We start from the raw sequence: 72,089 nt of genomic DNA, 5'->3' as shown, positions 1-72,089 counted from the left end.
TTTAGATATTACTGTGATTGTTAAAAGCTTTATGTAACATAATTTTCAGGTTACTGTGACATTATGTTTTTAGTTTAGATCATGCATTATGCCTATAACTATTTTTATGTTTATCCACCACATATTTTGAACAAAACAGAAACTTAATTGCTAAATTGCATATATCTATATTTAAAAGTAGTCCATAAAATAGACTCTACTCCATAAAATAGAATCTATATTGGACATACATTAATTTATTCTGAAGTTTATAGAAATGGATAAAATAGAGATATTAATTAAATCTTAAGAACTCTGGCTTAAGTAAAAGTAAAGGCCCTCCCATTGTTCATCGATTTGCTTGAGCGGGCCCAGTAACGTCTCCATTGGAGATTTTGTTGTTACTGTGTTTGGCATATCGAATACATCACGGGTGGCTAGCCAGGCTCTGCTGTGCGGGCGAGATACTCTCGGTAGCTTGCCGGGCTCTCCGAGAGGGCTGGAGGAATCGAACTCGGGTCGGCCATGTTGGCTGCGTGCAAGGCAAATGCCCTACTGCTGTGCTATCGCTCCAGCCCTCAGAACTCTGGCTTAAAAACAATACTTATTTGTTAACAAAATTCCTTTTCAGTATTTAAATGGCTTCTTGTGTTTGAGTTACACAGTGTTAATAGTTATTTATATATATCTGACTTCAAGATTTACCTTCAATGAATCTTGTTGATTCTGGAAAATGTAAATGGATATTGATCCTTGAAAACATAAGTGCATGAGTTTAGATGAATAGGAATGGATTAGGTGAGCAATCAGAGAAGAATCCCGTTATAACTTTGATATAATTCTTCTCTAGTCACCTAAAACAGAGAGACTTCATTATATGTGAAGTTTTATGTAGTCACTTCTATTTTCATAATTTTCTGAAATTTTATAGAAATTAAGTAGTTTCTATCTAAAATATCATCAAGTATGATTATCAACAGGGCCTACATAGAACATTTAAATCAATTTCCATCGTTCCTAATTATACAAATTTTGCATCATGCACATACTTTCTGAGTGTTTATTTATTCAATGCGAATTCAATCATTAAACAGGCAACTGTGTCTTCACAGATACAAATCATAACCAGGCCATGTAAATTGATCTCTGCATACCTTTTCAACCTTGCAAACCAATATATCTCCTTTATTCTTGTTTTATTTACTACTTCTTACATAAGCATGAGTAACATGTCTGAAACACAGTTAGTTTTTTTTTTTTAGGGATGATAGATGTTTTCAATAATTTTAATAGCTCAATAGATGTATTCATCACGTTCTTCCAATAAACCTTACAAGAATCCTATGCCAGAAAATATGTTAAAAGAAGCCTGTGTTTATTATGAACTGAAGACACTTATTTACTTGTCTTTTTGTTATACGAAGAAAAGGAAGAAAGCGTTAAGACAACAAAATGAATAATGTAACATGTTTCTATGACTACATGAAAAGACATATCTAACTGGTCCTGCTGTTAAGACATTTGGCAAAATTATAGGCAAAGAAGGAAAATTCACATCTTATTTAAAAAGTTTGTGTAAACTATATAAACAGAGTAGAGCACATTCTGTATACTTGTGATTGTAAGTATTTTTAATTGTTTCAGTACTTAGAGTGCTGTTATTGTTATAACACATTTCCTTAGGATGAAAAGAATTTAAATGTTTTCTTTTTCATGATGAAACTAAAATACTCTATAACATAAGCATATTCTGTTTCTTGATATAGCCGTTAATTGTAGTGTAGTATAATGAAGGGGAAGAGTAATGTGCTTGAAATGAAAGAACGGTGTGTTCATCAGGTTTATTGGCCTGTAATTCTCTTTCTTAGTGGTATATATGTCTGCTTTTGGTATCAGGGTGATATTTGCTTCATAGAAACTGTTCAAAGTGTTTTGTGCTTGGGGAGATTTTTATTACCATTTCAATATCCTTGATGGTGTTAGATCTGTTCAGGTATTCCAGTTCTTCTTGGTTCAGCCTTGGGAGGCTACAGGAATCTAGGAATTTATCCATTTCCTCAAGGTTTTTTTGTTTTGAGGCATAAAGTTTCTCAAAGTAATCTCTGAGGATTCTTTGAATTTCTGTAGTTTCTGTTGTAATGCCCCCCTTTTCATTTCTGATTTGGTTTATTAGGGTTTTCTCTCTCCCTTTTTTCATAAGACTTGTTAAAAGTTTATCAATCTTGTTTATTTTCTCAAAGCACTAGCTCTTGCTTTCATTGATTGTTTTGATTGTTTTTTGGGTTTCCATCTCATTTATTTCTGCTCTGAATTTTATTATTTCCTTCCTCCTGCCTGGGTTGGGCTACTTATGTTGGTCCTTCTCCAAGTTCTTGAGATGTGAGGTTAGGTTATTTATGTGGGTTCACTCTTCCTTCCTGGGGAATGCTTGTAGAGCTATCAAACTTTCTTCATCACACAGCTTATACCATATCCCATAAGTTTTGGTACCTTGTGGAACACAGATGCAAAGATCCTCAAGAAAATATTAGCAAATAGAATCCAACAACTCATCAAAAAGATCATACACTATGACCAGGTAGGATTCATCCCAGGATGCAAGGATGGTTTAATATTCACAAGTCAATCATCATTAAATACATCATATCATAAAAGAAAACATATAAACCATATGTTCATAACAATAGAAGCAGAGAAGGCATTTGACAAGATCCATTACTGTTTATGATGAAAAATCTCAGCAAAATGGGTATTGAAGGAACTTTCCTCAATATAGTCAAAGCCATCTGCCATGAGCCCATGGCAAGTATCATTATTAATGGGGATAAATTAAAAGCCTTCCCTCTGAGATCAGGCAAAACACAAGGTTGCCCACTTTCATCACTCCTATTCAATATAGTACTGGAAGTCCTGGTCATAGCAGTAGGCAAGAAAAAGATTTCAAGGGTATAAAGATAGGAAAGGAAGGGCCAAGCTATCACTATTTGCAAATGATATGATATTCTATTTAAAAAACCCTAAAGACTCTACAGAAAAACTCCTAGAAAAAATAGGTTGATATAGTAAAGTGGCAGACTACAAAATCAACACCCAAAAGTCCATGGCTTTCTTATATATAAATAACAAAAGAGAAGAAAGAGACACTTAAAAACAGTTCAAAATAGTACCTTAGAAAATCAAGTACCTTGGAATCAGTCTAACCAAAGAAGGGAAGGACCTATACAAGTAAAATTACACAATACTTCTTCAAGAAATTAAAGAGGACACCAGGAAATGGAGATACATCCCATCTTCATGGATAGGGAGGATTAACATTATCAAGATGGCAATACTGCCCAAAGCACTATACAAATTTAATGCTGTCCCTATCAGGATACTCATGACATTTTTTCAAAGAAGTAGACAAAACACTCTGAAAATTCATATGGAACAATAACCCCCCACAAACAGCTAAAGCAATCCTTAGGAAAAAGAATAGGAGTGTCATCAACTTCCCCCACTTCAAACTCTACTACAAAACAGTAATAATTAAAACAGCATGGTATTGGGCTAGAAACAGACCTGCAGACCAATGGAACAGAGTTGAATATTCTGTCACAGATCCTTAAATATATGGCCACTTAATCCTTGACAAAGGAGCAAGAAATGTGAAGTGGAAAAGGAAAGCCTCTTCAACAAGTGGTGCTGGGAAAACTGGATAGCTACCTGCAAATAAATGAATTTTGACTTCTGTCTAATTCCAGGCCCAAAAGTCAGATCAAAGTTGATTAAAGACCTCAATATCAGACATGAATCCATAAGGTACATAGAGGAAAATGTAGGCAGAACCCTCCATGATATTGAAACTAAAAGCATCTTTATGGATGAAACAGCACTGACCATGCAAGTGGAAGCAAACATAAACAAATGGGATTACATCAAACTAAGAAGCTTCTGTACTTCAAACGAAACCGTGACCAAAATACAGAAAGAGCCCACAGAATGGCAAAGAATATTTGCCTAATACCCATCTGATAAGGGATTAATATCCAGAATATACAAGACACTAGTAAAATTGTACAAGAAAAAACCTCCAACCCCATCAAAAAATGGGGAGAAGAAATAAACAGAAGTTTCCTCAAAAAAGAAGTACAAATGGCCAAAAGGCACATGAAAAAATGCTCCACATTGTAGCTATTAGGGATATGCAAATCAAAACAACAATGTGATACCATCTCACGCCAGAGACTGGCACATACTCAAAAGAACAAAAGCAACCAGTGCTGGCATGAATGTAGGGAAAAAGGGACGCTCTTTCACTATTGGTGGAAATGCCGACTGGTAGAGCCTTTCTGGAAAACAATATGGACAGTCCTTCAAAAACTAGAAATTGAGCTCCCATATGACCCCACAATTCTACTTTTGGGAATATATCCCAAGGATGCAAAAAAGCACAGTAAAAATGGCATCTGTACCTATATGTTCACTGGAGCACTGTTCAAAATAGTCAAAATCTGGAAACAGCTCAAGTGCCCTATAAAAGATGAGTAGTTAAAGAAACTTTGGTACATCTACACATTAGAATACTATGCAGCTGTTAAGAGAGATGATGTCATGAAATTTGCTTATAAGTGGATAGACATGGAGAGTATCATGCTAAGTGAAATAAAAGAGAGAAAGAGAGGGACAAATACAGAAGGCATGCATTCATTTGTGGAGTATAAAATAACATAACATGAGGTTGACACCCAAGGATAGTAGATACAAGGGCCAGGAGGATTGCCCCATAGCTGGAAGTCTGCTTCATGAGCAAAGGGGAGAAGGTAGCTGGAATACAGAAAGGACCACTATGAAAATGATGGCTGGAGGTATCAGTCGGGATGAGAGTGTGTGCCGAAAGTATATAACGGACCAAACATGATGGCCACTCAGTGTCTGTATTGCAAACCATAATGCCCCAAAGCAGAGAGATTATAGGGAATATCGTCTGTCATTGAGGCAGGGGGAGGTTGGAGGGGGGATATACTGGGGAGATTTGTGGTGATGAATGTGTACTGGTGGAGGGATGGGTGTTTGATCGTTGTGTGATTGTAACCCAAACATGAAAGCTTGTAAGTTTCTCACAGTGATTCAATAAAATTTAAAAAAAGAGAACAGTATGGATGCTGACTCTCCTTTCACCTAGATGCTGTTCTTTATCTGTGAAAAGAAGAAGCATATTTAAAGGACTGATTCAAATAAAAAATTGAGTAAATATGCACAGGATGCCATATAAATTTTCTATCTTGCAAGTTGTTCCATCTATAGATATTATCCAGGAAAACCAGTGCTTTTCCCCCCCAAGGCTCTAAGAAGGACCTGGTAAAGATAGTTTTCATGCTCATTCACTGAAGGTCATGTTAGACTAGAGCAGAAGGTAGCTGGACCCTGTGTTCATAGACATATTGGTCAAGAGGTATGTCATATAGTCTTCATCATTGGTTTGGCTGAGCTTGTAACTCCATGATAATCTCTGAGTTGCTTGTACTGTTTGATGGTTATGAATTTGCAGCTTCATCTTCTGTCCCTAGAATGCAGTGCCATTTAAAATTTGGCAAACGTTGTTCTTCTGGAGTCTCTAATGTCCATTAAAAAGTGATAGTCATGTATTGAAGAATTGGGTTAGAACAGTGTCAAATTGCCACGAAATGACTGAATCAGTTTTACTGTACAAAAAGTCAGTATTTGTTTGGATCTTCATTGTTCTATTAGTATAGTCCCCATTTTAAGTTTTATTTTCCTGAGTATTTCCTTTAGTGGTATTTTCATAAATTCATACAAAATAGACATTTATTTCAAATCAATTATTTTTATCATTGAAATAATCTCTCTACTATGTCTTGAGTCTTTCAAAAGTATGACAGTTGCTCAGTCAAGAGTAAAGAATCAAATGACTTCACTTCTATTAAAATGCAACAAAAGCCATTGGACAGATCTATTTCAAAACTTCTTTAAATAAAAAATTTTAGCTTATTTCAAATATAAATTTCAGCATATAATTTTAAATAAATTTTCTTTTCCAGTTGGACATAGAAACTTTAAATGGGAGTGCAATAGCATATACATGTGAAACATAAAAATTAGCGATACTTTGCATTTTATGAAGTTACTTATTATTCATGAATTTTTGTCATATACTTTCCCATTAACCAGTAAAGTATTTCATGCATCATAATATATAAGGACTTTAATAGAATTTTCTTTAAATGAAAAATGACATTGATGTATACTATCCATATTATAGGCTAATAGTCCGGGCAATTTGTATCACTTACTTTGTCTATTGATTTATATGTAAATTGCATCGAGTTTAGATGTGTTCGCTCCTAAATCATATAATCTCTATGCACCTGGGCTAAGCAAATCCCAGCATCTCTAGGATAATTATACTTCGCAAAAACACCTGCATTTATACACTTGATGGCAGTGAAATGTAGGTGTGTATGGTCTCTTAAAAATTAGTCAAATCTTTGGCATCTTGAGGATTTGGGCAACAATAAGGGTACAAATTAAAAGAAAAAAAAACAACTTTGTACAAGTAGCTGTTTTGCTTCAATAAAACCACAGAAAATGTGCAGGCAAAACTTAATGTAATGTAGACAGAACCCTTTTGGTCTCAACCCTCTTCAATGTAGCTTAAGTGCTTTAAATCAGAGTAAAGCAATAGACAAAATAAAACACAGGACATGTTCATATGAAAAATTTTGATATAAATGAAATCACTTCCATGTATAAACCTCTGGGAAATAGGTATGCAAAGGATGTCATAAAAACCCCAATAACCTAATTCCAAAAGATTCCTGAAGCAAAAAGAAATAAATTTAGTGCCAGTTTAATTGGCTGAAATCTATAATCTATGGCAGAATGTATTGAAATTACCCCTATGCCTGGCATTTACAATATGTGAACTTGATGATTATTTCAATTATTTTACATGCAAATTTACAATAAATGGAGACATGTGTGCCTTGTCAAATATAGGATGCTAAGTCAAATACTCAGTTTTCCCAAATGAATTTCAGATTTCTGAACAGTTATCTAATATTTACACATATAAAACATAGGGACCAACTAGGTTTCAAAACAGCCCATCGCTTTGAAGATTATCTTCACCCTGTCATCTGCATTCTTCCTTTTCTGTCTAAAGTCGATTGGATTGGAACTTCGGCCCTTTGTCTTGTAGGGGGTTGGTTTCAGATATTGAGGCAAACAGACACATAAGAGGACAAACAGACACAAACGGACTCTCTTAGCTTTAGGGTCACCTGGACAGTTCTCAATGAAATTATAGGTCATTTATTCAATGCATCGCTTCTCACACTGGCTCTCAACACATGAGCTATTGTTAAATTGACAAGGCATTAAAGACAGGGGATAGGTTTCCATTTCCTCCTGTCCTCTTTTATTTTCTTGTTTTTTTTTTTTTTTTTTTTTTTTTTTATATAATTTATTTATTTATTGAATCACTGTGGGAAAAGTTACAGAGCTTTCGGGTTTAGGTCTCAGTCATGTAGATACCGAACACATTTCCCTTTACCAATACTCATTTTTAACCCCGAACCCCAATAGACCCCCACCTCCCACCCCTCCCAATTATTGTGAGGCAGATGAGTTCTAGTTAATACTCTATCTACTTTGACTAGATAGATTATTTCGATAGAAGATGCACAACTATTGTTTAGAGCTTACGACCCACCCCCCCCCCCCAATCAGACATGCTGAAACAGCGTTGTGAAATGATTTGCTTTCTACAACTTGGTTTAAGAATAAAATGAGGTCGCGCGGCCGCGATAGCGGCCGCGCGGTTTTGAATTTCTGCTATTTTACTTATTGACCCTGGAAGAATTTCTATTAAAAGTTAGCTCGTTAAGAGATTGGTTTCTGTGCCCTGGAGTCGTGGCCGTGCCGGAGAGCCGCTCGTGGGGGGCAGCTGGCAACCTTGGTGGGGCTTGGGGGACGGCCCACAAAGCCCCCCTTCCCATGAGGTCCCCGCCGCTCCCCCGAGCCCGGCTCAAACCCGCTTTCCACAAGGCTCCCGTGCGGCCGCCATCTTTCTTTCCAGAGAGGAGCAGGCGGGCCGGTCAACGCCCTTCCCCCTCCGGGCAGGCTTGGTGGCGCGGATCAACACAAGTCCATTTGCTTTTCTGCTCCAAGCGGCTGGTTCTCTGTGCTAAGTCCTTGTGCCTCCGGGGCCGTGGCCGTGCCGGAGAGCCGCTCGTGGGGGGCAGCTGGCGACCTTGGTGGGGCGTGGGGGACGGCCCACAAAGCCCCCCTTCCCATGAGGTCCCCGCCGCTCCCCCGAGCCCGGCTCAAACCCGCTTTCCACAAGGCTCCCGTGCGGCCGCCATCTTTCTTTCCAGAGAGGAGCAGGCGGGCCGGTCAACGCCCTTCCCCCTCCGGGCAGGCTTGGTGGCGCGGATCAACACAAGTCCATTTGCTTTTCTGCTCCAAGCGGCTGGTTCTCTGTGCTAAGTCCTTGTGCCTCCGGGGCCGTGGCCGTGCCGGAGAGCCGCTCGTGGGGGGCAGCTGGCGACCTTGGTGGGGCGTGGGGGACGGCCCACAAAGCCCCCCTTCCCATGAGGTCCCCGCCGCTCCCCCGAGCCCGGCTCAAACCCGCTTTCCACAAGGCTCCCGTGCGGCCGCCATCTTTCTTTCCAGAGAGGAGCAGGCGGGCCGGTCAACGCCCTTCCCCCTCCGGGCAGGCTTGGTGGCGCGGATCAACACAAGTCCATTTGCTTTTCTGCTCCAAGCGGCTGGTTCTCTGTGCTAAGTCCTTGTGCCTCCGGGGCCGTGGCCGTGCCGGAGAGCCGCTCGTGGGGGGCAGCTGGCGACCTTGGTGGGGCGTGGGGGACGGCCCACAAAGCCCCCCTTCCCATGAGGTCCCCGCCGCTCCCCCGAGCCCGGCTCAAACCCGCTTTCCACAAGGCTCCCGTGCGGCCGCCATCTTTCTTTCCAGAGAGGAGCAGGCGGGCCGGTCAACGCCCTTCCCCCTCCGGGCAGGCTTGGTGGCGCGGATCAACACAAGTCCATTTGCTTTTCTGCTCCAAGCGGCTGGTTCTCTGTGCTAAGTCCTTGTGCCTCCGGGGCCGTGGCCGTGCCGGAGAGCCGCTCGTGGGGGGCAGCTGGCGACCTTGGTGGGGCGTGGGGGACGGCCCACAAAGCCCCCCTTCCCATGAGGTCCCCGCCGCTCCCCCGAGCCCGGCTCAAACCCGCTTTCCACAAGGCTCCCGTGCGGCCGCCATCTTTCTTTCCAGAGAGGAGCAGGCGGGCCGGTCAACGCCCTTCCCCCTCCGGGCAGGCTTGGTGGCGCGGATCAACACAAGTCCATTTGCTTTTCTGCTCCAAGCGGCTGGTTCTCTGTGCTAAGTCCTTGTGCCTCCGGGGCCGTGGCCGTGCCGGAGAGCCGCTCGTGGGGGGCAGCTGGCGACCTTGGTGGGGCGTGGGGGACGGCCCACAAAGCCCCCCTTCCCATGAGGTCCCCGCCGCTCCCCCGAGCCCGGCTCAAACCCGCTTTCCACAAGGCTCCCGTGCGGCCGCCATCTTTCTTTCCAGAGAGGAGCCCTCTTTTATTTTCTGAAGTAGAATTATTTAGTTTTCTTTTGACCTCTTGGGTTAAGCTAATTTTGAGGTACCTGGTTTTCTCAGTAAATAAATCCATTCCTTTGTGGTATTGATTTTATAACCTGCCACTCTATTATACAAATCTATCGTTTCTAGGTGCTTCTTTTTCTGCAGTTTTAAGAATTGTCTTAGTATCATGTCATCTGCAAATAATGAGAATTTGACTTCTTCCTTTCCAGATATTGGATGCCTTTATATCCTTTTCTTGCCTAAATGCTATGGCAAGTACTTGCAATACTATCCTGAATAGAAGTGGCGAGAGTGGACAATCTCGTCTTGTGCCTTATCTTAGAGGAAAGGCTTTTATTTTACTCCCATTGAGAACAATGCTTGCTGTGGGCTTGTGGTAGATGGCTTTGACTATATGGAGGAAATTTCCCTCAACTCCCATCTTGTAGAGAGTTTTTATCATAAAATGGTGCTGGACCTTCTCAAATGCTTTTTATGAATCTATTGATAAATCATATTTTATCATTTATCATTTCTTTAATTGATATGGTATATTATGTTGATTGACTTGTGAGTGTTCAACCACCCTTGAACCCCAGGATGAATACTACTTGGTCATGGTGAATGATCTTTTTGATGAGTCATTGGATTCTATTTACTAGTATTTTGTTGAGGATATTTGTGTCTTTGTTCACCAGTGATATTGGCCAGTAATTTTTTTGTGGTGTCTCTGTCTGCTTTCAGTATCAGGGTGATACGTGCCTCATAGAAACTCTTTAGAAGTGTTCCTGTTTCTTCATTTTCCTGGAAAAGCTTGAACAGAATTGGGTCTAGGCCCTCTTTAAAGGTTTGGGAAAGTATGGTATATATACACAATGTAATACTAGACAGCTGTTAGAAAAAATGAAGTCATGAAATCCGCATATAAATAGATGATCCTGGAGAATATCATGGGAGGGGCCATACAATGACTGTACTCATTTGTGGGTTATAAAAAAATAGTATGAGGCTAACACACAAGGACAGTAGTAACAAGGGCTAGGAAGAGTGGTCCACAGTTGGAAGTCTGCATCAAGGGCAGGGGCAGAGGGCAGTTGGGATAGAAAAGGAACCATTATGACAATGATGTTTGGAAGGGATCACTCTGGATGGAAAATGTGTTCCTCCCCACTCTCTCTCCCATGTTCACCCATCCTCCCTCCCTCCCTCCCTCCCTCCCTCCCTCCCTCCCTCCCTCCCTTCCTTCCTTCCTTCCTTCCTTCCTTCCTTCTTTCCTTCCTTCCTTCCTTCTTCCCTTCTGTTCAATGTCGTCTATCCCTCTCCTTGAATGCAGATGCCAACAGTTTCTGCATCGGCCACCATTGTGACAGAACATAGTCCTGTTTGGCTTTGATGGTTATTCTTCCTTTCCTAACTCTTCCACCAAGATTATCCTGTTGTTGTGATGATTTAAGCATATTTGCTCTTCACATTTTTTTCTGGTCATTATTTTTTTCTGACTTCCAAAATTCATTTCCCTGTATTTAAAAGAAGGGAAATGAATGTTGGGAGAACTCAGATTCTGGGAGGGGTCTCCTAACGAAGGATTTCAGGGAAAGACAGAAGCCTTTTCTCTTTCAGAACATTATTGACAAAGATGGGCAAGTGATCATTTCTTCATTATGTGCCAGTAATACTGACCATTAAAGTAGGGGAGGAGATGCTGAGATAATTCTCTTCTGATGTCCAGGTCCACCATGGCCCAGGTTATCAGGAACCATCTCACAACTTCCTAGTAAATCTGCACTAATTAGGACCATTTGACTGGCTTCATCTTGTCTCTTTCCCCTTCTTCCTTATCAGTAGAGGGCTTCAGCAGGAGCGGGGGTAAAACAAGTCATCTGGTTGCTTCCTTTTAGAAGTGGTCAAAGGATCAGGCCACAAGTAGAGCCTCTGAAAAAGAGGGTCTGTCCATGGACCATCTGTAGATGTCAGACAGAGTGTCCAATCTGAGCTGCATCATCACCTATAACTTAACAGATATTCAATGAGACAAAGTGTTTATTAACATGTGTGTTCACTAGAGTTTTCTGAGCAATCTCATATGTATAAATCTTTTCCATGGCATCCTTGACCTTTAAATGTTAATATGCATATAGCCAGAAAATTATTCACCAAAGATTCTATGACAATACGCACATTACTAAACTCTCATAATCCTTCTGAAATTAGTTTCTCTGACTTTCAGACCATGGCACAAATAATGTCAATTATTTATAAATTGAATTAAGAAGCTTTAAAGTAGCTCATATTATTTTTCTCCTATATGTTTCTCACAATTTATTTTCTTGTGTTGTCTCTCTGTTTATCCCGATGTTAGTTGGGCCTTTCTAGATATTTGACCAATTTGAGTTGAATATTCCAATACCTTTCTTATACTTTTTTGTTTACTTTTTAATTTGAGGTAAAGGTAAAGGCCCTCCCGTTGATCGTCGATTTGTTCGAGCGGGCCCAGTAACGTCTCCATTGGAGACTTTGTTGTTACTGTGTCTGGCATATCAAATACTCTCGGTAGCTTGCCGGATTCTCCGAGAGGGGCGGAGGAATCGAACTCGGGTCGGCCATGTTGGCCGCTTGTAAGGCGGACGCCCTACCCGCTGTGCTATCGCTCCAGTGATAGCACACTGGAGCCAGACACAGTAACAGCAAAGTCTCCAATGGAGACGTTACTGGGCCCGCTCGAGCAAATCGATGATCAACGGGAGGGCCTTTACTTACTTACTTACTTTTAATTTGAGGGACACATTAGGCTGTACTCGGGACTTTCTCCTGGCTCTGCACTCAGGGATCACTTGTGATGTGCTTGTGGGGGATGGACCATATTGAGTGACGGGAAAAGAATCAGAGCAGTGGCATGCAAGATAATTACCCTACTCACTTTACCATGATCTGTTCCCTCTTGCACTTTTTCTATACATGGAAGATGGACAAAGATTAAGAAAAATGTTATTTTGTAGGATAGATGGGGATAAACCAGTGAAATTCTCATCTATAGTCCCAAGCTGTGGAGGGAAATGGAAATGTTATAACAGGTTGGGAAAGTAATTTATACTGTCTAATAAAGTCACAACCATGCAAGCAAACCGGGTTCGCAAAGGATTCAGCACCATCGACCATATCCACACGATAACCACGCTCATTGAGGTTTCTCGGGAGTTCAAGATGCCGCTCTGTTTAACATTCATTGATTTAAAGAAGGCCTTTGATTCTGTTGAGACGGAAGCAGTCATTGAAGCCCTAGCCAATCAGGGCACTCAAACCCAATACATCAAGATCCTCCATGAGCTGTATTGCGGATTTACTATGAGGATCTCACCATTCTACAAAGAAGTAATCATTGATGTCAAGAGAGGGGTTCGGCAGGGTGATACCGTTTCACCGAAACTCTTCAGTGCCACCCTCGAGAACATCATGCGACGACTGGAATGGGAAGGAATGGGAGTGAAGATAGATGGCCGGCAACTATACCACCTCCGCTTTGCTGATGACATTGTTTTAATAACACCAAACATCAGCCAAGCGGCAGAAATGCTGGCTGACTTTGATCGTGAGTGTGGAAAGGTAGGACTACAGCTGAATCTTACGAAGACAATGTTTATGAGAAACAGCCTCGTTCCTGACGCCCCATTCGGTCTCAATGGAACGACCATCTCCGAATGCAACAGCTACGTGTACCTAGGTCGAGAAGTCAACATGACAAATGACCTGGCACCCGAGCTGCGCAGGAGGAGGAGAGTGGCTTGGAACGCCTTCAAGAACGTCGAAGAAATAGCTAAGAGGATGAAGAACCTCTGGTTCCGGGCACATCTCTTTGATTCCACTGTTCTTCCTGCATTAACATATGCCTCAGAGACCTGGGCCTATGCAAACAGGATGAGAACACTATTCAGGTCTCCCAAAGAAGAATAGAAAGAGCTATGCTTGGAATATCACGTTTCACTCAAATGAGAGAAAGAATCGGGAGTTTCGACATCCATCGACAACCAAGAATCAGGGACTCTGTCTCGTTTGCCAAGGTGTCAAAAATCAGATGGGCTGGTCACGTAATGAGATTTAAAGACGACCGTTGGACTAGAGCTGTTACGGACTGGATTCCACGGGATGTCAAAAGACCGTGTGGCCGCCCACCTACCAGATCGTCAGTCTTCTTCATCAAGATCATGAACGATCGGTTTGAGGCTCTTCATGTTCCCAGAGCGAACAGATGCCATTGGGCTACACTAGCACGTGACAGGGACAAATGGAGACGTTACTGGCACCCGCTAGAGCAAATCGACGACTAATGGGAAGTTAAGTGATTAAGTGATTAATAAAGTCACAGATATGAGCCTTAATAATTATAACCCAGCACGTGAACCTTTTCATATATGTCTAGAAAAATTGCACTCTTGCCCACAATACATAGTCACAGCAACATTACAGTGGCTCAAATTGGGAAACATGCTTAGTAGACAGTTATAATTCACAGCTGTGGCATATATTCTCTACAAAATCAGAAACAAATATGATGAACCCCCTGAACAAACATTATTAAATAAATGAAAAGACTATAGAGGACTAAAAGAAGAGATCAGTCTATGAACAATGCAATTAATTACTGCCAAATTTATAGCAAGGTTAATAAAATCATATATTGAGGTTTCTATAATAATAATTAACATGAGCGATAAATAGGACTATGGAACATCATGAAGTGGGAAATTCTTCAGAACAAAACTACTCAGAGAATTTATTGTGGATTTTTTATTTCAAATAAATGCACTTCAAAAATAAAGCAAGTTTTCAAAAAGAGAGGGATCTATAGAAAGTATACACTGAGTAGGCTTCTTGTCTTGAAAGTGGAGTGTTCAAATCTTATCACCACCATATGGTTCTCTGAGCATGGACAGAAGAGATTCCTGACCACAGAGCTGGGGGTAAACCATGAGCATCACTGGATGTGAAAGCAAAAAATATTTTTAATATAAAGCAAGTTCATTTAATTTCAACATCCATCACCTCTATTAAACAAATAATTACATTTTATTTAGGTTAGTAGTATCTCAAGTACTAGTAATATATACTATACTTTATAGTATATACACAATCTAATAACTTTTATATGTAATAATATATATTAAGTGATACACTACATCATATATTTTAGTGATATTGTAATTACTAAATTTTAATATAAATTTTCTTTTCCAAATTATATATTGAAGTTCATAAGTAAATTTTGCCATATTACTAAGAATAACAAAATACTGACATGTAAATACATTTTTGAATAGAAATAAAGAAACATTTTTATATAAAGTTAAATAGCATATGTATCTGTTTATGATTGATAAATAATTTTAATTTTGTGTCTGAGTGAATTATATTAAATAGCTTTTATTTTAGCAAAATATAAATTGTACTGACATAGTGATTTTGGAATCGCCTTTATCTTTACATGAAATTGTTATTCAAGATTACATTTAGGGCAAGAAAATGTGAAATAAAGAAAAAGTAATTCCTCTTCAGTTATTTTTTAAATGTAGCAATTAAAGATTTTTTAATAAATACACATAAGTATCAGAGAATAAAAACTCATTAATCATGCAGGGATGGGGCAGTAATTACCAAAAAAGAAGAAAAATTTTTTTCCTCTAGAAAAAGAAAATTATGCCTGTATTGAACATTTTAAATTCAATGATCTCAAAATGAATTTAGTTCCTTAACATACTATAGTAGCATTTTGGAAGAATATGCTATGATTTTTAAGCACACCTTTGGGTGGGGTTTTGAAAGTTCATGAGCTCTATCAAAAGCTTAATAGTTTAAAGCAATAAATAAAAAGGAGATACAATGAAAGTTATAAAATTTCCTTTTGTATCTCAATTTTCATAGGACAATGTGGTTCTAAACAGTCATGATTACAATGATGCTAAAATAACAGTCACATAAGGTGACAGGCAGAACTACTTTCAAATCTGTCAAGCTAAGATAAACCTCATCGCCGGGTGTGACCCAAAAAGCAAAAATGATAATCATCCATAAAAACAATGTCCTGAAAATATGAATAACAACATAGCACTGCACTGTAGCACTGTCCTCCCATTGTTCATGGATTTGCTCAAGTGGCACCAATAATGTCTCCATTGTGAGACTTGTTGTTACTGTTTTTGGCATATCGAATATACCACGGGGAGCTTGCCAGGCTCTGCTGTGGGGGCAGGATACTCTCTGTAACTTGCCTGGCTCTCTGAGAGAGACAGAGGAATCGAACCCGGGTTAGCCATCTGCAAGGCAAACACCCTACCCTCTATAATATCGCTTCAGCCCAAATAACAACATAAAGACACAAGTTCTGCAAACCAGTTCATATTGTGTCACAGTATATAAGACTATAAACATTGTGGAGAGGACATTTACCTATCAAATATAGATCACCACACAGGCATCGCCCATTATCTTCAAATATATTATTTCTAAATTATAATTTAAATATAATTTAACATCTATCTTACTGGCACTGTGTTCTTTATGTGATTTCTTTTGTGACTCTGTGGAAACTTGGATTATATCTTGGCATGCAGCTCACCCTAATTCATTCCCTGGCACAGCCTAAGGTCCCTCAAGCACCATCAGGAATGAACCCAGTATCCAGAGCCAAAAGTAAGCCCTCCGCACCACTGCATTTCACTCAAAAAACAAAAATAAAAAACTCAAATTTAGTATATGTTATGAGAATATCCCACATGAAAAAGTATGTGTATTCCACACACACCATATTCTCTTCTGATTTGAATTTGGAAATCTCAGTATATTATTTCACTTTTAATTGATTAATGAAGTTATGAATCTATCCAGATTGAGGTTAAGGTAATCTCATTACAAGAAGTGGCAAATAATGTTTAGGCATGCTTCCAAAACAGAACATAAGACTTTGGAAAGGGACAGTTAGTCGAGCTATTGCTCCTTTGAGGCTCTGTGTACAAGGATAGATATCTTCTGGTAGAACTCTAAACAATAAGCAAAAGCAGTAAATCCTATGTATAGGACAAAGTAGCATTGATCCAGTTTTCTAAAATTTCCCAACATCTTAAATCTTCTCCTTTATCTGCTATTAAGGATCTTCCTCTTGTTTTGTACCAAAAGATAAGATACCCAAATGGTTTGTGTAATGTGACAAAAAGTGCAATGTACAACCAAATCCTCTAAAAGCTTGAAAGATAAATTTCCTATTTTCTCCTTATTCCTAAATCTAAAGTAGAAACATATTGCCTCTTCATGATATTCTATATATATTTATTTTTTTCTTTTAATGTGAACTAGTATATAAAACAAACATTTCTTCAATATTTATGCAAATGCTATAAGGAGAAATACATACAATGCTATATTTGGCAGGAAACATGTAATTAATTGGATACCTATCTGTGTTTGAATTTTGAATAGTTATGCATCTATGCTGTACTTTTACTTAAATTTATTGATATTTCCTTTTGGGTATATTTATTTGAACAATACCTAACTAAAATGTCAAAATAAATGTTGACCATCATTATTTGATTTAAAGACATCTCTTTCTTCTAAAACTGTAGGACCTTTCCATTAGATATTAATGAAGAAGAATTTAATTGTCTTTTTTAGAATATTAGAAATTAATGTAGATGGAGAGATAGTCCAAAGGTTAAGGCACTTATCCTTCCTGCTATTGTTGCTGTTGCAATGGCTTGAACTCCAGCAGAATATTTGGCCCCCTAGATGATTTCTTTTGTGACTTTGTGGAAACTTGGATTATATCTTGGCATGCAGCTCACCCTAATTCATTCCCTGGCACTGCCTAAGGTCCCTCAAGCACCATCAGGAATGAACCCAGTATCCAGAGCCAAAAGGAAGCCCTCCGCACCACTGCATTTGACTCAAAAAAAAAAATAAAATAAAAAACTCAAATTTAGTATATGTTATGAGAATGCCCCACGTGAAAAAGTATGTGTATTCTACACACACCACATTCTCTTCTGATTTGAATTTGGAAATCTCAGCATATTATTTCACTTTTAATTGATTAATGAAGTTAAAATTTCGGCCCTTGAGTACAGAGCCAGATGTGGTTCCTGAGCATCATAGGGTATGGTTCCAAAAACAAGGCAGTGGAGTTAGCAATGCAAGTGAGTGCAAGACTATGCTTAGACAACGCAAGTGGAGTTAGCGATTCATGTGTACGGAACCACATGTCCATTTAAAAATAGTTTCAATTTCTAGTTCTGAACTTTTCTACCTCCTTTTTTACTGCAATTCAAGATTATTTTTTATTATTTTCCAACCAACCAAAGTCTGTTTCTAGGGATTTCCTTGCCTTGTTTTGCTTCAGTTTAAAAACAGAAATTAATCCTCACACTCAGATCCATCTTCATCTTGACTAATCTAGAAGTAGTGGAGTTTGTTAAGTCTCCTTGTCAGATGCGACTACAGGAAGCCAATCACGGAGATTGTTCTTCTTAAGGTATTTCTTGGTAAGACATTCTAAGCATCTTTTAGAGAACTGTTTCTCAGACACAACAGTGATTTTATTCTTCAAGTGTTCAATGTGAACAACATTTCTGAGATTTCCAGTTTTTCCATTGACTTTAGCCTTCTCTCATAGAAACTATTCAAAATTTGCTGAGTCGAAATTCCATTTTCTGCAGGATGCGGCTGGAGCGATAGTACAGCCAGTAGGGCGTTTGCCTTGCATACAGCAGACCTGGCCAACCTGAGTTTGATTCCTCTGCCCCTCTCAGGGAGCCCAGCAAGCTAAGGAGAGTATCTTGCCTGCATGGCAAAGCCTGGCAAGCTACCCATGACATATTCAATATACCAAACACAGTAACAAGTCTCACAATGGAGACGTTACTGGGCCCGCTGGAGTAAATAGATGAACAACGGGAGGACAGTGACAGTGCTACAGGATGCTTAAGATCCAAATTAAATTTCCAGGTTGCTCTCTTACGTGTTGAATGCTTACCACACAATCTACTTTTCCACCTTCTATGCAATAACAAAATATTCCATAGACATATTGATAGTAAGGGTAAACTTGAGATTTGTAATTTATTGGTAGCTCTGTAGCACTGTCCTCCCATTGTTCATCGATTTGCTCGAGCGGGCACCCGTAATGTCTCATTGTGGGACTTGTTACTGTCTTTGGCATATTGAATACACCACGGGGAGCTTGCCAGCTCTGCTGTGTGGGTAGAATACTCTCAGTAGCTTTCCCAGCTCTCCGAGAGTGACGGATGAATCAAACTTGGGTTGGCCACATGCAAGGCAAACACCCTACCTGCTGTGCTAGCGCTCCAGCCCTATTGATAAACTATAGGTCAAGATATCAATATGCAATGCACATGCACCAGAAATTCTAACCTGTATAGAAATACCCGATTTTTCACTGACAATCAAGCTGATAACAAAATCAGAGCCTTTTACGCATCACGACATTTTAAAAAAGTATAATTTAAACATTCATGCTCCAGTGACTCTGATACTGTGAAAAAGTTGGAAATGAAGTTAGAGTGTGAAGTGTTGCTTTTCTTTGTTTTATTTTACAGCTCTGTTGTTTCCCCCTTGCTGTCTACTGGGTTCTGCAGAGCTGTGACTGAGGCACTCCTGGGATGGGTCACCAGAGGAGATTCATTTAACCTTCCCACAGTTCTTGGTATGTTTATTTTTAATGTTTCCCCCATAAGCACATTATGGGTTAGAATAGATCCCCAGGCTCTAATAACTCAGAAAAGCTTGCAGTTGACTTTCAGCCAAATCTCTTTACAAGCATATGTTTTCCCCAAATGCCAAGTTTGGAATTGTCACTACACAAATTCATTGTGAAACCTCACTTTATTATTCAGAATGGAAAATAAGAATAGACCTATTAATTTATCAAAAAAGCAAGGAGAGATTTAGTCAGAACGTTTGCCTTGTGTATTGCTCATTGCAAATCTCCCCTTAAGATTATTTAAACTCTTCATTCTGAAAGCTGACAACAAGGAAAAAAAAAATGCAACACTTGCCTTTGTTTTTAGATAAGTAGCCAGGAAGACCTGAAATACTTAGAAATAATATTCAAAGTCAATTAAATGAAATCACCGAATGGACCTAAGTTATGGCAAGTTGAGACTATATGCATCCTCTTTCTATCATTTAAGCATGCACTTTATCCTAACACTCATCCACATACCTAGAAAGACATCCAATTTGGTTGGAAAGTCCCTTAGAATAGCTTCATCCTTAGCATGTTAGAATCTATAAAATAGAACTGTTGGGGCCTGCACAGTAGTAAATCAGGTCTTGGTCACAGCTGAGTGGGATTTTGATTTCTGACACCCCAGATGGTTCTTGGCGCTCAACAGGAGTGATCCCTGAACTCAGGGTCAAGAGGAAGCCCTGAACACATCCGGGTGTACACTCAACACCAAAACCACCATCACCAAAAACAAAATAAAATAGAGCTGTCGTTTCTTGGCCTAACTAGACATACCTTTTCAATGTTGAGTGGCTGTAATTAAATTGTAGAAATAATGCCCACATGCATATTAGGATAAAACAAATACTAACCTTATTATCACCATGCACAGATTAAAAAATCATTGATTCTTTCATTTTGAAGCATCTTTCTAATTGTGAACCATATTTCTTCAAATGATTATTTATGTCTTACTTTGATATCCCATTGAACATCTTATTTCTCACCCAAATATGTCCAGACCTTGACGAATTTTGGCCTTTGCACAGAATTCCCTAGTTTGAAGCTAGGAGATAATTTGTTTGTTTCCATCTACTAACACCCAGAAAACTGAGGTGATAAGTTCTCTAAGTCCTTTAGATCTATTTTTAATGCAGCACTGTAGCACTGTCATCCCGTTGTTCATCAATTTGCTTGAACGGGCACCAGTAACATCTCCATTGTGAGACTCACTGTTACTGTTTTTGGCATATCGAATACACCATGGCAAGCCGACCAGGCTCTGCTGTGGGGCGAGGTACTCTTGGTAGCTTGCCAGGCTCTCAGAGAGGGACGGAGGAATCAATCCTGGGTCAGCCATGTGCAAGCAAGTGACCTACCCACTGTGCTATAGCTCCAGCCCCAATTTTAATGTTACTATCAGAATATAGCATTTCTTTAGAATGAGATATCTCGGGTTTTAACAATATAACTGTCACTGTCCTCCCGTCGTTCATCAATTTGCTCGAGCGGGCCCAGTAACGTCTCCACTGGAGGCTTTGTTGTTATTGTGTTTGGCATATTGAATACATCACAGGTAGCTTGCCAGGCTCGGCTGTGCGGGCGAGATACTCTCGGTAGCTTGCCAAGCTCTCCGAGAGGGGCAGAGGAATCGAACTTGGGTCGGCCATGTTGGCTGCGTGCAAGGAAAATGCCCTACCGCTGTGCTATCGCTCCAGTTAATTTAGCTAGCTATGTTTTTAGTGTGGTAAGAGTTTAAGTTTAGTGTCTATTTTTCAGTATGAACTGAAACCATCAGTGGACTACCTGATAGTTAACATACTTAAAATGAAATAAAAACTGAGGTTTTCTCATTTGCTTATTCATGCAAAACATTACTCTTGTCAAGTTTTCAACAACTCTTGAGGAACTGAAAATTCCAATTAACCTTCTTTAATTTAATGAGGCTTTTCTTCTCAATCAGTCTAAACACTGAAAATATTTTTAAAAATCACCTTTTTTGTATCCAGAAAATGTATTGTATTTTTCAGAAATAAATAGCTGAATTTTGAAAATTAAGCATAAATAAATTTTAAATAGTACACCGCCTCCACGACAGAGCTTGGCAAGCTCCCCATGGCGTATTTGATATGCCAAAAACAGCAACAAGTCTCACAATGGAGACTTAACTGGTGCCTGCTTGAGGAAATCCATGAACAATGAGAGTACAGTGCTACTGTGCTACAATGTAACCAATACAATGTTTTAAGGTATTAGCTAATGATTATTACCATACACTTGTTTATACATTTATCTAGAAATAGATTCTAGTTAGTGATAAATTTACATTATTTCCTAATTTGGTTTTCATTTGGAGGCCTACACAGAGATGCTCAAGGTTTACACCTGTTTCTGTGCTCACTCCTGGCAGAGCTCAGCAGAAAATATGAGGTTTCAGAGATCAAACACAGATTTGCCATATGCAAGATAAGTGTCCAATTCACTGTACTATTACTCAGGACCCTACATTGATTATTTAAATTAAAGGAAATTTTAAAAAAGTCAGTGAAAAACAATGTTACGTAAAGATGACAAATACAATTTTTAGGGCAAGACAATATACTGTTAGAGGGACAATGAAATGAGAAATATTAAAATATTGTAAAAGTATAAAAATTAATATTTTAGAAAAGTGAGTCTAGAACCTGTAATAAGTATAAAATGATGAGGATATTTAGGAAGCAACTGAGATTTTTGTACAGTATTCAAAGATAGAGGTTTGCTCATTAAATAATTCAATTTTAAGAGATAAGTTGCATTATAGTTTATATTATGAATGTTCACTTCAACAGCTAAAGAAACTGTCACTGTCCTCCTGTTGTTCATCGATTTGCTTGAGCGGGCCCAGTAACATCTCCATTGTGACAATTGTTACTGTGTTTGGCATATCGAATACATCATGGGTAGCTTGCCAGGCTTTGCCGTGCGGGTGAGATACTCTCGGTAGCTTGCCGGGCTCTCCGAAGGGGGTGGAGGAACCGAACCTGGGCTGAATGGGTCGGCCGCTTGCAAGGCAAACACCCTACCCACTGCGCTATCCTTCCAGCCCTGCTAAAGAAAAGGAATAGAAAGAATTATGGTAGTATCATTCGGAGTTGTACTTTCCTTTGTAAAAATTGAAAAAGCTGGTTCATATGCTGTTCGAGCACATGTGCTGCTTGTGCCCACGCGACTGAGCACATGTGGTGTTTGAGCACATGTGTTGCCTGCATCTCTCCTCCTGAGCTGTGTACTTTCATGAATCTTTTGAATTTTTAAGTTTTTAAAAATATTTTATAAGGTAGTTTACAATATTTGATTACATTTAATACTGAAACACCAATTGCACTACCACTATACCTTCCCACCACCATATTTCAGATGTTTCCATCATGCTTTCATATCTAATTCTGAGATGTGTGTAGGAGCTCTCTCTGCCCTTGGAAAAGCCTGCATTCTCTCTTGAATGTGTTACTATCTCTCTCTCTCTCTCTCTCTCTCTCTCTCTCTCTCTCTCTCTTCCTTCCCTCAACACCTTCAAAAATTTCCAAATAAAAATCTTTTCTACTTCAAAAGAAAACTTTGAAGTAGCCAATCATTGAAGTTGAAGAAAACATTGAAGTTATCCTCAGAGACTGTGAACTGTGATCAATGGCATAGTACATAGATTCATACAAAAATAAGAAGTAAGTTTAAAACTCTTTTGTCTAATTGTATACTTATTGTTCCAGAAATTAATGCTATACCATATGACAGGAAAGTTATATTGTGTTTATCAAAATGGAAGAAATTTTCAACACAGAATGCTTGGTATGATAGAGATAATTACTTGAATAAAAATTTTTGTTAGAGGTCTCTCTGTTGAGAAAACAATCAGTTCCAGGACTTTAATTTATATGCCCCAATGTAGCTACCACTCAAGTATGTGCAAAGAAAGGAACCATAAGTGCCCCTTAACAGACTACCATGTACACGGTGCATAGTAGGACATTTGCATTGCACACAGCGGGCTTGAGTTCAGTACCCACCACCACGTATTATCCCCCAAATGCGAGGCATGGTTCCTAATTTACAGACATGAGTAAGCCCTGATGTTAAATTCTGGATGTGGCATCCAAAACAAAAAACAAAAAAATAGAAAAGTGGCACAAATGAAAGACTCCACTAGATGGACACATGCATTTATCAGACATGACAAAGTATTTTTATTAGCAATTTTCTCCCAAATTTTGATTCAATTTTTTAGAGAATCCACACCTGACAGTATTGAGGGACTTGGGGATTCTCAGCAAAACCATAAAACAAAAATGTCTTTTCTCCAATAAGAAAAACTTTTCCCAAAATGCCCACCAAATATTACTTATATATAAACATATTTATGCTGTATTTCTATACATAACAAATTTGTGGCAGGAAAATGGTTTTGCAGCTAGATCAATCACAATTCATCCTGCAAGATGATTTTTCTTCCTGAGTTTTCTTAAATCTTTGAAAGTCTGCAATTTTTGATACTAATAAATAGTTGACACATTGCTTTATTTCCATAATAATCAGAATTTAACATCTGAGAAATCGCAGATGCTATTTTTAAAATGTATACTAGTCCAAAATTGCTCCAATTCCAAAGTTTAAATAGAATAAGAAACCTGTATTTTCTTCTGCATACATATAAATGGCAGAATAGTGAAAAATCTGGAGTATTTTCAGATTTATATTCACCATTTAAATGGTTTTGTTAGCTAAAGATTGTGCGCTTATGAACTGCCTTTTTACTATAAAATTAAAATCTTATAAAATTAAATAGAAAAAAATATATATAAGAGCAAACATAAAGGAGAAATTAAACATATAGTACCACTATGCAACATAGTTCAAAATGTTGCTAAACATATATTTAGTGATGATTTTTGCATGTAATTATCAGTAAAATCAATATTCCCTAACCCACTCAAGGAAAATAGTCAAGGAAATAGTCCTTAAGATTGTACCTTTGTATTGTATCCCCTCCTCTTATTTCTTTTATAAGAGTAATGAATTTGGTTATAACGTATTTTCTTTTCTTTTTTATGTAGGACTACTGCTATTTATTCAGCCACTGATTAGGCTGATTGAATTGGGCATGAACTCCACACATATTTTCTTTAGAAGAGATATTTTAATGTGAAATAAAGTGGAATCAAGTAAATTGGAATCAAGTAAGATTTTCAACCACATGTGTACTTGGAAAATATAAAATTCTAAGAAACAACATGATTTTAACTTGAAAACATGACATATTGTATTAGATGTTATTTTGAGGGTCTAATTCAATTTTAGACCTTTAAAAATAATATTAAATTCTCATTCAATGACTGAGCGATAGCACAGCGGGTAGGGCGTTTGCCTTACACATGCGGCCAACATGGCCGACCCCAGTTCGATTCCTCCGCCCCTCTCGGAGAGCCCGGCAAGCTACCGAGAGTATTGGATATGCCAGACACAGTAACAGCAAAGTCTCCAATGGAGACGTTACTGGGCCCGCTCGAGCAAATCGACGATCAACGGGAGGGCCTTTATCTTATTCAATGACTAATATACACATAATCAGTTATAAATCAAATTTTTGTGAAAAAAAGTAATTTTTAAATTCTTTTGAGGAATTGAGAAATTGATTCAGGGTTAACGAATTTAACTTGAACAAGATTAAAGGTAGCAAAAATTACATTTTAAATCTGTTAAAATAGATTATAAAAATAACTCTTATTGCCAACCATTTCTCCTCAAAGATATTTTAAAAGGACTTTAAAAGCAGTTTTTGGTTTGTTTGGGGGCCATACCCAGTAGGGTTCAGGAGTTATTCCTGACCCAGCTTTCAGGATGAGGGATCACTCTTGCCAATGCTGGGGAACCAGATGAGGTAATGGGGATGGCACCCAGGTTGACCACATGCAAGGCAAGCACCCTACCCACTATACTATCTCTTTGGCCCATTACTTTTAAAAATAATTAGGCACTAAATTTCTTCTGGAATCTAGCTGTGAACAATTTTATTTCATTGTTTGCATTGACTAAAACTCAGAGAAAATGGAAGCTATTTTTGCACTTTATACTTCATTATAATTCAAATTCTGGGCCGCATGGTGGAAACAAAAGCAGGGGTGATCTATACTCAACCTTTCCCCCAACTGCACATCTATACAACAGTTTGACACCAGACCACTGAATCAACATATTGCTGGTTCAATTCTCATTAGTTGGTTGTAGGAATCCTGACCAATGTGTAGGTTTGAAGCTGCAGAGCCAGTACGGATCTTTTTTTTTTTTTAATTTTTATTAGTGACACCATGAGGTACAGTTGTAGACTTACAAATTTTTGTGCTTGGGTTTCAATTATACAATGATCAAATACCCATCCCTCCACCAGTGCCCATTTCCCACTTTTTACTACATCACAAACACTGTTTCTGCCTGTTCCAAAACTAGTTGGAAGGATAAATGAAGGAATAAAGCTGTGGATTCAGGAAACTGTGGAGTGAATCCCGCGGTACCAACTACTTATGCTGAAGAAACGCATTTGTAACTAGCACCAGCTCTTTGCTCTTTGCCAGAGTTAAAACCAAACCATTGGAAGTCCTCAAAATATAACAATTGGAGGCAGTGAGTCACAGGATTAAATTACAAGATCATGTTTTAGTCAGAAACTTGGAGTCTAATGGCAGGAGGAGTGTAATCACTTTTAATGATAAGGAACTATGTACGAAAGTTTGAATGGTGTATTCACGGAGAATTCGAATGATTTAACAGTCTTTCGTGCTTTTGTCTAGTTTCTTCATACCCTAGAGCAGGTTTGCCAACCTATCATCAAAAACATGTGAATGGTTTTTTTTTTGTACTTGTATTTTCTTCAAATACCGTATTAATTACTGCTATTGTCTCCTTTCTTCTTCCTCTTTTTCTAATGACAAAAGCTTTTCAAAGTGTCCTGACATGAGATAAATTTCCATGGCGTATGGAGGAGAGAAAATGTGTGAAAAAAGTCATATGCTATTTTGAGGACAGAACACTGCAGAGCTGGAAAAAATTCTTAATTTGGTTTCTATAACACAATATATTACACATTTAAAGTGTTATACTAGAATATGTGATATGGATGTTTGAATTTAAAAGTGATGACATTCAACTGACAATATAATGCCTTCAAGAGACAAATATTAGTACAATCATCTTTCATCTGCTACTTCTCATATAAATAGAAAAATGAGGTTTATGTAAATTGTATAAAGGATAAAATAGTTTAAATAAGTCAAACACTCTGCATTTTGGACAAAAAAGTCTAGGTTGCAAATTTGTTAGGGTCAAACCTGCCAGTTTTTATTTTTAAATTTCATAAGATTAAGGTAAAGTTAATTACAATTTACATAAAAACACTCAAATGAAGAACATGTTGTCTTGTCCATTTTTCAATGGAGAGCAGCTATTTTACAGATTTAAAATATAGTTTTTACATAAATATTGGTGACTGGCTAATGAGCCCAATAAAATAAGCTAATGAATTCTGTAAATTTAAGATAGATTAATTAGGTTGCTAATTATTCATTATAAATTAAAAAATTAAAAAGTGATAAATTATTTTGGCAGCAGATAATGGCATCTGAAAATTTGTTATTTTTTGAGTGTGTTTTATAATAGCATTAATCACACATAGCTGTTCTGCTCTCAATATAGCTAGAAGAATAATTCTACAGCATTTCATTGAAAGATGGTATTTTCTTTTCACAGGAGAAGTAAGTATAAATCTACATTATAGAATACAAAAATAGACAGCTTCTCATGCTTATAAATTACTGTTAAGTCAGATAAATTTCTTGGTGATGCTCTAGAATAATCTTTGAACTAGTATAGTAATAATCTGTGAAATAAAGAACTCAATATGCTTTTTATTTAATAATACATGTAAATTTTATTAATGTAAATTTATTAATAAATTAAAAATTTATTAATACATGTAAATTTATTAATAAATTAAAAATTTATTAATGGCTGGAGCGATATCACAGCGGGTAGGGCTTTCGCCTTACAAGCGGCCAACATGGCCGACCCGAGTTCGATTCCTCCGCCCCTCTCGGAGAGCCCGGCAAGCTACCGAGAGTATTCGATATGCCAGACACAGTAACAACAAAGTCTCCAATGGAGACGTTACTGGGCCCGCTCGAGCAAATCGACGATCAACGGGAGGGCCTTTACTTACTTACTTTACATGTAAATTTTATTAATGTAGAAGATTTCATTATTAGTTGCGAATTGAACAATTTAACTGTAAGAGAAAAATAAAGTTTAATGTAATCTATATAATTATGCCATTACATTGTTGTGTTCATTCTGTAGTAGGATAGCACAGTTTCTTTTCTCTATTTAATATTCCTGTTTTAGTCCATCATCGCTGGATTGCAATATGACAGAATATTGTGAGGAACAAGCTTAGTTTTTCTTCCTTTTATGCACAGTTCTTTGTTTCTACCTTAAATTATTCACTTTAAATGTGGTGTTAATTGAAGTTTGGTGAGAATCCAATATGCTTTAAGATATTTGCTTCTTCAAATGAGTTTTTTTTTTTCTATTTATTTTATGCCCAGAAAGTTGGCTGTAACTTTCCATCAAATGTGTTCTCACAAGGATAATTCTTATGAACCAGTATTTTCATGTGCCGTTTTGTCCTGTTACCCAAGCTCGGGTCAAGTGCAAGCCCTGAGAAATAGGTTAAATTACTTTTTTTCTTCCAGTTTCCTGGTTCATTAATTTATGTTATTTGGTTTCTCTTGAACTTCCACTTTCCTTTTGTGAAGCCTTAAAGGGGTATATATATAACCCCACAAATGAGTTATATTCTCCAACCAGACCCCCATCTTCCAGTAGATAGGCGTCATACCCACCAGCTGCTGCCAGCATCAGGTTGATCCCATCAACGGCCAAGACGCAGAGACTATAAAATCCAGCTCCCGGAGGAAAACAGTGCAGGGTCTCCTGCCCCCACGCCTGGCTGTCCTCACCGGGGCCCCTTGGAGGGGGGAGGGTTGAGTTTCTCTTCCTCGTCCCCGCCCCGAGCAGAGCCCCAGCAGCTGAGGACCTCCGGAGCCAGCCAGGGCCATGCTGGAACCACTCTCCACACAGCTGGATGGGCCTCATGCATGAAAGAACTGGCAGAGGAACCCAGGCATGTGGGTCCCGGGGCTGAGGTCTCCAAGCCTAGTCGGATTGGGACTGGGACTTCTCCAACCAGACCCCTATCTTCCAGTAGGTAGGCGTCATACCCACCAGCTGCTTCCAGTGCCAGATTGATCCCATCAATGGCCAAGACGCAGAGACTATAAAATCCAGCTCCCGGAAGCGTGCGGCCACATTTGCGGCTGCGCGACATCTTATTATCTTTTTTTTTTCCCTTTGGAGAACCTGGCAGGCTACAAAAAGCATCCTGCCCGCACGGTAGAGTCTGGCAAACTTCCGTGTCGTATTCAATATGCCAAATACCAGTAACAATGATGGGTCTCATTCTTCTAATCCTGAAAGAGCATTGAAATTGCTCTTTTAAAATCTCAGGGCTAGGATGAAGGAGACGTTACTGGTGCCTGCTCGAGGGAATCGACGAACATTTGTGTATATATATAACAATATATATAAAATATAAATAATATATATAATGTATATATATAGTTATATATATATATACATATCACTGTCACTGTCCTCCTGTTATTCATCGATTTGCTCAAGCAGGCCCAGTAACGTCTCCATTGTGACAGTTGTTACTGTGTTTGGCATATCGATTATGTCACGGGTAGCTTGCCAGGCTTTGCCGTGCGGGCGAGACACTCTTGGTAGCTTGCTGGGCTCTCCAAGAGGGGTGCAGGAATCAAACTCGGGTTGGCCATGTTGGCCGCTTGCAAGGCAAGTGCCCTATTCGCTGTGCTATCGCTCCAGCCCCATATATACATATATAAACACATCTGTATATATACATATATACAATATGTATTGTATATATATAGCAAATAAGCTTTATGTATATGTATAATGAGATTTATATACAAAGACAGAAGAAACAGGGATCAGGCAGGGGTCAGGATGACTAGTCCACAGTTGGAAGCTAACCAGAAGTATGTGGGGGTCAAAGCGAAACTATGACAGAGAAATAACCACTATGACAATTATTGTTGAAAATTATCATTCTGTACAAGAATTACGTGCTGAAAGTAGTTAAAGGTATATACATGATAACCTTCTAGTACTTGTATTGAAAAGGAACAATCTAACTGTAAGAGAGAAAAATGGCTAAGAGGAGAGAGAGAGAGAGAGAGAGAGAGAGAGAGAGAGAGAGAGATGAAGAGAGAGAGAGAAGTGCCTGCTTGGGGCTTGGGGAGCAGGACAGAAACTTGGGACATAGTTGGTGGGAAATACACACTGGTGAAGGAATGGGTGTTAGAACATTGCATGGCTGAAAACTGATTGTGAGCAATTTTGTAGCTGAAAAAAATATATAAGTGAGTTAAAAAAAAACATTTCTGGGACTGGAGTGATAGTACAGTGGGTAGGGCGTTTGCCTTGCATATAGACGACCGGGGTTTGATTCCCAGCACCCCATATGGTCCCCGGAGCACTGCCAGGGGAAATTTCTGAGTGCAGAGCCAAGAGTGACCCCTGTGCATTGCTGGGTGTGACCCCCCAAAAAAACACATTTCTTTATAATCTCAGTAAACTACATATATTGTTACATATTAAATTAGTGCTAAGGAGACTGGGGTGATATCTTGATCACTTGAACACTTGATATCCCCTTACTCATCGACTTGCTCGAGTGGGCACCAGTAACATCTCCATTCAACCCTGTTGCGTGCTAGCGTAGCACAATGGCATTTGCTCGTTCTAGGAACATGAAGAGCCTCAAACCGATTATTCGGGTTCTTGAAGAAGGAGTCTGACCATCTCATAGGTGGGCAGCCACGCAATCTTTTGACATCCTGTGGAATCCAGTCAGTAATGGCTCTAGTCCAGCGGTCATCTCCAAATCTCATTATGTGTCCAGCCCATCTGATTTTCGTAGCCTTAACAAAGGAGCCAGCGTTCTTGATTCTTGAGTGTTGACGGAGGTCAGAACTCCGGATTCTTTCCCTTATTTGAGTGAAGCATGGTATTCCAAGCATAGCTCTTTCAATTCCTCTTTGAGAGACCCAAATAGCTTTCTCATCTTGTTTTCGTAGGGCCCGTGTCTCTGAGGTGTATGTTAATGCAGGAAGAACAGTGGAATCGAGATATGTGCTCGGAGCTGGAGGTTTTCTTTTTTCCTCTGAGTTATTTCTTTGTCCTCTTAGTTATTTCTTCGATGCTCTTGAAGGCATTCCAGGATGCTTTCTACCTCCTGCGCAACTCAGGTGCCAGGTCATACAGCATGTTGACTTCTCTACCTAGGTACACATAACTGTTGCATTTGGAGATGGTCATTCTGTTGAGAGTGAATGGAACGTCACTAGTCAGGAACAAGACTGTTTCTCATAAACATTGTCTTTGTGAGATTCAGCTGTAATCCGACCTTTCCACACACGGTCGAAGTCAGTCAGCATTTTTGATGCTTGGCTGATCGTTTGGTGTTATTAGAACGATGTCATCAGCAAAGTGGAGGTGGTGTTGTTGCCAACCATCTATCTTCACTCCCATTCCTTCCATTCTAGTTGTCGCATGATGTTCTCGAGGGTGCCACTGAAGAATTTTTTTGAAATGGTATCACCCTGCTGAACCCCTCTCTTGACATCAATGATCATCTCCCTGTAGAATGGTGAGATCCTGGTAGTGATACATCTTATGGAGGATCCTGATGTATTGAGTTTGAACGCATTGATTGGCTAGAGCTTCGATGAGTGCTTCCGTCTTAACAGAATCAAAGGCCTTCTTTAAATCAATGAACATTAGACAGAGTGGCATCTTGAACTCCTGAGAAACCTCCATAAGGTTGGTTATTATGTGGATATGGTCGATGGTGCTGAATTCTTTGTGGAACTAGGCTTGCTCGCATGGTTATCCTTCATCTAGTGTTCTGTCAATTTTATTCAGGATGACTTGAGTGAACAGCTTGTAGATGACAGACAATAGGCAGATTGGGTGATAATTGCCAATGTCATGGATGTCTCCCTTCTTGTATAGTAGTACAGTCCTGCTGGTTTTCCACTGGGATGGAACCTTGCATTCATACAGGTAGCATGTGAAGAGCCGAGCCAGCATATTTATGAGTACTGATGGTAGGTTCTTCAGGTGTTCAGGTCTGACCTTGTCTGAGCCAGGTGCTCTTTGTTTCTTTACCGACGAAATGGCATGTAGGATTTTGGAAGGTAGAACGTTGGGAATGACATATTTATCTTGTGAAATTTGGTATGTGGGCAGGTGGATAAGGCTATCGAAGAGATCCGAGTAGAAGTCATGGATAATCTTCTCCATTGCCCTTCTGGAAGATATGATAGTTCCATCAGGATGTCGGAGGACAGTCATTTTGGTCTTGTAGATGGCGAGTGACAGGCGGGTGTTACGAATGCTTTTCCTGGCTTCTGCCACATCTACCAGTACTGCTGCTCTTCTCTCTTTGAGATCTTCCTTGATGGCTACTCTGCACTGCCTTGTGAGCTCGGACGTTCACTTGTGATTGCCTGACGCATGCGCCAATCCACGTTGGCGAATAACCTCAAGAGTTGTCGAAGACGTCTTCTTTTGTAATTATCTCTCTCTTGGCGTTCCTCGCACAATCATGGAGGTGCAGAACCAGTTGATCATATTACTCATCCATCTTATCAATGATAGCATCTTCCCATGTTGCTTCAACAGAGCCAAAGAGCTCCCAGTTGGTGGTCGTTCTGGGAGTTCTCTTCTTAAACTTTGCATTCCTTTCTCCTGGCTCTGTGAAGTAGAATTTTGCATGAAGGAGACAGTGGTCTGATCCCATTTGGAATTTTGGGATAACAGCAACATCAGTCAGGCAAAACCGTTGATTAAGTATGATGTGATCAATTTCATTGTGGAACTGTCCACTGGGAGACTCCCATGTCCATCGTTTAGATTCGGCCTTCTGGAACTGTGAGTTACCATGGTTGGTCTTTGTCAACATGATGAAATCAGACCATCTGTCACCTGTTTGTTCCATTCTAGGCCATGGGTCCCAATGTGGAGTTCTTCAGCTGATCTTCTCGGTCCTATCTTGGCATCAAAATGACCGACAATGATCTTGTAGAAGGTGTGGCCTTCTTTATAGAACTTCTCCAGCTCTATGTCAAACTTCTCAATTTCTCCTTCACCATAATTGTATGTTGGTGTGTAGACAATGAAGATAGAAACTGCCAGCAGTGAGCCACTTCTATTCAAGTGTAAACATCCGATTCGGGTTGTTAGGCATTCTAGTGAATCAATGCTCATGGTTAAGTTCGTGTTGATAAGGACACTGACACCACCGACGCCTCTTTTGTCGCATGTTCCAAGGAAGAGTTCTTCTCCAGTGTCAAAAATGGCATCATGTGATTGATGCCTTCTTGTCTTGGTCAGACCAATGACGTCGTACTTGATCTTTCGCCCTTGTACCAGGAGGTCCTCGATAGATGTATCAGATGCCAACATACGTGCATTGAAAGTAGAGACAGTCATTTTTGTCTTTCTTCATTTTGGCAGCCTAGTTCGGCCTTGAGATTTTATCAGCCTCTCCTTCCACATCCTTCACAATGCTGCCGTATTTAGGGTTAGGGGAATGAGACCCATTGTAATTATTGGTTTTGGCATATTGAATACACCACGGATAGCTTGCCAGACTCTGCCGTGTGGTTGGGATATTCTCAGTAGCCTGAAAACACAAATATACATTGCAGGTGTTCCTATTCAGGCACATTTGCTGGTATGATACTCTCAGTAGCCTGCCAGTTTCTCTGAGAGTGAGAATTAGAGAATAAGAAGTCACTTCGGGAGCTTGGTGTTATAGTCTCTGGATCCTGGCCATTGATGGGGTTACACGGCGGTTTTGGGGTGTAACACTCTAGCTACTGGAAGACCCAGTCCTGAACCGTGCAGGCTTGGAGATTTCAGCCCCAGGTCCCGCATACCTGGCTTCCTCTGCCAGTTCCTTTATGCATGAGGCTCATCCAACCGTGTGGAGAGTGATCTCAGCATGGCTTTGGCTGGGTCCCAGAGGTCTTCAGCTGTCGGGCCCTGGTGAGGACAGTCATACATGGGGGTAGGAGACTCTGCTTTGTTCTCTTTCGGGAGGTTGGTGTTATAGTCTCTGGATCCTGGCCGTTGATATCAAAGTTTGACAATAACTGCAGAACGTTCACTTACTTTGGAAAGTCTTGCTTTTTTAAAAGACAGGTAAAAATTGGGAAATCCTCTACTCTAGGTGCCTAACAAAGCACTTTATTAAGGAATATAAATTGGAGGATACATTCTAGTGATTTACATTTTCACAAAGGAATTTTCTCACTACTACAAGTTTCCAACTGGTGGCCATGGAATTAAATAATAAATATTGATAAGTAGCCCTGCTATGTATCTTCTTAATATTTCTAGCTCATAATTTTAACAGTTTTTCACCTCAGACTTCTCAGTGAATATCATTAGTATTTTAATTGAAAAGATAATTGACATTTCTAAGCAACTATTTCTTAAGTTTATCTGTCCATTCAACTATTATTTTTTGGGGGGGAGGCTGGTTAGTTTGGGGACAGGCTGGCGCTTTTCAGGCCTTACTCATAGCTCTGTGCCTAGGGCTCTGTCCAGTGCTGTTCAGGAGGCCACATGCAGTGCAGGCATAGAACCACGTGAGCAAGTGTCTTCACCCCTGGACTAACTCTCCAGCCTCTCAACTGTTGGGATTAGTTTATTCATTCTTCTATTTGCTTCCTCCATCTTATTTTCTCTTTCAAAACATCAATCCTGTCTGTTACTGATGCTTCCCACTGCCTCTGTATTAATATTTTCTCACTAAAGGAGACATACCTATCTTAAATTGAAAAATATAAATTGCCACCTCAGGTATGCCAATCTTAGTTTACTGCTTAAAAATAGCTAAAAATTATAATAATTAAAAGAAGTCACATGTTAGGGAATAAGAAAAGGTGGAATGATATAAAAAAATAAACTAAGATAATGGACTCTAGACCTAGTCAAATACCTCCCAGAAATTCTTGAAGGCCAGTAACTGCTTCTGTCTACTCAGTCTAAAGAAATTCATAAAGTTTTTACATTATTTCTGCAGTTGAGAAAGTGCTGTGATAACCACAGGAGAACAAAACTCTTTTCAAACTAGCAGTTTAGAATCTATTTAACTTCTTAAGATAAGCAATTAGAATATTAAGAAATGTGAATGCAATTGTGCTTACTCTATTTAGAGTTCTTGAACTTTAACATATATGTATATCATAATAATTTATGTATATACTTATCAAATGTTTGAAACACATACATTAATGTACTTAAAAGTGGCCAAATTTTTTAACTACTCATTTCTCTTCATAAATTTGCTTTCTATTATTCAAATTATGCCAATTCTATGAATGTATTTAGAAATTTGATGATTTTTTGTTATTAGGACCACTACACTCACTGTTGCTGGGTCTACCAGGTGACACATTGCATTTTGATTTTCCTTTTTATACACTGTAATGGTCTTTTTTTCTAATACTTTCCAGTTCTTTCATTATATTTCCTAATGTTACAAGACATTATAATTATACTTTATTTTAATTTGATAATTTGATAAGTTTCATGATATTAGTTTTTCTAAAGTCAACTTTTTGCTGGCCCTACTTAACAAATCTTAGTATACCATATAGAGTTTTATCGTCAACTCATTTACCCAAGTAAGCCAAATATTATTTTTTTCTCTCTGGTATAGCATTCTTTTTCAAACATCTATGTTTCCTTTGTTTACTTCAGTCATTTATCTGTGTAGTGGTATAGTTGAGCTGACCTTGAATAATATTTTCCTCACATTTTATAACCTATTATGAGCCTATTCAAATTTTGTCTGTTTATTTTGTGCTGACTAATTGGCATCACTCTTGGTTAAATATGATCAATTTTCATGTAAAATTATTGCTTCAAGACCCTTTAGTTAAGCTTCTGTATATTATCATTGCATGACATTGTCCAAAGACTTCTCTGATTTTTACACCATAATGTTGATTTACTGGAGAAATTCTAAAATTCTGGAAATTTGAAGTCTACGTCAAGCATTTCCTTCCTTAAGAGAACATTGCCGAGTCTCTCCTTAACTTATACATGGCTCTCTTCACTTTCAGAGAAGACTCTCTCTGTCTCTTCATTGCATTTCCCTGTACTCATATTTGTGTCCAAACGCCCTCTTTTTTCATGTTACTAGTCATAATTTGATTAAGATAAACCCTCATATTCTCACTTTCTTATTTCCCAAAAAAGGTCACATCCTGAGTTACTGTGTTTTAAAATATCAGAGTTTGTAATGAGAATGCTACCTAACTCTTAATACTCATACTGTAGCACTGTAGCACTGTCCTCCTATTGTTCATTGATTTGCTTGAGTGGACTCAGTAACATTGTGAGACTTGTTGCTACTGCGTTTGGCATATCGAATATGTCACGGGTAGCTTGCCAGGCTTTGCCATGCGGGCCAGATACTCTTGGTATCTTGCCAGGCTCTCCGAGAGGGGCTGAGGAATCGAACTCAGGTCGGCCGGCTGGGCCTCATGCAAGGAAAACATACTAGGCCATGAAATATGGTGTAATGCTATCTCTCATCCTGGTCACACAAAGGTCTATGCTTCATCTTCTAGTGTTTTATTTTTTTCTGGTGTGACAAATGTAGTTCAGGACCTCAAAACATGTAAAGCAATTTCTCTGCCTCTAAGCTACATCCTCATCCTCCTGATTTTACCATATGTTTTGACTTCCAAGTGTGAGTCTAATCTTATTTTAAGTTCTGTTTCCTAGGACTTGAGTCCTTAGCTTTTCTCAACGTGTGTTCAGAGATTGTCTTCCACCTCCTGAGCTTCTTGCCTCATTTCTTGGAGCGTGGGGCATATCATCAAGCAAGTTTGCTTCTCACCCTCCCCCCTGCATTGCTCTTGTGCGTTCTCTGGTCTCTTCTACAAAGATGTCTTGATCCACAGATTTGTGTCACTTCCTGAAAAGATTCTTAGAGACTTTTTTCCCCTCGTTTCTTAAATGAAACTCCTGAATGGTTGCTGTTGCTTTCTTTTTCTCTAAATATGACATTTATTTGGTGTGGAATTTAAGTTGTTTCTAAATTTGGCTTAATCCAAGACTGTTTTTACAGAAATCAGTGATAGGTGACACACAAATGTCAGCTTTCAGGGTGGGTGCTGCAGAGATGTGACATGGTGGTCTTCGCCCTTGTCTTCCCTAAGACCCTGTAAGTCACTTCATTGAGTGTCTGCAGGATACAATGAATGCAGATAGATTGTGGGGCAGGGTGAATGGCATCTTGGCCCCAGGAATCAGCTCAGGAAGGAAGTAGACACCACAGAGAAAGACCCACTAACATCTCCAAGGCAGCAAGTTCAGGAGGAAGGTCATCGAGATCAGAAGTCAAACTGGGGACATTCGTGGTGAGAAAGGTACACATGTAAAGGGCTAGTGTTGGAATACTGCATGACTGAAACCCAAACATGGACAACTTTCTAACTGTGTATCTCATGGTGATTCAAAATAATTAAATTAAGTTTACATTTTTTAAAAAGAATTTTAAAATTACTCCTCGTTCTCAGAGTGAGAGAATAGCTATAAAAGAGCCTTTCTCAGGGAAGGACTTTCCTTCATTACTGGAGCTAAGACTTTGACTTCTGAGCACCTAAAATACCAGCTTACTTCAGAGCATTTGTGTATCTATAAATTGGAATATTGATGGGTGATATTGAAATGCACTTTGCATTAAAGTTTCTGAGAAACCTGGAAGGTGCATTATATGAGAAATTGTGATTTTCTAAGCTTGCAGTGCAGTGTGTAAAAGATCACTATGGATTTGGGACTATAGAAGACTATAGCAGAATAAGACTCACAAACATATTTTTGCACAGGTGTGTTGTTGGGTAAATATACTTTCTTATAACAACCATTCATTGTGAGTTTCAAAAAAGCATGGGGGTGTGAGACTGGAGTGTTCCGTGGCCAAGAACTGTTCTCCCGGCCGTCCCATGGCAATGGACAGATGAAGAACCAGAGGAATGGTGAAAAGGAGAAACACAGCCCAGGCTGGTTGGTAGTTTATTTCTCTCTCCCTCAATGTAGTTCAACCTCTCCCCTTAAAGCATAGTAATGTCGACTCTTTCCCCAATATAGTTTCATCTCTCTCTTTTTCCCTAGTCTAGATCCATCTCTACCCTTAGAACATAGTTATATCGAAATCATGAAGGGTGGGGTACACATATGAACATTGTCATAACAACAAACAGATGTAGAGCCCCTCCATCAGGGGAACTCCTAGGAGATTAACTCAATGACAAAATCTCATCTGGGGGTTCAGCACTCTAGGTTACTAGGAGATCTGATCAAGGGCAGGATTCCATCTAGGCATATTGCTTTCTCCTTTCCTCAATTAATAATCTGTTTAAACAATCATAGTAAATTTAGTTCTTACTAACATTTCTAGTCATTTTGTATAAATACAGTAAGAGATATACTAAGTTTAAAGAATGCTCTCTTCCTGGGGACATCTTGCTACATACTTCAGACTATAGTCTCAAATCAGGTTAGTCTCTACTAACCGCAGCAGGGTCTTTATTCAGCGCGACATTTTTATTATGACATCTCATTCCTACTTTGACAAACTGGCAGGCTCCCAAATGTGACCTGCCCACACGGCAGTGTCTGGCACACTCCCTGTGTCGTACCCAATATGCCAAATACCAGTAACAATGATGGGTCTCATTCTCCTAAAGTGCCTTGAACTCGGGGCTAGGATGAAGGAGACGTTACTGGGGCCTGCTCGAGGCAATCGACGAATAACAGGATGATCTGTGATCTGTGATCTGTGACTTTTATTACAAAACTTAAAATTTTGCAAAAGTATGTTATGGCTGTGAATTTATATTAGTCAAAACTGGTTTTTAGGAGGTTTGGAAAATCACTTGCAGACATTACTGTAAAATTATTGCTGATTTTAACATGAGGACCATCCAAAGATTTTATATTCTCACTCCTTGAATTTAGTGGAGACTCAATTTAGTAAACCTTTTTGTGGAAGTCAAATTCTGCTAAAGAATGCCATGTTGCTTTCTCTATCTTATTGGTCACTGTGATCAATAACTGCTCAGAAATTTGCTTATTTATCTTATATCTGCCAGTCAGATAAGTGGCCTGAACTCATAATTAAATTTTATAGTAACAACACATATTTGTTGGGGTCAGCTTAATTCTTCTAATCAAGTCCAGATTTATTTACCTATTAAAAGGACAAATTACTTTTAGAATTTCTTCAAGATATTTATCTATGGCTATTATATGAGTATCAATAATGTTTTCTCACCCTAGATAATGGGAATTTATATGATGCCAAATAAAAATGATCAACCTACTACCATTTAGAAAATTTATAGGTGAGCATTTTGGCTTTCCGAACACCACTTTCAGGAGGAGTGCAATAATTTGTTAAGTAAAGGTTTATTTCTAAAATCCTCCAGAACGGCAATGGAGAAGATTATCCATGACTACTACTCAAATCTCTTCGATAGCCATGTCCACTTGCCGCCATACCAAATTCCACAGGATGGATATGCCGTTCCCAACCTTCTCCCTTCCGAAATCCAACACGCCATTTCATCAGTAAAGAAACAAACAGCACTCGGCCTAGACAAGGTCAGACCTGAACACCTGAAGAACCTGCCGTCAGTACTCATCAATACACTGGCTCGGCTCTTCACTCGCTACTTGTCTGAATGCAAGGTTCCGTCCCAATGGAAAACCAGCAGGACCGTACTACTGTTCAAAAAGGGAGACATCCATGACATTGCAACTATCGCCCGATCTGCCTATTGTCTGTCATCTACAAATTGTTCACTCGAGTCATCCTAAATAGGATTGGCAGAACACTAGATGAAGGACAACCATGCGAGCAAGCCGGGTTCCGCAAAGGATTCAGCACCATCGACCATATCCACACGATAACCAAGCTCATTGAGGTTTCTCGGGAGTTCAAGATGCCGCTCTGTTTAACGTTCATTGATTTAAAGAAGGCCTTTGATTCTGTTGAGACGGAAGCGGTCATTCAAGCCCTAGCCAATCAGGGCATTCAAGCCCAATACATCAAGATCCTCCATGAGCTGTATTGCGGATTCACTACCAGGATCTCACCATTCTACAAAGAAGTGATCATTGATGTCAAGAGAGGGGTTCGGCAGGGTGATACCATTTCACCGAAACTCTTCAGTGCCACCCTCGAGAACATCATGCGACGACTGGAATGGGAAGAAATGGGAGTGAAGATAGATGGTCGGCAACTACACCACCTCCGCTTTGCTGATGACATTATTTCAATAACACCAAACATCAGCCAAGCAGCACAAATGCTGGCCGACTTTGACCTTGAGTGTGGAAAGGTAGGACTACAGCTGAATCTTACGAAGACAATGTTCATGAGAAACAGCCTCGTTCCTGATGCCCCATTCGCTCTCAATGGAACGACCATCTCCGAATGCTACAGCTATATGTAGCTAGGTCGAGAAGTCAACATGACAAATGACCTGGCACCCGAGCTGCGCAGGAGGAAGAGAGCGGCTTGGAACGCCTTCAAGATCATCGAAGAAATAGCTAAGAGGATGAAGAACCTCTGGCTCCGGGCACATCTCTTTGATTCCACTGTTCTTCCTGCATTAACATATGCCTCAGAGACCCGGACCCTACGCAAACAAGATGAAAACGCTATTCAGGTCTCCCAAAGAAGAATAGAAAGAGCTATGCTTGGAATATTACCTTTCACTCAAATGAGAGAAAGAATCTGGAGTTCTGACATCCGTCGACGATCCAGAATCAGGGACGCTGTCTCATTTGCCAAGGTGTCAAAAATCAGATGGGCTGGTCACGTAATGAGATTTAAAGACGACCGCTGGACTAGAGCTGTTACCAACTGGATTCCACGGGGTGTCAAAAGAACGCGTGGCCGCCCACCTTCCAGATGGTCAGACTTCTTCATCAAGATCATGAACTATCGGTTTGAAGCTCTTCATGTTCCCAGAGCGAACAGATGCCATTGGGCTACACTAGCACACGACAGGGACAAATGGAGACGTTACTGGCACCCGCTCGAGCAAATCGATGACTAACAGGAAGTTAAGTGATTAAGTGATTAAGTGATTTCTAAAATGAAACATTCTTCCCTCTAGGTTAAGAAGCCTTGCTATTTATGTGATAGAAGCAGAAGTACAAGTTGCAAAGTATAATCTCAAGAGTAAAATGAATTGTTACAAAGAAAGCTTGAAGGGGAGCAGGCTGGAGTGATAGTGCAGACGGTAGGTTTTTGCCTTATACCTATCTGGGTTCAATCCCTGGCACTCCATATAGTCTCCTGAACACAAATGAGACTGATTCCTGAGCACAGAGCCACAAGTAACACAGTGGTCTTCATTGCGAGGTTGGAATTCACATACTGATCCCCCAAATGTATCATTTCATATTATTATTATATTTTGTTTGGGGGCCATACCCAAATGCTTTGCACATGGCTTGCTTCTGGCTCTGTGCTCATGTATCACTCCTAGAAAGATCCAGGGATTGATACATCATTTTTTTGTTTTGTTTTGTTTTGGGGTCACATCTGGCTGTGCCCAGGCTCACTCTTGACTTTGCATTCAGGGATGAGTCTTACTGAGACCCAGGGTGGAGGGTGAAAAAGGGGTGCCAGGTTTCAAACCTAGGGCAGTTGGGTGAAAAGCAAATGCCCTACCACTGTACTATTACTCTGGCCCCTGCTTCATTATTTTTTACCTGGTTTTGTTTATTCCTAGGTCTTTAAGATTGTGGCTGGATTAAATTCTAATCAGGGTATATTTCAGATATCAAAAAAATCCATTTTTTTGCACTTCAAAACAAAGTCTTACGTAATAGGAGGACTTGGAATTTATTATTTGTACAATAAAAATTCTTGAGAACTGTGTGTATTTCCACTAAATATAATTGTCTATATTAAAATATGCATTTGAATTCAATGTGTTATAATTTATTACGCTTTAATAAAATTAACCTCTATATTTAAATATGAAGATTGGGAATAAAATAAAATAAAATTTCACTGACAGTTTATGATAAAATAGCAGCTTTAGTATTTTATTTTATGTTTGCTTTAATTTATAAAATATGGGGTCTATGTTGATAGTTTTATTTGAAAACTAAAAATAGTAAAATAAGTGAAGGAATAAACTAATAAAAGATTTTACCTGGTATAAAAATATTCAATGCATTAAGTATGACGAATCATTATAATTATTGCTACTGAAACCCAGATTTCTAGCTTAAAATAGATACATCAATTAAAATTACAACTTTTGCTCCCAATTTTGCTCCCAATAAGTAAAGTAATTTAAACTTATTTTTAAACTAAGATGTATCTAGATTCTAAGCGTTCAGATCATTTAATGTTTTCTGTAACTTTCAATTTCCTTTCTGTATCAGAATGAACATTTTCTTCCTCAGTTAGAGATAGCAGATAAAAACATGTAATTAAAAACAGTTGTTTTATCATTCTTCATAAACTAACTATGTGAACTTTATAAGAGGCTCTGGTCAGAGTGTTTACCTGACTACACTTTATGTTACAGAAAAATAAACAGTAGGTGTGTTAACAGTTATACAGGGTGATAAAAGTAATGTTCAACTAAGGGGTATCAATTTTAGGTTAAACAATTTCAGTTTAAAAAAGTAACAAATCAGAAAAATCACTTCAGTGCAACTTTATAAAATAAGTGTTTCTAAGTTATGTACTGTATTCACATAGAAAACACACAGATCATAATTATACAATTTGATTAATTTTCACAGAATATGCTCATCTTAAAAATGAAAGATTAGAGATAAATATCCTCACCACTTTAAGTACTCCAAAAGTAATTTCAACCTTTCATCTCCAAAGATAATTAAACAACTCAAACAATTCTTCATCTTTTACTTTAATTTTTATTTTATCTTTCAATTTACTCTATCCAGGGTTACTTAGGTCTTACTCCTGACTCTGATCCTCACTAAGGGATCACTCCTGATGGTGCTCAAGGGAACATATGGGGTTCCAGGGAGGGAACCAGGTTGACTTCAAACAAGGCAAGCATCCTACCTACCGCACTATCTCTCCAGCTAGTTTTTACTTTAGAGAACTATTTTATGTATATAATTTGATATTTACTATGTTTAAGACTTACACATGATGCATTGTCCAATGATAGTTGTTAATAGCATTGTGTCACTTTTAAAACAATCCACTGTGAATCATATACCTGTAAATGATTATTTCAAACTAAATGTTTTAATTTATGATCACTGTATAACTCTGTCACTGTCATCCTGATATTTATCAATTTCTCGAGTGGGCACCTGTAACGTCTGCATTTGTCCTAGTCCTGAGATTTTAGCAGCCTCTCCTTACTCGTCCTTCCCAACAGTGCTGCATTGGAGGCTCTCTCAGGGTCAGGGGAATGAGACAAATCATTGTTACTGTTTTGGGCATATCAAATATGCCATGGGAGCTTGCCAGGCTCTGCCATGTGGGCAGGATACTCTCGATAGTTTGCTAGGTTCTCAGAGAAGGAGAACTAGACTATAAGAGGTCGCATCGCCACATATATGGCCACACACTTCCAGGAACTTTGTTTTATAGTCTCTGGATCTTGGCTGTTGATGGGAATTCATGGCACTGGGGGCAGTTTGTGAATGTGACTGCGTAAGTACTGGAAAATGCGGGATCTGAATGGAAGAGACCCAGTCCCGATCCAAGCAGGCTTGGAGATCTCAGGCCCAGGTACCACACACCTTTGTTCCTCTGCTGGTTCCTTCATGCATGCGGCTCCTTCGAATGTATGGAGAGTGGCTTTGAGCATGGCTGTGGCTGGGTACCGGAGGTCTGTGGTTGCTGGGGCTCTGTTCAGGGTGGGGAGGGAAACAATCCAATTAATTTATGATAATGTTATTTCTTGTGGAAGTTGACTCATTATTTTAGTTCAAGTACGTACTTACTTCTGTTATATACACGAATAAGAATTTCCTAATTGTGTTAACCTTAATGTATGTGCTAAATCACCAATTTTTTTGATCTGCTTGCATTAAATTGTATTCCAATCAGTAGTGCATAGATTGCCTAGTTTATACACGTGGTCCTCAATACTAGTTTTTTTCAGGGAGTCTCTAAAATAAAATATTTAGTGTACTATTCAAAGATTTTTTTTTCATAAATGCATGTACAAATAGTTATCATTTTAAGCAACATATAGAACATTGTATCCCAAATCAAGTTCCTTTATGAGTTTTTTATCAATCAGTTCTAACCAAAACCCCAAGTGATCAATAACTTGAATTTGTAACCATTGACTATTTTAGTTTATGAGTAAACATAAAAAGAAAATACGACTTCCATTTTCTCCACAAAATGTTTTTAAGTGTACTTTGTGTTGTTATGTAAATGTGAGTTACTCAATTTTATTCATGAGTAAAATAATTTATATGGATATGCCATGGTTTGCTCTCTCAACTAACCTCTAGACATAAATGTTAGCTTTTTTGGTTCTACTCTGTTCTAAAAAATAGTTTTTCTAAACAGTTGAAAACAATATGTATATGTGATTTATTTTATTTTGTACATCAATTGAATCATAGGGTAAGTTTATGCTAAGCTACTAAAATGGCAATATGTTTAATGATGCAAGAGGTTGGTGTCATTTGCACTTTTACAAAGATGTGTGAATTTTACTTGCAGAAATTCATCAACATGTGAGAGTCAGACTTTTATCATTTTAGCTACCATGTGAAAATGAAATATTATCTAAGTAAAATTTACTGTGCATGTAACTAGCTAGAGAACATATTTCATATCTATTTTTGTCATACATATCTCTTTGATTAAACTTTTGATCATTTTTAATCCATTTAAAATAGGTATAATTTAGATACAAATCCCTTTTTAGACATGGCTTTTGAAGTATTTATTGATCTGGAGTTTAATTTGTTCTTTTCTTTTCCTACTTCTCTCTTTAAAAATTATACGTACGCGTGGAAGCAATGGAGAATTGGTTTCTAGAACTGATCTTGCCTGGGAGAGGAGGATGTGGATGGGTGGGATCCTTGAACAATTGTCACAAATTTTATTTTGTGGAAGTCTTTTTTAATAATTCCATTAGTCATTTCATCATAACAAGAAATATAAAAATCAATTATTTTGTGCCTGCTAAGGAACAAGCTTTGGGGGTGATTAGAAAAATGGGGGCGGTGGGGGAGGAAAGGTCAGACAAGTCGTGGAATTGTTGGGATGTTGTGTGCCTATAACAAGTGTATTATGAACAACTTTATAAGCCACAGTGTTTTAATGAAGTACAAAAGAAACATCAGGACTTTAATTAAATAACAATTTCTGTAACTTCATCATTGTTTTTTTATATACATTGTTTTTGATATACATTGTTTTTTATAAAATGTTTTCATATGTAGGGGTGGAGCGATAGCACAGCGGGTAGGGCATTCGCCTTACAAGCGGCCAACATGGCCGACCTGAGTTCGATTCCTCTGCCCCTCTCGGAGAGCCCAGCAAGCTACCGAGAGTATTCGATATGCCAGACACAGTAACAACAAAGTCTCCAATGGAGACGTTACTGGGCCTGCTCGAGCAAATCGACGATCAACGGGAGGGCCTTTTTTTTTTTTTTCATATGTAGAACATGCACCAAACCATCTATTTATCAACAAAATATTTATCTTTTCTTAACCCCCCTACATTCCTTTACTGAAGATGCCTTTTAACTCTTTATCATTCCGAACATCTTAAGTTTGTATTAAACTGAGAAAATATCAACGGAATTATTAGTAGCCATTGTATATAAAATAAAAATATTTGTAAGCAAAATTAAAATATTTGTCCTTTATGTTATTATTAATAGAAATAAAGTTGAAAATAAAAGTTAGTTGATAATTGATAGTTTTTAAAGTTTCAACTTTAAAACTATCAACTAAGTGTGAAACCATTTCAATGCTAAAATCATAAAGCATGGAAACACTTTCTAGAGAAAAATGGTATGAGTGAAATGTAGGGGCGGGCCTTTTCCTAACAGACAAGCTAGGTTGCTAGGTTAATGAGAACCAATTTAGACAGTTGGTAAGGGATGAAGATCTACCATTTCCAACATGATTTCAAAGGTAGGTTAGGAAATAGTGTTCTTATTCACTGATTATGTTTTACTTTTCATTAATCTAATATTGCCTTTGAAGAATTCCCCACATTAAGCAGCTACTGTGAATTTCTGAGGATAAAGGTGACTATTCTGGGGCTACAACACTGTCCTGGACTCCCCAGTGTGTGCAGTGGCTCCATCCTCCTCCACCTGCCTGATTAGGTGTGCACACTGACTTCTCAGTCTTCGTGACAATGTGTGTTGTCCCCCTGGTTCTCCAGCCTTCAAGTAATTCAATCCCAGGAACAAGATGCTGTAGCCTCTGCCCTCACTTACTTTTCTTGTTTAATTCAAGCAGTAGGTACAGGAGGGTGCATTGTTTTCTATAATTGTCACAACAAAACAATATAAGTTTGGTAGTTTATAAATACAGAAATTAATTTTCTTATTACCTGGCGCTGTGTAATCCCTTCAACGGCCAAGACCCAGAGACTACAAAACCCAGCTCCCGGAAGAGAACAGTGCAGTCTCCTACCCCTGCGCCTGGCTGTCCTCACCGGGTTTCCTTGGAGGGGGGTGGGTTGAGTTTCCCTCTTTGCCCCAAGGAGAGCTCTGGCAGCTGAAGACCTCCAGAACCAGCCACAACCATGCTGAGACCACTCTCCACACGCATGAAGGGAACGGCAGAGGAACAAAGGCATGCGGGTCCTGGGGCTGAGATCTCCAAGCCTGCTCAGATTGGGGCTGAGCATCCTCCACCCAGATCCTCCATCTTCCAGTAGGCCGGGGTCACACCCACTACTTGACCCCCTCGCGCCATGTAATGCCATCAATGGCCAAGACCCAGAGACTAAAAACCCAGCTCCCGGAAGTGCGCGGCCGTGAATGCTGTGACATCTTATTATCCCACTCTTACTTTTGGACAACCTGGCAGGCTACCGAATGTAACCTGCCCACACGGCAGAATCTCGTCACAATGATGGGTCTCATTCTCCTAAACCTGATAGGGCCTTGAATGTGGCACTTTAAAATTTTAGGGCTAGGATGAAGGAGACGTTACTGGTGCCTGCTCGAGGCAATCGATGAACAACAAGATGATTGTGATCGTGATCGTGAATTTTTTTATAATCCTGGAAGTCATCATTCTGAACAATGGTTTCAGGACAACCATTTACTCCCCGAAAATAACGCTTAAGGAAGAATCATTTCATGCCTCACTCAACTCCAGTTATCACCAAGTCAGCCTTGATTCGTGGCTGTGACACTGAAGGACACCCCCATGGTAAAGTTGCCTTCTTCAATGCCCACATCTATGTCTTCCCTCTTCCGTTCTGTCTCTTTTTCGTTCCACTATTTTTCTTTGATTTACATTGCAGCAGAAACCCCCCATATTATCAATTTTGGTACCTTACCCATCTTAAATGTATAATAGTGTTTACTGATATTGAAGTTTAACTGCCTAATTTGCTTTCTTAAAATAGCACAAAACTTACCTTCAAATCTTATTTTCTACTATGTTTATTACTTTACTAATGTCACATAAGAAATAAGAATTCACATTGTGTCATATATTTACATAGCACTTGGTGGTAAAAAAATGAATTTTGTTTGCAGAAAATTCTTGGAGTGGTTGAAAAATTAATAAATCACTTTTTGTGGGCAATGTATATCAGTGGTGCTTTAGCTTGTAATAGAAGGTTTATTTCATAAATAAAGTTGAAAATTTGTTTAATACCACTTATATGATATTTTTCAACTTTTGAATATATGGGAGCATAATTTGTTTAATGTAAATTCCTGTCTGAGATATGGTAATTTAAAATTATAATGTAATCTAACATTTCTCCTGCATATCACTAATATATCAGACGGTATCTATTTATATGCATACTCATCTTACCTCAGAACACTTCCCTCTGCCTATCATCCATCAGCCTACTTCAGCATAGGACAGTGGATTCATATCATATCATGGTCTTACAAAGACATCAGTAAACTGGCATTAAAAATGGACTCACCAGCTTTCACCTGTTATGGCAGCTCTGAGTGGAGTATTTCATTTGAATTATGATCTTGTAAAAATGAGACTTGATAATTGAAAAGCTGGTCACTGTGACATGCAATTCTGGAAAACTATTTAACATTTTTCAGACAGTATAATTTGTAAATAAGCAACATTTATTATTACAGACAGCCCCAGGATATACACTCATTTTCCCCTGACAAGTAGTATACAGACACAAGACTTAATTCATTAGCATTGTTGCCAAAATGTTGTTATGTTTTAAATTTGGAAAAAATAAACATAGAATAAAGATAGAATTATCTAATTACTTCAATAACTTCCTAAGCTAGAAATAGATTCTAGACATAAAATATATACATATGTATAGTTCCTGTCTATATACAAAAGGAGCACATGGTTTCATCATGTCTAAAAGATTATTGATCAGTATTGATTTAGGTTAACGATTTTACACATTTGTAGTTCGATAAATAAGTGTCCATAAGTTACTGAAACAATGCTTTTCCAATATGCAAAAAACAACTAAATGGTGTCAAAACTGTGTTGAACAATTAATGCTTTTTCCCTTAGTTAATTTCATATCATGTTAACAGTACAAAGATACATATTGAATGATTTGGACAGTTTATAAATCAGTGATAATAACTTTTTAATGTTATTTTTATATCACTTGATCACTTGATACCCCGGTACTCATTGATTTACTCGAGTGGGTGCCAGTTGCGTCTCCATTCATCCCTGTTGTGTTCTACCATAGCACTATGGCATCTGCTCGTTCTAGGAACATGCAGAGCCTCAAACCGATCATTCAGGGTCTTGATGAAGAAGTCTGACCATCTTGTAGATAGAGGTCCACACGATCTTTTGACATCCCGTGGAATCCAGTCAGTAATGGCTCTAGTCCAGCAGTCGTTTTTAAACCTCAGTACGTGTTCAGCCCATCTGATTTTTGATGCCTTGGCAAATGAGACAGCGTCCCTGATTCTTGAGCGTTGATGGAGAGCGGAACTCTGGATTCCATCTCTCATTTGAGTGAAGCGTGATACTCCAAGCATAGCTCTTTCGATTCCTCTTTGAGAGACTAAATAGCATTCTCATCCTGTTTTCATAGGGCCCAGGTCTCTGAGGCATATGCTAATGCAGGAAGAACAGTGGAATCAAAGAGATGTGCTCGTAGCTGGAGGTTCTTTGTCCTTTTAGTTAATTCTTCAACGTTCTTGAAGGCATTCCAAGCTGCTCTCTTCCTCCTGCATAACTCAGGTGCCAGGTCATTCATCATGTTGATTTCTCGACCTATGTATATATAACCGTTGCATTCGGAGAAAGTGGTTCTGTTGAGAGTGAATTGAACATCAGGAACAAGACTGTTTCTCATGAACATTGTCTTTGTGAGATTCAGTTGTAATCCGACATTTCCACACTCACGGTCAAAGTAGGTTAGCATTTGCGCCACTTGGCAGATGTTTGGTGTTAATTAGAACGATGTCATAAGCAAAGCAAAGTTGCCGGCCATCTATCTTCACTCTCATTCCTTCCCATTCCAGTCATTGCATGATGTTCTTGAGGGTGGCACTGAAGAGTTTTGGTGAAATGGTATCACTCTGCCGAACACTCTCTTGACATGGATGATAACTTCTTTGTAGAATGGTGAGATCCTGGTAGTGAATCCATAATACAGCTCATGGAGGATCCTGATGTATTGAGTTTGAATGCCCTGATTGGCTAGGGCTTCAATGACTGCTTCCATCTCAACAGAATCAAATGCCTTCTTTAAATCAATGAACATTAGACAGAGCAGCATCTCGAACTCCTGAGAAACCTCAATGAGCTTGCTTATCATGTGGATATGGTTGATGGTGCTGAATCCTTTTCGGAACCCGGCTTGTTCGCATGGTTGTCCTTCATCTAGTGTTCTGTCAATCCTATTCAGGATGACTCGAGTAAACAGTTTGTAGATGACAGGCAATAGGCAGATTGGTCGATAGTTGCCAGTGTCGTGGATATCTCCCTTCTTATATAGTAGTACAGTCCTGCTGGTTTTCCATTGGGATGGAACCTTGCATTCAGACAGGTAGCGTGTGAAGAGCTGAGCCACTGTATTGATGAGTACTGATTGTAAGTACTTCAGGTGTTCAGGTCTGACCTTGTGTGGGCTAGGTGCTCTTTGTTTCTTTACTGACAAGATGGCGTGTTGGATTTCGGAAAGGAGAACATTGGGAACGACATGTCCATCCTGCGGAATTTGGTATGTGGGCAAGTGGACGTGGCTATTAAAGAGATCTGAGTAGAAGTCATGAATCATCTTCTCCATTGCCTTTCTGGAAGATGTGGTAGATCCTTCAGGATGTCGGAGGGCAGTCATCTTGGTCTTGCAGTTAGTGAAGGACAGGCGGGCATTACGCATACTTTTCCCAGTTTGTGCCACATCTACCAGCACTGCTGCTCTCCTGTCTTTGAGGTCATCCTTGATTGCTTCTCTGTACTGTTTTGCCAGCTCGGACGGTTCGCCTGCGGTTCCTGAGGCATGTGCCAAGCCACGTTAGCGAATAAGTTCAAGAGTGTTTGAAGAAAGGCGGTTTTGTGTGGTTATCTCTCTCTTGGCATTCCTCATACAATCACAGAGGTGCTGAATCATTCGATCGTTTTCTTTGTCAATGTTGTCAATGATGGCATCTTCCCATGTTGCCGCAAACAAGCCAAAGAGCTCCCAGTTGGTGGTCGTTCTGGGAATTCTCTTCTTAAACTTTGCATTCTTTTCTCCCCGTTCTATGAGGTAGAATTTTGCATGAAGGAGACGGTGGTGTGATCCTGTTTGGAATTTTGGGACAACAGCAACATCGGTTAGGCAAAACCGCCGATTGAATATGATGTGGTCTATTTCATTGTTGAACCGTCCAACTGGAGACTCCCATGTCCAACGTTTAGATTCAGCCTTTTGGAACTGTGAGTAATCATGGATGGTCTTGGTTGACATGATGAACTCAGACAGTCTGTCACCCTGTTCGTTCCATTCTAGGCCATGGGTCCCTATGTGGAGTTCATCAACTGATCTTCTTGGTCCTATCCTGGCATTAAAATCACTGACAATGATCTTTTAGAAGGTGTGGTCTTCTTTATAGAACTTCTCCAGCTCCATGTCGAACTTCTCAATTTCTCCTTCACCATAATTGGATGTTGGTGCATGGACAACAAGATAGAAACTGCCGGCAGTGAGGCACATCTATTCAAGTGTAATCATCCGATTTCGGTTGTTAGGCATTAGAATGAATCAATGCTCATGGCTAAGTTCATGTTGACAAGGACACTGACATCATCGATGCCTCTTTTGTCACATGTTCCAAGGAACAGTTCTTCTCCAGTGTAGAAAATGGCGTGATATGATTGATGCCTTTTTGTTTCTGTCAGACCAATGATGTCGTACTTGATTTTTCGCGCGTGTACCATCAGGTCCTCAATGGATACATCAGATTCCAGCATATGTGCATTGAAAGTACAGACAATCATTTTTGTCTTTCTTCGTGTTGGCAGCCTAGTTTTGTCTTGAGATTTTATCAGCCTCTCCTTCCACATCCTTCTCAAATCTGCCGTATTCAGGGTCAGGGGAATGAGATCCATTTTTTTTTTTACTGGATTTGGCATATCGAATATACCACAGATATCTTGCCAGGCTCTGCTGTGTGGATGGGATATTTAAGGTAGCTTGAAAAAAGTAAACATAAATAAAAAGTCACGTGGCCACGAATATATATTTTTATATATACATTATTTATTTTTAGTGCTTTAGAAAGTAACAATTGGAAAGTATAAATTAAATCAATTATAAATGTAAAATATGCCACATAGCAACTATAGCTATCTATATGCCCTTAATAATTCAATAAAATATCTTTTATAATTAAGCGAGGTATGATTATTCTTCAAAGTGCATAATATACTTCAGAGAATTAGAAAAAAAATACCTTGCTTTAATATAGTTAATATCAAAGAAATTGAAGTGATGAGTTCAAAATTAAAAACTAAATACTACTATATATGGTGATGGAAATAGCATGAAATGAATAAGGACAATTGGGAGGGCTAAATTGCACAGTATCATTTAAAGCTTAAATTTCTTGGAGACTTCTGATAATGAGAAGTAACTATGGATATAGATATGTATATATATATATATATCTTCAGTAAAATATTATATCCTCAAAATATGAAGTAATGCATCTGGGGATATGTTAATGGAATAAAATGGGTATGCTAAGTGAGGTAAAGAAGCCTATTTCTACAAGGTTTCATTTATATGTAGGATATAAATAACTAAAGTAAATTCAAACAAACTCAGGAAAACTAGATTCTAGACTCAGTGAGCATTTTAATGGTTAGTGAAGGAGGCATGGTAATGGAAAATTATGGTGAAAGCTTTTTGGTTGTGAAATGGCAATGGAAGTTTGGCAGATGTAATTAAATCCCAAACATATAAGGAGATTAATCTATAGACTTGAAATTCTACACTTTTAAAAATAACAGTAAATCAACAGAAAAAAAGAAAATGAAATGAAATCAAAACACAAGTTTCATCTGAGCAAATAATTGAAGTAGATAAAATAGCCACCTGTGTGGACAAGGATGTTCCAAATTGGAGGCCTGAAGGTGCTAAGATGTTGGAAAAAAAGTTAGCAGTCAGAGGAATTAAATGAAATGATGGTAGACAGACATTGCATTAAGAAGTAGGGAAAAGAAAGTGGAGTAAGAGTTAGGGTTATTGCAAGAATGGAGAATTGACTCAACACTGAAAGCCATTGGAACTTTTTAAGCTGATAGACATAATATGCTTTTTATTTTATAACGTTGTTCTGGCTTCTGAAGGTTCCTGGGATGTAGCACTGCAGCACTGTCCTCCCACTGTTCATCAATTTGCTCAAGCGGGCACAAGTAACATCTCCATTGTGAGACTTGTTACTGTTTTTGGCATATTGAATATGTCAGGGAACGCTTGGTAGGCTCTGCCACGCAGGCGATATACTCTTGTAGCTTGCCGGGGTCTCCGAGAGGGACAGAGGAATCGAACCAGGTCGGCCACGTGTAAGGCAAACTCCCTACCCGCTGTGCTATAGCTCCATCCCTCCTGGGTGTAGGTGGAGAAATCAAGGCATGAAGATAAGGGAATAAATCAATACGAAACCCCAAGTGTTGATGGCAACTTTCTTTGGCAACATTGATCGAGCATTTAAGGTAGGATTGAATATCTAGAGAAAGTTTTTCATTGCTGAGTTTTGCTGCAATACTGAGAGTAAGAAATGAAGAAGGTGAGTGAACTCTACTAAGTGTTCTGAAAGCCATTGAAAAATTGCTACTTGTTTTCAACTTTGAAAAGCCTATGAGAGAAAGCATCGCGGTGTAAGTTCATGTGTACAATTTAGAAATGAAAGAACACATAAATGTCTATAATGGATTGATACATAGCCTGATTATATCCGTCTGTACTCCCATGACTCCATATGCAGGCGCAACAAATGCTTGCCTTCTATTTGTGGATATTTACATTTACAAACTTATAACAATATCTGGAACTAATTAATGACATACTGTTATTGAATTACTAATGAATGTATACACACCATATGGAATTTTGTTGATATCTCAATTACAGTGCAACAACATACATGTTTAATTATTTATGGAATTTTATATGCTTCTAAACCATAATTTTAATGGCTCTTAAATTATTCCTGGAAAAATACTTGCTCTTATTAATTACAAAACTCTCCTCAGTAAAAAAATGGTGCAAACAAATAATATTCTATTGTAGAACGAGCCTCAGATTCTAAACACAGACACGTAAACTTACCTCATTTATTTTTTATAAATTCTAAGAATTACAAATAAACTAAATGCATGAAATGTGATGGCATACTTGAAGTCATCAAATATGTATGTCAAATTAATCTAGGAATTTAAAGACAATGTCATTTAAATTATTGTAGTCATGAGATAGCTCGTTCTAACTCCTCAGAACTTGCCTGTTCATTAATTGGTCAAGTTGCTTAAATTGTGATTAAAAAGTGATGTGGAACTGGAGGAATATTACAAGTAAGAATATTCATCTTGAATGCAGCTGACCTGGGCTCAGTCCCCAGCAACATATTTTTTTCTTCCCCTCTCCCCAGCAACATATTTGGTCACCTAAGTCCTACCAGAACTGATTGCTGAGCACAGAGCACCCCACTTAAAAGAAAATCATACACAATACAATCTAAATGCTGAGAAGAATTTATGTGTAATTTTTAACTCAATAATTATTGAAAACATTTGAATAATCAGCTATATCTGACTTGTTTCAGGGACCATGCCTGGATGGTTCAACATTCTTAACCAATTTTTATGGTAATCTATATAAAAGTCACTTCTAATGGAAGAAAAAGTAGCAAAAAGATTTGATGCGATAGCACAGCGGTAGGGCGTTTGCCTTGCACACAGCCAACATGGCCGACCCGAGTTCGATCCCTCCGCCCCTCTCAGAGAGCCCGGCAAGCTACCGAGAGTATCTCGCTCGCACGGCACCCTGTGATGTATTCGATATGCCAAACACAGTAACAACAAAGTCTCCAAAGGAGACGTTACTGGGCCCGCTCGAGCAAATCGATGATCAACGGGAGGGCCTTTACTTTACTTTTACTTTACTACATAGGCAATGTACAAATGTCATAATATCCATCTTTTTTTCTTATTGTTTTATTTGTTCTTGAGCCACACCCGGTGTTGCTCATGGTTACTCCTAGCTCCCTGCAGTCAAGAATTATTCCTTGTGGGGATTTGGAGAATATCTGGGTTGTCAGGGATCAAATCCGGATTGGCCAAATCCAAGGCAAGCTCCTTACAAGCTGTGCTATCTCTCCTACCCCATAACACTTGACATTTTTTTCTAAATCCTAATATGCCTTATCATTTGTGAATGATATCCTTTTCTAATATATAAAATATAATATTAATAATAAGATTAATATTAATAATATTAATAATAAGTGATTAATATTATAAATATAAAACAAATATATTTATGATAGCCATTTATAATATAACCCAAATGCTTATTTTATTTACTAAAAACTGAAAATTTATATATTTCAAATTAAATATTTAACATCTTTGAAGATTTATAATTATGAACATAAGCTTTATTTTGTTTTAGACCATAGTTTAAAAAGTAAAGGAAAATTCCCATTCCTGTAGAAGAATCTCGAACCTAGTCAGACTCAATCTTGCATGCTATTGTCTGTCATTGATTTAGAGCCTTTAAGTCACATCCCTTTCCAGTGTGAATGGAAAACGAACAGTTCTTGGACTTGACCACTTGCTGGAGGATGCTTTCTCCTGATTAGCGTTAGTAACTTCAGGAATAAATCCTCAAGACTCACTATAAAGGTACTCTGAAAATTGAATCAGTTGTTTTTAAAAGATTGTGTTCTGTAACATACGAATTTTAATAATTTCATTTCTTGTTTTTTGATTTCAAACCTGGGAGAGGGAAAACTGCCTGCAAAATCCCACACTTAGAGAAATCCTGAAAATGGCTGATTCTGATCTTCCACAAACAAAGCCATAGGAAAATTTCCATGGCCAGAATCATAAAATCAATGTGCCGTGCAAATTCTCACTATCTTCTTCTTTCAAACAAGGTATAACATTCAATACTGGATAAATAGTCACTGTCACTGTCCCCCCGTTGTTCACCAATTTGCTCTAGCGGGTCCAGTAACGTCTCCATTGTAAAACTTGTTACTGTGTTTGGCATATTGAATACATCATGGGTAGCTTGCCAGGCTTTGCCATGTGGGTGAGATACTCTCAGTAGCATGCCAGGCTCCCCGAGAGGGGTGGAGGAATCGAACCTAAGTTGGCCAGGTTGACCACGTGTAAGGCAAATGCCCTACCCACTGTGCTATTGCTCTAACCTGGATAAATAGTAAGAAGTGAAAAATATTCATTTCCATGATTCTGATATGCACTTTGTGATCATATTGCCAATTGGGGTGAATGTTTTTGAAGACTATCTAGGAAGAACCAAAAATAGTCATGGAAGGTGGCTGGAGAGATAGCACAGCAGGTAGGGCACACAGCTGACCTGGGTTCAATTTCCAGCATTCCATATGGTCTCCCAAGCACTACCAGGAGTAACTCCTGAGTGCAGATCCAGGAGTAATCCCTGAAAATTGCTGAGTGCGACCCAAAAAGCAAAATAAAAAAAATAATAAAATTTTTATAAAATAGTCGTGGAAGAATCTGGAGAGATAACAAAAGTGTTGAGGCACATGCCACACCCATGGTCACTTCTGATTTTAGTCTTTATTACTAGATGATTCCCCATAAACCATTAGGGAGCCTTCCCTACCAGAATAATTGTGAAATAAATTCTTGGATCTACTAATGGAGCAGGGGAAAGTGTGAGATGTTCCTCTTGTGTATTATAAAAAATATATTTTTCTCTCTAGTATAGTAATATTTAATGTATGTCAACTATATATATTTACTTTTTGACAAGTTCTAAGTTTGATTTTATTCTTTGCAGCTGAATACTCTATGTTCATATTGCTCAGGTGACTTCTCAAAGAATGCCTAGAAATGATTAGCAGTGAAGGATGCCTCAAGTTTATCAGATGAAAATTAACATAAATGAAGTATCCCATTTCTCAGTGTTTTGGGAGTATTAACACACAGAATTCTGAAGAATGAAAAACATAATCTAATTATAGCTGAATGGAATATAAGTACAAATCTCTCTCTAGATACAAAGACAGAAGTCGTGGATTTTATAAAAGAAGTTGGTCGAGCATTGGGTCAAACTTTTAGTTTGGACTAAGGATGTCTTTGCTTTGTAGCCTTCATCATTTCTGTGCAATGCTGTGTAGAATTTCCAATCACTTCTCATGAATTGGTCAGAGATTCCAACTCCCACACATTCTGTTTCTTTTAAGTAGACCTAAGACCAATATACTGCTTTGAGTTAAGTATTCTGTTTACTTCAACTTGTTTTAAGTACAATTTCTTTTGTGTATTTTAATTCTCCCCCTGCTTATTTTAGAAGGGTAGAGAATTTGCTTCATTTATATTTTTATTGACTCAATGATGAAAGCACAATTGTAAAATAATTTATTTGGAAGTCATTATAAGAGCTAAAGTAATTCTATTTCATTCAGCATATATTTAATAAATGCTTAAGACTACTTATGCATAAAGAATGAATGTAAAAGCATTTAACTTTTTTGTAACGTGGTTATGTCTCATATAGTCTCGATTATTGAAAATGTTTGTGCTATGTACCAGATATATGAAGTTACTAAGGTATTGTGTGCTTGTAAAATATGTCCTATCAATGATAGTATCTATACCAAGCACCTGTAAAGTTTTAGGGAGCCTTCATGCTCAGCTATTGTACAAATAAATATTTTCTCTGTATTTTGTAGTTAACATTTAGTTTCTCACCAAATAATGTTAGGTCATTAGTAGCACTGTAGCACTGTCCTCCCGTTGTTCATCAATTTGCTCGAGCAGGCACCAGTAATGTCTCAAAACAAATTGTGAGACATGTTGTTACTGTTTTTGGCATATCGAATACGTTATGGGTAGCTTGCCAGGCTTTGCCATGCAGGTGAGATATTCTCAGTAGCTTGCCAGGCTCTCTGAGAGGGGCGAAAAAATCAAACCAGGGCCAGTCACGTGCAAGGCAATCACCCTGCCTGCTATGCTATCATTAGTATGAATAATAATTTTTTATTTTATTGTTTTAAAAATAAAATATGACTCTTCTGGTTTCTCATATTATCATATACCTAGTTGAATTGAAATATATAACTGGATTCAGTTAGTCCAGATAAAGCCATACCTATGAAATCGGAAGTCCATTAGAGTTAAACTAGCAGTCAGGAAGGCACCAGGGAGAGGAGTGGCACATATATTATTTCTAATGTCCATCTAATAATTATAACTGGGATTTATTTTCATTTATTCTACATCTTTTAGAATCCCAATTTCATTTTATCTTATGAATTATTATTCAATGTTTTTGATTTACTTAGTAACTCTAAGCTTTTTAATTCCAAGAAAAAAGTTAATTCCAATAAAACAAACAGCTTTCAGATTCTATTTCCTTTGGAGGCTAGAAGGAAAGGAGATATGCGGGAAGGGATTATGTCACATAGCACAGCGGGTAGGGCGTTCGCCTTACAAGCAGCCAACATGGCCGACCCGAGTTCGATTCCTCCGCCCCTCTCGGAAAGCCCAGCAAGCTACCGAGAGTATTCAATATGCCAGACACAGTAACAACAAAGTCTCCAATGGAGACGTTACTGGGCCCGCTCGAGCAAATCGACGATCAACGGGAGGGCCTTTACCTTTACCTTTACCTTTATGAGTATCATTTGGGGGGCCATACACAGTGATGCTCAGGGATCACTCCTAGTGGGCTCAGAGGACCTAATGGGGTGCCAGGGATGAACCGCGTCAGTTGTGTGCAACGCAAATGCCCTATCCACTGCATTATTACTCTGGCCCTAAGTGTGCATGTTTCATTCTGCAATGACTAGCATTGCTGATAGCTGAACCGGATCTTTCAGTTAAGTTTCATAAATATGCATACTGATGTATTATTTTAACTAGTTGTCAGTGAAAGGACATTGTAATATAGATTCAGTCTATGAGCATATTACCTATGTTTGTATCTACATATTTTTTATTTAAAGTCTTATATTCAAGTTTTTAATCTACCTTAAGTTAATCCCCTGCCCTCTTAAAATAGTGTCTGACTTTTGCTTTTGCTTGTAGTCTGATTTCCCACTTAGCATTTATTGAGAGAACTGTTATATTGTTCACTCCTGTCTGCTTTATCATATATGAAAATATTCACTATCTTCTTCTTGTCCTTTTTCAAATACATTGGATCCTAGGGGAGGTTGGGGATAATGTATCTTTTAGGTCTTGAATTTCTGAATTAATAGAAAAATGGATAGAGAGAGAAAATATATGATGAGAAAATGGACTTTATTCTTTCCCTATGATCTGATGTGACCTGAGTTATTTGTCATTATGATGTGTTATTTTGCATAATAGATAAAAACAATTTTGAGCAAGTAAGTGAATTTTAGTAGTTTGCATCTGGGGATATATTTGATGGCTTGTGTGAATTTATATCTATCAAAACTGTTAAAGCACTTGGTATTTCCTCTTTCAAATGTTGGATTTGATCTTCAGGTAAATTTTGGTCAAGGACTATAGAAGAATATGATTTCTACAACATGGTTTAGTTCTAAAGAGATGGTAGCTATGTGTATTTACTTTTCTTTAGTAATATAATGTCTTCTGCCCCCCTGGCTATCCTTACCTGGGTCCCTTGGAGGCAACGGGTTGAGTTTCCCTCCCCACCTCGAGCAGAGCCCGGCAGCTGAAGACCTCCATAACCAGCCACAGCCATGCTTAAGACCACTCTCCACATGCTCTGGCAAGCCTCACACATAAAGGAACCGGCAGAGGAACCCAGGTGTGGGGGACCTGGAGCTGAGATCTCCAAGCCTGCTCGGATCAGGACTGGGCCTCCTCCACCCAGATCCCCCATCTTTCAAGAGCTAGGCAGTTACTCCCACATACTGCCCCTGGTGCTGTGCAATCCCATCAACAGCCAAGATCCAGAGACTTTAAAACCAAGCACCAAAAGCGCCAGCCTCTGATTGTCTAGTTCTCTCTCCACAAAGAATCTGGCAGGCTACCAAGAGTATCCTGCCTGCAAGGCAGAGTCTGGCAAGCTCCCAGTGGCATATTTGATGTGCGAAAATCCAGTAACAATGATGGGTCTTGTTCCTCTGACTTTAAAATCTCAAGGCTAGGACGAATGCAGACGTTACTGGTGCATGCTCGAGGAAATCAATGAACAATGGCATGACAATGATACATTGATGCAGTGAAGTAATATAATTCTTGAGTCTGTATACCACACTATAGGAAAACATAGCATATGAAATAGTGCATTTTTACTCAATATATTATGCATATGATTAATTATAAAAGTATACAACTTCAAAGGTAACAATTTTATGTTGTAGAACGTAATTATATCTAGTAGTATAGTTAGTATAATATACTTATATGTTCGTTCAAAATAATTTATACCTAAAATTTATATGATGTTCTAACGCAAAATTACTTAAGTCTAAATTACCAAAATGAACAAGGCAAATGTTGGTCATAGACTATTTTAACCCCAACTTTCACATTTGAAGGTGTTTTGAAAGCAAAAAAGTAGAATTAGGGGAAGATCATGTAAATCCATTTGGGATATAGTGAGTACTTTAGATTTGCCCCTGAAATAATGAAAAATTATGCTAAACATTACCAAATAAACCTCTAATGTTCTATGCAAAACTCTCTTTGACATAGAAGCTGAAAGTATCTTGAAGGATGGAACACCACTGACCAAACAGTGGAAGCAGAGATAAGCAGATGTGATATATTAAATTAATAAACTTCTGAACATCAGAGGAAATGGTGACCAGAATAAAAAGACAGCCAAAAGAATGGGAGAAATTATTGACCCAACACTCATCTGATGAGCAGTTAATATCAAAGGCATTGGTAAAATTTACAAGAAAATATCACCCAGTCCCCATCAAAAATGGGGAGAAAATATGAACAGAAACTTCTTCAAAAAAGAAATTTAAACTCCCAAAAGGCACATAAAAATGCTGTATATCACTTGTCATTAGGGAGATCCAAATCAAAACAGCAATAAGATATCATTTCACATCACAGAGACTGACACACATGTAAAACCACATCCAGTGCTGGCAAAAATACTGGGAAAAGGCGACTTTCATTCATTACTGGTGGGAATGTTGATTGGTCCAGCCCTTCTGGAAAATAATAGGCAAATTACTAAAAATTGACTCAAATGCTCCACTTCTTGGAAAATTTTCTATCGACCCAAAACCCAAATAAAGAAAAGGCATCAGTATCCTATGTTGCTGAAGCTTTATCCACAGCAGTCAACAACCCACATGTTCAAGAACAGATGACTGGATAAAGATACTATGGAACAACTAAATAATGGAATATTACTCAGCCATAAGAAAAGATAAAGTGATACAGACAGCTGCTACATGGAGGAACCGGGAGAGAATCATGCAGAGTAAAGTTAGTCAGAGGGATACAGAATGATCTCTCTCATATGTGGGATAGAAAGAAACATAAAGAATACCCAAAGACAATTAAAACACAAAATAACAAATGGTATCCAATAGGAAGCATGCCATTTGAGAAGGCTTGGGGCTTGGACAGGGAGGGGCTTGTCCATAAGGTGTTATGTATGTACCAGTACTGTGAATCATAGTGCAAAAGCTTATACTAAAAAAAAAGTGCTGCTCACAGAGGCTGACTGACAGAGGCTGACTGGTGACTGGTTGGTGGGAGCAAAGGGGAATGGGGTAGACTGGTGTGGATAGAAACGAACACTGGTGACAAGACTGGTGTCACGATGACAAAATAAAATCCATAAATAAAATTTTTAGATATTCAGGAAGGGGAGATACCAAAGCAGAAATTCTAGAAAAATAGAAAAGTGACAATTAACATTGGTAGAGAAGGAGAAACGAGACAGAGAGAGAGAGAGACTGTTCTCAGCATATGGTAGATTAGAATTTCTGTTTCGGTCGGTGTAAGATGCTTATAAATACAAAATGGACATTTCAAGTGACTAGACTGATGGATGCACACATCTGGAATTCAGAGTTTAGTCTAGAGATTTAAATTTGGAATTTAAGATTTGGAGTAAGGGTTGGAGCGATAGCACAGTGGGTAAGGCATTTGCTTTGCATGCAGCCAAGTTGGCTGACCTAGGTTCGATTCCTCCACCCCCTCAGAGATCCCGGCAAGCTACCGAGAGTATTTTGCCCGCACAGCAAAGCTTGCGGCAAGCTACTGTGATGTACTCGATATGCCAAAAACAGTAACAAGTGTCACAATGGAGACATTACTGGGCCCGCTTGAGCAAATTGATGAACAACGGGAGGAAAGGGACAGTGACAGTGACAGTGACATATTTAAGACTTTAAGATTAGCTTAAGAGTGATCCATTATATGATTTACATAACAAAAATAAGGAATTAATTTTGAATGTGTGGAGTTTGTTTCTTTTATTTTTAATTTTTATTAGTGAAACACCATGAGGTACAGTTGTAGATGTGCAAATTTTTGTGCTTGGGTTTCTCTGCTGGTGAGAATGCCGACTGGTTCAGCCCTTTTGGAAAACAGTATGGACAATTCTCAAAAAATTAAAAATCAAGCTCCCATTTGACCACTCCTGGGAATATACCCCAGAGAAGGTTCCAGGTAACAGTGAGTATGAATAAATGTGCAATGAAGAGTTGTACGCTAATATTATATAAATTGAGCACTGAGCACTGTCCTCCCATTGTTCATCTATTTGCTCGAGCTGACACCAGTAGTGTCTCCATTGTGAGACTTGTTGATACTGTTTTTGGCATATTGAATATGCCACAGGGAGCCTGCTATGCTCTGCTATGTGGGTGGGATACTCTCAGTAGCTTGCCAGATTCTCTGAGAGGGATGGAGGAATCGAACCCAGGTCAGACACATGCAAGGCAATTGCCCTAACAGTTGTACTATGGCTCCAGCCCTATAAACTCTTAGTTTCTAGGAAGAAGCTCTTCCGGGACAGTGTCTTTGAGGCCTTCAGAATGGTGCAGCACTTGACATACCACCATTGGCTCTCCTACAACACCACCTCCAACAAAACCCAGCTGTCCCGAACCCCTGGAAATAGATGATATAAATCGTTTTCATAAAATAATACAATATTTTATATAAAGGCTGGAGAATGTACAATAACTAGGGGTGCTTTCCTCAGACATAGCCAATTAGATTTGATCCCTTGTGCTCCGTATGGTCCCTGGAGTTGCCTGGAGTGATTTCTGAGAGTAATCCAAGAGTAAACACTATGGGATGTGGTCCAAGGTCCTTCCCCAAATATTTATATAAAGGAGAAAAAGAAAAAGGCAACAAGTGAAAAGAGAATTTAAGTTGAGGAGTATAATTTCTTTTCAAAAATGATGGGAGCTAGATGTTTGCATTTTTATGAAGAAAATGAAATATGCAAGAGATAGAATGCAATTTGTGAGTAGGATTTTGTTAATAACCACATAACCTACCCCTGTGTCCCTGTTGCCTTCCCAAGCATTTAAAAATGCTTCACCAATATAGTTTTATCTACTTTTTTCTGGGTGCTTCCTAAATTTAAAACTCACATTTTGGGGTAGAGACAACTGAGAAAGATGAACACATTATTTAAGAAGATGCTTCTACCAATATATCTGCCACTGGGATTTCTCAGCCATAGGCTCTTCCTGATTTATGTGTGTTATTAATCATCCATCTGGCTTGTTCATGAGCACCCTATTTCAGTTTTCTGTGAAAACTGTCCTTGATTTTTTAGAAACCTCTGAACAATTTTAATGCAGCAGCACAATATTTGAAGATTTGCTATCACCCAGCATCCAATGGCTTAAATAAATTAGGTGAGGCTTTGAAATGAGCCTTTTAATCTATTCATTAATATAATACTTTTTTTGTATATTTTATAAACCAAATTGGAGTTTGTATAAATATAAATTATTCAGCGTGAAGCCCTATTGTGTACTTATCCAACTATTTTACCCCAAGATAAGACATTTTTATAAGACACTGTAAATAGTTACGTATAAGATTGAAAGTTTAACTGATTTGTACATTATTAAATAATTTTGTATTGTTCTGTGTTTTGGTTGTGTTCATAGGTACACTAAGTTGGGCTTGCCATAGCATTTAAATGAATCCATTGATAAAAAATACTTCCCTTGAGAGATATCAAATTATGAGCCTTTTAAAATCAAAACTGTGACTTGCATAAAGTCAGTTTTTAGAATTTTAATAAAATTTAAAGGAATTATTTGTTTATATCATCAGGGGTACAATTATGCTTTAACTGTCACTGTATCACTGCCACCCATTGTTCATCGATTTGCTTGAGCGGGTGCTAGTAACTTCTCTCTTTGTCCCAGTCCTGAGATTTTAGCAGCCTCTCCTTTACTTGTCCTTCCCAACACTACCATATTGGAGGCTCTTTCAGAGTCAGGGGAATGACACCTGTTATTGTTATTGTTTGGGGCATTTCAATTACCCCACGGGGAACTTGCCAAGCTCTGCTGTGCAAGCTGTAACTATATGCATACTACCTGACTGGTAAACTTCACGTTTACTTGTGAGCAGTGCCTACTTATAAATACAATGCTTTAATTTTCACACAGCAGCACTATCCACATAGCATATATTTAGTTATTTAATGGATTACTTTTTCTTTCAACAAGGGTACATGGTTGAGCCATTAGTTCATATTGTAGGCAATATGTTGTCAAATTCTTTAAACTATGACCAGAATCTTCTTTTGGAACAAGAAAGTTTTAATCCTTCTTGGAAATGTCTTCTTCATATTTCGTCATGGTTTTCTTCATTGTTCTTGGCTCTATTTTCTTAAAAGTTTTAATAACTGTGTGACCTGTGCTTGTATATGAACAGTTGTTTATGACTACAAATGAGCCTTTTGTTTCTATTTGTATGATGTAAAGTGTCTCAGAAGCCTTTTTTAAAATTTAAGCTACATCAACCACTTTCAGTCTAAGTCAAAATTGTTTGTACCCATATGCTACTCTAAATAATTAGGGCGTTTACCTTGCACGCAGCCAACATGGCCAACCCAAGTTCAATTCCTCTGCCCCTCTCGGAGAGCCCAGCAAGCTACCGAGAGTATCTCGCCCGCACGGCAGAGCCTGGCAAGCTACCCATGACGTATTCAATATGCCAAACACAGTAACAATAAGTCTCACGATGGAGACGTTACTGGGCCCGCTCGAGCAAATTGATGAACAACGGGAAGACCGTGACCATGACTGTGGATTAGGTTGAATGAAATGCACTTTTTTAAATTAAAACCACACTAACATCTCTAGATAGCTAGTTACCATCTTGTTTCAAGGAAACATACCATTTTCTTAACTTTAGATTCTCCCAGAGTTCTGTTTCATTTTATTGGCTTAGAAAATATATATTTAAAACATTTTGTTACCCACCTAAACAGGCCCAAGTATTTCCTCTGTTTCCTAAAAATCCAAGGTTAATTTAACTCAGTTTTTTTCTTCAATAATCTTCCCAGGCTCTGCTAGATGCAACCACATCAGCTTTTCATGTCAATTTTATGCTCAGAGCTATCCTTACTTCTACTTAAATTTCCTTACTGAATTTAAAATATTATTTTTGTAGCAAACTAGTTTAGAAAATGATTTCTGTAATGGTTTTACTATTATTGATGCCATTTCCAGACTCCAATTGCATTTCACTAGTTGTGCAGTTTTTACTAATAAATACAGAATTCATTGTTCTATGTCCACATGCCATCTGTTGATACCAACTTTACAATTTTGGAATCTTATTATTTCTAGTGCTCAGATTCTAACATGAAAGAACTGACACTATGACAAATAACACGGAGTATTACCAAAGTATAATATCGAAATAGCAGGTATTTACTCACTATTTCAGTATCAGGGATAATCATTAGCTTGCATCTGTAATTTTAGAGCAAAAGCTTCTTTATTAATTTGTTTTTTTTGCTTTTTGGATCACACCCAGCAATGCACAGGGGTTATTCCTGGCTCTGCACTCAGCAATTACTCTTGATGGTGCTCAGGGGACCATATGGGATGCTGGAAATCGAACTCAGCACGGCCGCGTGCAAGGCAAACGCCTACCCGCTGTACTATTGCTCCAGCCCCCTGGATCAAAAGCTTTTGGTCATGCAATAAAACTCTAACATGATACCTAGATACTGTTTCAAACAAGATTAATTTTGAAAGATAAAAAGCAGGAAGACACATGGATAAATGAAACTCAATGACAACATGAGATTAAAAATTTAATGTAGGAGACAGTACATCATAAAAAAATAGGACTATGTTACAAAATAATTTTGTGGGGGAAAAATAGCATTGTATTTTTCAGGCATGCAATGTCCATTGACTTAATAAATACTAAATAATTGTATAGAGTACGCCTGATTTGTATTGATGTTGTTGTTTTTGCTCAGAGTTTACTCCTGTCTCTGTGCTCAGGCATTATTCCTTGTAGGACTTAGGGGTCAAAATTCAGTTCCAGAAATTGAGCCCAGATCATAATTCTGCTTTAATTATTGGAATATTTGACAAATTGGTTTATATGTATTTCTGAGTTTTAAAAATAACTCTATTTATTATATAACCTCCTGAATTTAAAAAACACCACTTACTTGAACAGTTAAGTAGTTGTTTAGACAGCAAATTGACTGTCTGATATTCCATGACTCTTTGATGTAGATGGAATAAGGGAATAAAAGGAATATTCTTAAAAGGTGGACTACATGGTCATACATGTTCTCTTATATAATACTGGTCCTGTTGATATCAAATAAGTATTAGATTTTTGGTAAATAATTTAAGTACATTAATAAGCATAAGCAGCTTACTTTTAGACAAAATATATCATTTAATTTCAGTAACATTTGGAACAATATCTTAAGCAGTTGAAGGATATTTTAAATAGCTGTTACCTACATGACTCCAAGGATAGGTACCCTTCTTGATATATGTTATGAGAAAATAATTTTCACTTCTGACTCCTTATAAATTATTATATTCTTAGTTTAATCAGCATTTATTTTAGTGAAAATGTGATGTGTTTCTATAGCAAAAAAAAGAATGAAATTCAATTCTACATGAATTACAAATCTTTCTGAATATGAGAAAATAGAAGACTTGGATTTATTATAATAACATATGATTGAAAGTCTGCAAATATTTATGCATTAAGATATTTTTAATGTATGAATAAGTTATTTGTCTTGGAAATTAGGTTATATTTTTATGTGTCAATATAAAACAAAATTTAGAACCTCCAAACAAAATACATTACAGGGAAGAAGTGTGCTTTCATAAACTCCCTACTGGTTCCTATGTTCTTTTCTGTATTTTTATATAATCCACTGATGTAAGTGTGAACAAGATAAATGGATTGCTTAGTTAAAAATTGAGATTTAATTCACATGAGATTTATAATATGTGTAGCAGTGTTTTGAAAAAAATTTACAATACTTTTAGGTTCAGGAAAACAGGTTATAAATGTTCCAGTAGGCCAAACTTTATCAAAGAAAACTATTGAACAAAAAAAGAAAAGAATAAGATTTTAAGGTTTTTACATGCAATTTAAGCAGCTAAAGCCACAGAATTTCTGGCTGGAGCAATGGTACAGCTGGTAGGATGCTGTAGCAAGTGGGGAGAGAGTACAGCAGGGAGCACGCTGACCTTGCATCCAGCCCACCCAGATTCTGTTGCTGCCCCTCACCCCCAGTCTCTGAATCCCACCAGGAGTGATTCTTTAGTACAGAGCCAAGAGTAAGCCCTGAGAAACTCTGGGTGTGGTTCCGAAACAACAGAACAAAAAACCCCACAGAACTTCTAAGATTTCTCAGGAAAACTCAACCTGTGACATAATGTAATTAAACATGGTGATGAATTGTAATAGTTACAATAAATATTGCTCCGTTAAAATATTCTGCTGTTAATATAAAGATGGCATGCACAAAATGCAGAAATGTCAATATCTACACTATGTAAAGTGTGTAAAATGAAATAACATTTTATTTCTGGTGTTATTGAATAAAATGAGAATGAATTTAGCTGTGAAAAGTACACAGCATGAATCTCTATCATCTTCTGCCTGTTTGTCTTTATTACTTTCTTTTTAGTTGTTTTGGTTTTGAGGACAGGAAGTGGTCCTCTTAGTTTCTGTCTGCTCTGTGAGTGTTCTGTTATTGAACTCCCGACAGTTGCGTGCACTGTAAATGCCTTATCGACTGCATTATCTTTCTGGCCTTCTCTCGTAATTTTTACAGTTACCTTCATAGTGGAAGTAGGGTTATAATAGACTTTCCAGTTTCTTTTCTCATTAAAATGCACCTATGTTGGAAATACAGGAAACAAATATGCAGGAAAATATCAGGTACTCAGCTACATTATATTTGCCTTTCAAGGTTATATTATTGATTATTTTGAGGGGGGAAAAAGTGAAATATTTCAGCTTCTTCAGTCCTTTGAAACTAATTCTCTCCTCTTCCCTACCTCTTTATCTCATTCTGGTTCACACCCTTTGATGCTCAGGGGCTACTTCCACTTCAGTGTTCTGAGGATCATTTTTAGATATACTTAGGGTACCAGGAAGCACTGGGATTAATACCTGGAATTTCTTCATGTCAAATGTTCTCAGGCCCTCTGAGTGACCTTTGTCTCCTAATCTAACTTATCTAGACCAAACTTGTGCAGTTCCTGGATTGTTTTCCTAAATGTTTTTTCCTATGTTGTTATTTGAAAGTCTGTCTACAGATCCATAGCAAGAAAGTTAAATTATATATTTTAAAATGTTTTAATAGGAGAGTAATAGAGGGTAAGTCAGTAGACCTTGTCTTGAATGTGGTTCACCCAAGTTCTATCCCCAACACTACATATAGTCCCCTGAGCACTGATAGGAGTGACTCCTGAGAGAGAAACACACTATGAGCACTTGTGGGAGTGGCCCAAATCCAAAAAATAAAAATATAAAGTAGTCATCATAAAAATAATAAATATTAGTGTTGTCTTTTTTATATCATAAACTCAAAATCATCATTTTTAGTCAGTCAATATTTTCTTTGTTGCACAAAACTGACTTTGGTTAAACCAACTAACTTTTTATAACCTATATTCTTGACTTCATATATAAGAAACAGCTGCTTATTATCAGTCATAAAATTTATCCCAGTTTACATATAAAATGTAGGGTTTTAGCTATGTTGAATTCATATGATCTCATTTGATTTTTTGTTACTTTTAGTAGAATATGACTTCATATATATATTTGAAAATGGAAATCCAGTTATTCCATTCATTGAAGGAATTGTTCTTTTCAATTGAACATCTTTAACATCCTGATGAGAAAACAAGGTTCTGTGAGTTTATATACATACATATTTTTTTCTTCAGTTCTATTCCTCTGTTACTGTGTGCACCATATAACAGCTGACTGTGGATTACTGTGTTTGGAAATCAGTATATGTTATAAAATAATTTTGTACTTTTCCAATTAACTCTGACTACTTAGAGTACCTAGCAATTTAACACAAAGTTTTGGCTTCATTTCATCATATTTTAAAATAAGACCATTAAAATCATTGATATTTATGCAGGTATGTCATTAAACATGTAGAATATTTGAGCAGCATTTTAATATCTGAATTGATAACTAGGGGTTTACCATTCCATTTATTTCTATTATTATATCAACTTTATCATTGTCATTGTTTTAGATACCTTAATTATTCATAATTATGCTGTTTATTTTCATGCTCTTGAAAGTGGAATTTTCTTTAAATTTTGAGTGCTCATTGGCAATGTCTATAGAAATCAGCACAGAACTGATGTGTGTGTGTTTATTTGTCAAACTTTGCTGATTTGATTGCAGGTTATAGCAAGATTCCTTTTTATTTGTTTGTTTTCTTCTGTGTGTATGTGTATCATGTGTTCTTCCAGATTTTCTACTGAGAGCATAATAAGTGTGAATATAGATATATCTACTATTTCTTTTCCATGTGGGTAAGACTTGTTTTAAAAAAATCTGTTTTCAATTTTGAGGAAAAGTGATGAATAAAAGTAGCAAACACAGTTATCCTTGTCTTTATCCTCCTAAGAGGGTATTACCATCTTTGATCAACAATTATGATACTATCTGTGAAGTTTATTATAAGACCCTTTATCACATTAACAATATGTCTCTCTATTCCTTGTTGTCTTTATCATAAAAGAAATGTATATTGGTAGTGAGCCATCACATTCACTGGTGTTCACTGCTACTCCTCACTCTGCTCAGGGTTGTTCCTGCTGGTAGTCGAAAACCATTTGCAGTTCTAGAGACCAAATAGTTGTCGACTGAATTCAAGGCAATGGTTTTGAACTTTATGTTATCTCCCAGGTCACCCACACCCCCCACAAATACATTTTATCAAATGTCTCATATCATATAAATTGAGAAAAATAGATTTCTCTCTCTTTTTTTTTTTTGTTTTCCTTTACGGTGATATACTAAAGGAGTGTATTTATGTTGAAGCACCTCATTGTTCTCAGACAGAATCTCACTTGGTGATCACACATTATGATTTCAATAAGTCTCTCAGTTCAGCTTCTTAATATATGTAAGAATATTTGCACCGCAGGTCATAACTGATATTGACTTTTCAGTTCTTGTAAAATCTTGCTCTGTTGTTGATGTCATGGTAATGATTTTGCTTTTAGCCTTATACTGCTTTTAGGGAAAAAAATATATATTTTGAAAGAGTGTTAGGAGTGCTTCTTTATATGGTAAGATCCACTAGCGAACCCTTGGTCATTGATTTTTTTTTAATTTAAAATATTTTGGTTATTAATGATTCAAACACTCTGCATGTGATAGAACTGCAGACATTTACCACTTGATTTATTATTACGGTGTGTGTGTTTGGGTTTGGTCTGGTTGGTTTTGGGGGACACAACTGGCAGAGTTTAGGGCTTACCACTACCTTTTTGCAAAAGGGATCACCTTTGGCAGAACTCAAGGGATCATATGAGGCGTCAACAGTCCAATCCAGGTTGGCCAAGTGCAAGGAACTAACCTTACTCTCTCTAGCCCCTAGTATATAGTTTTTGTTGTTTTGTTTTCATTCTGTTCTCTTAGATTTGTTTCTTTCTGAAAGTTTAGTAATAATGTTTTTTTGTTTCATTTCACTTGCCTAATTAGCATAGCTAAAACTTTACCAATTTTGTTTCTATTTTTTAAGGGAGAAAATGTCAGTTTCCATTGATTTTATTTCTGATGTAATCTTTGCTTTTCTCTTTCTTCCAATTTTATATATATAAATAAATTTGGAGGGACAGAAAAATCTCTGATGCTGAAGAATTCCTACCAACTTCTAACTATACACTTTTATCAACAAGAAAGGTTAAAAATCTCCATTTTAAAGATAGTGGGTATTGTCATGATAGCATTTTTAAGAAAATAGGAAAGGGAATGGCAAGAGACATGTCGCAGTGGGGACATCTGGTAAACTGCTTCAGATCAAGATAAACATGGAACAGAATATGACTAGTGGACCCTTTATATATTGGAATGAAAATGACTACTAAACTGCTTTTTTCCCCAAAACAATGATTATAAAGTAAAACCTCACCCGAAGTGCAATAGCCTTACATACTATGAAAAATTAATTTCTCGAATCTATCAAATACTAAGGGTGTTCTCAAAAACTGTGACAGCCAAAAAGAGCCTCAAGCCATGCTGAGGAAACATTTTATGTAATTTTATTTAGGAATCTGGAATAGAGAAAAATCAATAGGTAAAATATCAGGCAATTAACAAATAGACTTAATTAATGTTATTGTAGCATGCTGTTTTATTAATTTGAACAACTGTCTCACAGTAATGTAAGAAGCCAGAAACTGAGTGTGTATAGAAACATAGAGACTCTGTCATTAACTTTACAATTCTTTTCTAAGTGCATATTTTTCAAAAAGTAAAATTCAATTGTTACAAAGATGCTTATCAGATATGAAGAACACCTGTATAGTTTTTGTGCATGCATTATTATTAATATTACTATTTAACAATTTCATATGTTGAAAACTGGTGGTGTTCCACAAATCAACATATTGCTTATTTAAAGATTTTCCATAAATCTATTTTAAATAAAGAATTAATTTTTGCTGTTAAGTAATCATGACAGCAATGCAAAGTACCTAGAAAGCACATCTTTTTTCTGAAAATAAGTGTACATTTATTTCTTTCAAGTTTATGAACATCTTTGTCATAATAAGTTGACTCACTCACATAGACATATTTGTTACCAAATTATAAATATGATATTCATTGTCACCTTAACGATTAGATTTTATTGCCAAATGCTAAGCTCTATAATGCAAAAAAAAGTGCTCTTCATAAGGTGCACTTAAATATTCATCTGTAGTTAAAGGTACAATTCCTTTATTTTTTTTTGCTTTTGTTTTCAATGAAAACATTTTTTATTGTAACACTGTAATTTACCAAGTTGTTCACAATACAGTTGTTTCAGTCGTTAAATGTTCCAACACCAATCCCACCACCAGTGCACCCTTGCCTCCATCAATGTCATCAGTTTCCCACCCACCACCACAGTCTGTCCCCTACACAAGCAAATTTACTTTGCATTGTTTGTTACAACACAAAGGCAAATGGAATTATCATCACGGAGATC

The 72,089-nt window shown here is 38.0% G+C and overlaps 1 pseudogene; it reads right to left on the bottom strand.

Moving 5' to 3' along the window:
* Window positions 1–17,964: 17,964 nt before the first annotated feature.
* LOC130018383 (60S ribosomal protein L22-like 1) lies at window positions 17,965–32,938 on the bottom strand (annotated as a pseudogene).
* Window positions 32,939–72,089: the final 39,151 nt, after the last annotated feature.

Source organism: Sorex fumeus, unplaced genomic scaffold (assembly GCF_029834395.1).
Source record: "Sorex fumeus unplaced genomic scaffold, SorFum_2.1 ptg000264l, whole genome shotgun sequence".
Lineage (NCBI taxonomy): Eukaryota > Metazoa > Chordata > Mammalia > Eulipotyphla > Soricidae > Sorex > Sorex fumeus.
The sequence above is the reverse complement of the archived record's forward strand: the minus strand, read 5'-3'. Positions and strand labels throughout refer to the sequence as shown.